The sequence below is a fragment of the Anolis sagrei genome, chromosome 2, assembly GCF_037176765.1.
Source record: "Anolis sagrei isolate rAnoSag1 chromosome 2, rAnoSag1.mat, whole genome shotgun sequence".
In the NCBI taxonomy this organism is placed as follows: Eukaryota; Metazoa; Chordata; class Lepidosauria; order Squamata; family Dactyloidae; genus Anolis; species Anolis sagrei.
In genome coordinates, this window is record NC_090022.1 from 80,583,351 (window position 1) to 80,655,439 (window position 72,089).

A 72,089-nucleotide genomic window follows, 5' to 3' on the forward strand; every position below is an offset into this window, starting at 1 on the left:
CCTCTCACCTCTGCAGGAGTCTACAGTATACCATGCAGCTGTGGACAAGTCTACATAGGGACCACCAAACGCAGCGCCCAAACAAGAATCCAAGAACATGAAAGGCACTGCAGACTACTCCAACCAGAGAAATCAGCCATAGCAGAGCACCTGATGAACCAGCCTGGACACAGCATATTATTTGAGAACACAGAAATGCTGGACCACTCTCACAACCACCATGTCAGACTACACAGAGAAGCCATTGAAATCCACAAGCATGTGGACAATTTCAACAGAAAGGAGGAAACCATGAAAATGAACAAAATCTGGCTGCCAGTATTAAAAAACTCTAAAATTACAACAGCAAAACAACAGAGGGGAAACAATCAGGCACATCTAATCACCTCTCAACAAAATATTGCCCCAGGCACTGCCAGGCCATCAAATGCTAATCAAGGTGGTCAGTTGAAACATTCACACCTAGCTCCAACAGACAAAAGTTCTTTGTCCCACCCTGGTCATTCCACAGATATATAAACCCCTTTTTCCTAGTTCCAATAGACCTCACTACCTCTGAGGATGCTTGCCATAGATGCAGGCGAAACGTCAGGAGAGAATGCCTTTAGACCATGGCCATATAGCCCCAAAAAACCTACAACAACCCAGCGATTTATTGTCGGGTTGCTGTGAGTTTTCCAGCCTGTCTGGCCATGTTCCAGAAGCATTCACTCCTGATGTTTCGCCCACATCTATGCCAGACATCCTCAGAGGTTCTGAGGTTAGTTGGAAACTAGGTAGGTGAGGTTTATATATCTGTGGAATAATGTCCAGGGTGGGAGAAAGAACTCTTGTCTGTTTGAGGCAATTGGCCAGCTTGATTAGCTTGATTAGCTTCAAAGCCTGGCTGTTTTCTGCCTGAATTCTTGTCTGCTTGAGGCCGTTAGGAATTGTGGGAGTTGAAGTCCAAAACACCTGGAGGGCTCAAGTTTGCCATACCATACCATATGTGTATGTATTTACACGTGGGGGGAAGGGGAGGGAATCATACTCCAGAGCTCCTGATTGACGTCAGGAGCAGCCAATCAGAGAGAAGATCCTTTTCTTCCCCTGCTTCAGGGCAAATGCTCGCTCGCTTCCCTCCATCTTTGCCTCCGCGCGGCTCTCGCTGACGCCATCCCACGTCAGCCAATAGGAAAATTAGATGGGGGAGGGGCTGTTTGCCGGATGTACGTCACCAGTTGGCGAGGGAAAGGGAGGAAGGAGAGCGCAGGCGTAGGAAGCGGGGCTTCCGGTGGGAGCGCGGGTGTTTGGTGCTCTTGTTCCGTGGGGAAGCCGAAGAGAGGAGAGGGAAGCCGGCCTCGTCCGAATTGGGAGCCCGGGGCGAGCGGAGAGCTCCTCCGCGGGTGGGTGTCGCTGCCCGTCAAGGGTCTGTAAGGCTCATCCGTTTGGGATACGTCTAACACAAGCCTGGGCAAACTTGGGCCCTCCAGGGTGTTTTGGACTCCAGCTCCCACCATTCCTAACAGCCTCAGGCCCCTTCTGAGGCTGTTAGGAATGAGGCTGTTAGGAATGGTGGGAGTTGGAGTCCAAAACCCTGGAGGGCCCAAGTTTGCCCAGGCCTGGTCTGCCACATACATTTCATGCAGTCTGACACCACTTTAACTGCCTTAGTTCAGTGCTATCGAATCCAGGGTGTTGCAGTTTGTTGAGGCACCAGAGGAGGCTAAAGACCTTATGAATCCACATCTCCCATAGCACTGAGCCATTGAAGATAGGGCCCTTCTAGACAGGCTCAATATCTCAGGATCTGATCCCAGGTATTCTGTTTATCCCAGATTATCTGGCAGTGCGGACTTATATAATCCAATACAGGGAGCATACCACCCCCCTGCTGCGTCAGCTCCACTGGCTGCCGGTCCACCTCCGAGCACAATTCAAAGTGCTGGTCTTGGCCTATAAAACCCTATACGGCTCCAGCCCAGCTTACTTATCCAAACGTATCTCTCTCTACGTTCCACCTCATAATTTAAGATCTTCTGGGGAGGCCCTGCTCTCGGTCCCACCAGCGTCTCAAACATGTCTGGTGGGAACAAGGGACAGGGCCTTCTCAGTGGTGACCCCCCGCTTATGGAATTCGCTCCCCAGCAAGATTAGATCGGCGCCCTCCCTCCTTACTTTTAGGGAAAAAACTAAATACGTGGTTTTGGAACCAGGCGTTTGGCTAGTGGGCACAACAGCACTTTAGGCACTGAACTCAGACAATAGGATTGTTTGAAAATTGGAAATGGCTTTATGACCTGTGATTCTGTGATATGTCCTATGTGGTTATGCAATTTTAACTAATATCACTACTTAATTGTTATGTAATGGATTTCATATTGCTGTTTTATATTGTTGTTTTGATACTGTTGGCATTGAATAGTTGCCTGTGTTAGCCGCCCTGAGTCCCCCCTCGGGGGTGAGAAAGGCGGGGTAGAAATGGTCTAAATAAATAATAAATTTAAAGCAGAAAACCTGGGATAATGGGCCTGTCTGGAAGGGCCCTGGGACAACTGTCACTGTCTGGAGCCTGGAGGATGGCAAAGGAGGAGGGGAGGGAGGCCTTGAACCAATCTTGCAAAAAACAAAAACAGCCCGGTGATGGGGTTGCATTAGGGTCGCCAAAAGTTAGAAAGTACTTGAAGGCATACAAAAACAGTGTTTCTCAGGCTAAAGCTCCCTTTATTATTATTATTATTATTATTATTGACACAAAAGCACAGTATGTCACAGCAAACGAGATCTATATGCTGGATTTCGTATCACAAAATCACAAGTCGAACGCTTCCCAAGCGTCTAGGACTGTGTGATGTATTTTCGAATGATGCGCACAGATCCAAGTAAGGTGGCCTATTGCAATTGACAGATCGTGATTTTGTCAATGTTTATTGTTTCCAAATTTCGGCTGAGATCTTTTGGCACAGCACCCAGTGCTCCAATGACTACTGGGACCACCTGTACTGGTTTATGCCAGAGCCTTTGCAGTTTGGTTTTGAGGTCTTGATAGCGGCTGAGTTTTTCCTCAATGCGACTGTCACCCGGTATGGCGACGTCAATAATCCAGACTTTTTTCTTTCCCACAATCATGATGTCTGGTGTATTGTGTTCCAAAACTTTGTCAGTCTGGATTCGAAAGTCCCACAGTATTTTTGCAGGTTCATTTTCCACGACCTTTGCGGGTTTATGATCCCACCAATTCTTTGCTGCTGGCAGGTGGTACTTGTGACATAAGTTCCAGTGAATCATCTGAGCCACAGAGTTGTGTCTTTGTAGTCCGTCTGTGCAATTTTCTTGCAACAGCTGAGGAGATATTATCATTATCATTATTATTATTATTATTATTATTGCATTTATATTTATACCATGCTTTTTCTCTCCACAAGGAGACTCAAAGCAGCTCACGTTGGAAATGTGTTGCCTTGCCATCCTTTCAAAAACTGCAGATGGAGGGGCTCTGCTCACTTAGTGGTGGTCTCAGTGTTGTCATGTATAATGTTTTTGGCGTATTTTTATAAGTTATCCTTTTTATTCATTTATATCCATCTTTCATGGGTCTCAAGGCAGCTAACAATATATATAAGGGTACAAAAACAATTAAGCAATTTATAAACTTAAAGCATTAAAATATTAAAATGCCTTTGTGTCTGTCTGTGCCTTTGGGTCACCTGTTGACTTATGAATTTCATAGAATTTTCTTCTGTCAGGAATACTCTGCCAATTCCTTCCTCTGAAGTACAGGCTACTGCGCCTGGTATTTGTTGGTGGTCTCCCACCCAAGTATTGACCTGAGCTGACACTTAGCTTCAAGGATTGGAGGGGATCTGGTGCATTTGCAGTATGATAAACCCTTCAAAAAAGGCCTTAAAATACATGTTGATGTGATTGTATTTAAACTGTTTCTCCTTCCCTCACTGGAGCTAAAGTCCCAGCATGCATTATTTTGGGGAGAGCCCTTGAATACTATTGAATGCAAACCAAATTGGAGAATTCTCCCACAGAGAAGTTTCACCAATTTATAATGAGTTATTCAAAATACTTTTGTTGTGGTGATTTTTAAATTACTTTTTATTTCGTTCTTTTGTGTTCTGCTTAATTGTATTCTAGTGTTCTAACCTTTAAAAATACATTTCTCTTAATTTGTATTATAAGTTTCATTTTAATTTTAGTATAACATGTATTTATAATACAGATAGAAACGAGCATCTTCCCTGTCTCACATTGCTTTAATCTTTGTCAAATATTGTATATGTTTGAGTAAGAAATGTTTTGGTACCTTCACCTTGAAGAAATAATTAGTGTGGCAATCTAGATTTTTTGCTGAAGGAGGCAGAATTGGATTGAGAGGAAAGTGATCAATTTAATGACTTGGGAGGCTCTTTTGTGAGCAACTTAGGGCTGCCATTCTATGATCGCTTAGCTAGAATGAAGTCCAGTTGGACACTGTAGATACTACTTTGGAGTAGATCGGTCTTTATTGTAAGTTCCCTGTACTGTAAAAGATATAGATAATTATGCCAATAAATGGTGCTTCCATGTGACAAAATGTACTATTTTTCTCTCTCACTTATTTTTAAGTTGGTGTTGCCTTTGTTATATGGGCTTGTTGGCATAAATAATGAGAATGTGGTCTGTTGACTTATGGTCACCTTATCAATGTCATATAAGTTATTTAGACAATACACAAAAGCAGCTTTTGTCATTTCCTTCACTGGAAATACAACTACATCAACTAGATGTCTTTTCAGTCTTCCTCTAAGATGCTTTTAAAGCCAGCTTGGCAGATTAGTTCACAAAAGTTTCTAGGAATTACTTTCCATAGTTATTTTTCTCACACAGATGTCATGAAAGGAAAAAAAATATTTTTAGCTAATATTTACTTCTCTGTCTAGTCACTACATTGAAATTGTAATGCTATGTCTACATTTTCTATAACTCTATTATCCTAAATCTCTGTTTTACATTTTTCTTCCAGGAATTTGACTTGCCACGATGGGTGAACCTCAGCAAGTGAGTGCCCTCCCTCCACCTCCGATGCAGTATATTAAAGAATATACTGATGAAAATATTCGGAAAGGTCTCGCCCCCAAGCCTCCGCCACCCATTAAAGACAGCTACATGATGTTTGGAAACCAGTTCCAGTGTGATGATCTCATTATCCGGCCACTGGAAAGCCAAGGCATTGAACGATTGCATCCCATGCAGTTTGATCATAAGAAGGAACTAAGGAAGCTCAATATGTCTATTCTAATCAACTTCTTGGACCTCTTGGATATATTGATAAGAAGTCCAGGCAGCATAAAACGAGAAGAGAAACTAGAAGACTTGAAACTGCTTTTTGTTCATGTGCATCATCTTATAAATGAATATCGACCCCATCAAGCGAGGGAGACATTGAGAGTAATGATGGAAGTTCAGAAGCGCCAACGTCTGGAAACTGCAGAGAGGTTTCAGAAGCACTTAGAAAGAGTTGTTGAAATGATTCAGAACTGCCTGGCCTCTTTGCCTGATGATTTACCTCACTCAGATGAAGCGATGAGAATAAAAAGTGAACCCATGGACCTTGAGGATGGCATGAACTGCATTGGACAGAATGAGCAGCAGAGAACTTGCCCTAGTGTCAAAAAGGATCAGATTTTGGATAAAGATGCTACAATCAGTGGCATTATTGATGAAATGACATGAAGAAAGGACCATTTGGGATTCTCTTTGTGTCACCAGAAGAATTCTCAAGAGCAAAAACTTAAGATAAAGGATTCTGTAAATTTTGTTCTTTTCTTTCCTCCCATGCATTTTGAGATAAATGATCATGAAACACATTCTGTAAGAATTAATTAACTATATTTTGTAGGCTTGACTTTAAAAGAAAAAAACTAATAGACACATTGCTATAATATTACTTTTGCAATGACCCACTGTCCAAATTGTACTGAGGCTCATTTTACTTAGTTATATAACAACTTATTGAAGGAATATGGATATGTGCTGGTTTGTAAAAGAGTTAATACTTAAATTCCACCTGGCTTTGAAGATCAGTGTACTACTTAAATAGTTCTATTTGATATAACGTTATCTGAAAGCAAGCCAATCTTGCATCTTCCATGATGATCCCTACTATCTTTCTTTGACTGCAGTGCAAGGTTTTGTGGTGCTGTAAAGCCTCGAACCTGTAGTTGGTTTGCTCTTAGAGATTAGTGGGTTGACTTAAGCATAATCATGGTGGGTTCCTTTCAGTGGTGGTTTTGCGCTAGTGGAAAGTAATTTTCACTGAAAGCAAAGCATTCAGCTTTCACTGACATCACTTACTGCATCTTTTTGTGATATGTCCCATACCAACATCAGAAGTAGTTTTTTTATCAGGGTGGGAAAATTGGACACCCTTACATACATCAGTACTTTTTGCTAGTCAGTATGCACGTGTGTGGTAAAGCAAGCAAACTTTGCATGTAGAAAGGGGGACATTAGTGTAACAACTGTAAATGAGTGGCCATCTTTGTTATTAATTTGGTGTGTATTGAGTGGCTTACTTTGTTCATAAGAAGAGAATGACAAATACTTCTTTTTAAAAAATCAAGATATGGATCCCTGCTTTGTTCTGTGCAATGGCTACTGACTCCTATTGACTTTTTGTAATTTTGTCACTACAATTATATTACTCTTGTGGCTTTCTTTCTAGAATGCTTTGAGTTTTCATCTTGTATATTGGATTCAGTGGGTTTTTTTTGTTTAGCGTTTGCTATGTTGTATCATGAATGTCTAAACATTGTTTTTTCACTTAAGGGAAGGAATTTTGAGTGGGATTGCATTAAACACACATTTCTACAAACTCAGTGTGTATGCTCTCTTCTTACTTGCTGTTGTATGCCATTAAAGATTAAGTGTCTAGATTAAAGGAAGCAATAGTCCCACTCTGTTCAGCACCTGGAATATTGTGTTTACTTCTGGGCAACTAAATCTGCAACTGCAACTAACTATGCTTTAGGAGAAATGTGTATTTTGTACTACAGACCAGTGGACTACAGCATTCAGATGTAAAAGCAAAATAGCGAGCTTTTCTTTTCTTTCTTTCTTTTTCTTTTTGGAATAACACTGTTCATTTCTGATCTCCACAATTCAAGAAGGATATTAACAAGCTGGAACATGTCCAGAGAAGGGTGGCCAAAATGGTCAAAGGTCTGGAGACTTAGCTCTATGAGGAATGGCTGAGGGAGCTTGGCATGTTTAGCTTGGAGAAGTATTTATTTACAGTTTTCATACTGCACCCTTTCATACTGCTTAAGAAACTCAATGGCCTTACAAAGGCAACAATTTGGTGCCATACAAATATCATGAGAGGGGACATGATATTTATGCTTAAATAACATTTGAAGGGATGTCATATTGAAAATGAAGCAGGATGTTGTTGTGCATCCCTTCTCTAGAAATCCAAATACTACAAGATCTGAAATTCTCCACATGGGTGCCTTAGATAATTACACCAAAAGGAACCAGAGCAATTTCAGCACTTGGGAACTGACAAACCACCTCTGAGCTTAAGAAACTCCTATGGGTGTCCTGATTTGCCCTTCAAGAACAGCCTTAATATCACGTTGAAAGTAAAAGAAAAATGCTTTACTTCAGCAAACAAAAGAACAGCACATGCTGTTGAAAAATGCAAAAAAAAAAAAAAAAAAAGCCGCAAAACAGCAAGTCCGCGGTTAGCAAACCGTGAAGTGGCGAGGGAACACTGTATATCCACCTCTAGCACAATGTTTGCCTTTCCTACAATGGCATCTTCAAGCAAAAACACACAACTGCCAAAGTAGGATCCTTTGTGTTTGTCTATCTTAGGGAAGATGACATTGTCAGGACCATTTGATATGCCCATGACTACGATGCACCTTTTTAAACCCTGAAGGAACGATCTGAGCACAATAGCAAATAACCCTTTTTTTCTTTATAATGCACTGTCTCCACCAGGTTCAAATGCATAACTGCAAACCTATGTGCTGGTTACAGAATTAATACAGTGTTAGTCAAAATGAATAGGCCAATAAGAAAATTAATTGTACCCGAATGTATGTTTACTGTAACCAAACCACAGCTACGTAGCAACAGATAAACTATCAGTTTTTTTTGAGCAACACACATGTACGTTAATGCCGCTAGGCGTTGCTAGGAGTCGCTGTTTTCAAAATGGCGGAATCAGGCAAAGAGAAGGCGTTTTGTGTGATGACATTTGCTAAAACAATGTCAGTAATTACGGTCCAGCGAGAATTTCGAGCCAAGTATGGCAAGGAACCACCTCATCGACATTCCATTGCGAGGTGGGTAAAGCAATTTGAGGAGACGGGCTGCTTATGCAAGGGTAAAACCACAGGACGACCGCGTGTCTCCGAAGACACAGTGGAATCCATTCGTGCATCCTTTCAACGAAGTCCCCAGAAGTCGACAAATCGTGTTTCCATGGAATTGAACGTTCCGCAAAAAACTGTGTGGCGCGTGTTACGCAAACGTTTGCAGTTCAAGCCATATAAATTGCAAATGGTGCAGGCTTTGAAAAAAGGTGACTATTCGAAACGACACGATTTTTGCGAATCAATGCAGCGAAGACTAGAGGAGGAAGGCTTTGCCAACAGACTGGTCTTCAGTGACGAGGCAACGTTTCACCTGTGCGGGAAGGTCAATAGGCATAATCTCCGCTTTTGGGGATCTGAAAATCCTCATGCCGTATTGGAACATGTAAGGGATTCGCCGAAGGTAAACGTTTTCTGTGCAATAACCAACCGTCACGTGTTTGGCCCATTATTTTTCGCGGAGAAAACCATAACAGGCATAGTGTACGCTGACATGTTGTCTGAATGGTTGATGCCACAGTTAGAAGAGAAAGTGCCCGATTTCGTATTCCAACAGGACGGTGCCCCTCCGCATTGGCACAACAGTGTACGCGAGTACCTCAATGAACACCTTCCCAGACGTTGGATTGGCCGTGCTGGAGTGACTGATCTTCCATTCCTCCTGTGGCCCCCCAGGTCCCCCGACCTCACACCATGCGACTTTTCTCTCTGGGGGTATGTGAAAGACACTGTGTTCCGACCTCCATTACCGCTGACCTTGGACGACTTAAAACAGCGCATATGTGCTGCATTCGATGCCATTACGTCGGATGTGCTGCAACGGATGTGGAATGAACTGGACTATCGCTTGGACGTCTGCCGTGTCACACGGGGCGCCCATATCGAACATCTCTGAAGGTGAGACAAAACTTTGATAATTTATCTGTCGATACGTAGCTGTAGTTTGGTTACAATAAACATACATTCGTCTAAAATTAATTTTCTTATTGGCCTATTCATTTTGACTAACCCTGTATAATGACACAAAATATCGCTGTGGCTTTAAAACACATGGGTAGATGTATATTGTCTCTCAATAGACATTGACTCCATGATTGGTGAGGATATTAATGACATGTGAAGACAGAAGTAAGCATTTAACATGTATACATCTATATACTGTGATAACAGGAATCTATGTAATCAGACTACAGCAGTTACCACCAGAGGATTTTTGACAAGGGCAAATACTCTCATTACATGTGCTGTAGAAAATGTTGGGATTTTAGCCAAGAAAATATTGCTTAGTTTGGGTTGTTGTAAGTTTTTCCAGGCTATATGTTGCTTAGTTTGCTGCTTTGCCAGGATTGTTGTTGGTATTATGTGTCTTCATGTAATTTTGGGCTTATGGTAACCCTAGAAGAAACCTACAATGGAGTTTTCTTAAGTAGGATTGGCTTGAGATGAAGCTTACATTTACTTTCCTCTGAGACTGAGACAGTCTTGCTTACTCAAGGCCACTCAGTGGGTTTCCATGGCAGAGCAGGGATCCAAACCCTGGTTTCCAGAGTCGTAGTCCAATGTTCAAATTACTATAGCATAGAATCATAGAATCAAAGAGTTGGAAGAGACCTCATGGGCCATCCAGTCCAACCCCCTGCCAAGAAGCAGGAATATTGCATTCAAATCACCCCTGACAGATGGCCATCCAGCCTCTGCTTAAAAGCTTCCAAAGAAGGAGCCTCCACCACACTCCGGGGCAGAGAGTTCCACTGCTGAACGGCTCTCACAGTCAGGAAGTTCTTCCTAATGTTCAGATGGAATCTCCTCTCTTGTAGTTTGAAGCCATTGTTCCGCGTCCTAGTCTCCAAGGAAGCAGAAAACAAGCTTGCTCCCTCCTCCCTGTGGCTTCCTCTCACATATTTATACATGGCTATCATATCTCCTCTCAGCCTTCTCTTCTTCAGGCTAAACATGCCCAGTTCCCTAAGCCGCTCCTCATAGGGCTTGTTCTCCAGACCCTTGATCATTTTAGTCGCCCTCCTCTGGACACATTCCAGCTTGTCAATATCTCTCTTGAATTGTGGTGCCCAGAATTGGACACAATATTCCAGATGTGGTCTAACCAAAGCAGAATAGAGGGGTAGCATTACTTCCTTAGATCTAGACACTATGCTCCTATTGGTGCAGGCCAAAATCCCATTGGCTTTTTTTGCCGCCACATCACATTGTTGGCTCATGTTTAACTTGTTGTCCACGAGGACTCCAAGATCTTTTTCACAGGTACTGCTCTCGAGCCAGGCGTCACCCATTCTGTATCTTTGCATTTCATTTTTTCTGCCAAAGTGGAGTATCTTGCATTTGTCACTGTTGAACTTCATTTTGTTAGTTTTGGCCCATCTCTCTAATCTGTCAAGATCGTTTTGAATTCTGCTCCTGTCCTCTGGACTATTGGCTATCCCTCCCAATTTGGTGTTGTCTGCAAACTTGATGATCATGCCTTCTAGCCCTTCATCTAAGTCATTAATAAAGATGTTGAACAGGACCGGGCCCAGGACGGAACCCTGCGGCACTCCACTTGTCACTTCTTTCCAAGATGAAGAGGAAGCATTAGTGAGCACTCTCTGTGTTCGTCCACTTAACCAATTACAGATCCACCTCACCGTAGTTTTGCCTAGCCCACATTGGACTAGTTTCCTTGCCAGAAGGTCATGGGGGACCTTGTCGAAGGCCTTACTGAAATCCAGATACGCTACATCCACGGCATTCCCCGCATCTACCCAGCTTGTAGCTCTATCGAAGAAAGAGATCAGATTAGTCTGGCATGACTTGTTTTTGATAAATCCATGTTGACTATTAGCGATGACTGCATTTGTTTCTAAGTGTTTGCAGACCGCTTCCTTAACAATCTTTTCCAGAATCTTGCCTGGTATCGACGTGAGGCTGACCGGACGGTAGTTGTTTGGGTCATCCTTTTTTCCCTTCTTGAAGATTGGGACCACATTGGCCCCCCTCCAATCTGCTGGAACTTCTCCCGTTCTCCAAGAACTCTCAAAGATGGTTGCCAATGGTTCCGAAATGACTTCCGCTAGTTCCTTCAATACTCTGGGGTGTAGTTGATCTGGCCCTGGGGACTTGAACTCATTAAGAGCGGCCAGGTATTCCTGGACGACTTCTTTCCCAATTTGGGGTTGGATGTCCTCCAATCCCTCATCCACTCTATCTTGCTGAGGTTGAAGACTCTCTTTTTGTGAGAAGTCCCTCAAACTGTTGGAGGGCCGGATTATAATTTGAAAAATAAAACATGAATTTCTGTACACGCTGCACATATCTTATTTGTAGTGTAATAAACACTTAAAAACAATACAATAATTAAAATGAGGAACAATGTTAACAAATATAAACTTATTACTATTTCAATGGGAAATGTGGGCCTGCTTTTGGTTGATGAGATAGGATTGTTATTGTTGTTATGTGCTTTCAAGTCGTTTCAGACTTAGGTTGACCCTGAGCGAGGGCTGGGTAAATGACCTGGGAGGGCCGCATCCGGCCTCCAGGTCTTAGTTTGAGGACCCCGGCCTTAAATGGTATAAGAGTTCCAAAAATATGGTAATCATTCCTTTTTAGAGAATCATTGAGGTTAGGGATGCAGGTCCCCCATGAAAGTAAAAAACAAACAAACAAAACACACATAAATAATAAAATTGCATTTTTTTATTTGAGAGAACTTCTCTCCAGGAATGTCTAGGTTCTTCAGCCCAACTTTATAGTCAGCTTCAGGAAGTTGACCATGGAGTTGCAGTAGAGGACCAAGAGATTGCTAGAAAACTGTTCTCTCCAGAAAGCTCTCCTCCGACAGAGGAAGTTTACCAGAGTTGTAGTGGAAGAGTTAGAGATTTATAGAGAAAATATTTTAATCAAATCCATGAATAATCTGCAAAGCTCACACATGCAAATGTGGAAGGCTGCCTATAATACCGGTAGCTTTTCTTTTTTTCAGACTGGAAGCAGAAATAGAAGGAAGTTGAAGCCACTATGTGCTAATATCAAAAGTGAACTGCATGAAGGAAAAAGTGCTATTTATCACGGTTCCTGAGGGCACAAGATTGCTGCTGAAAGTTATTTAGTTCTAAAACACTCCATGGATGGATCTGTGCAGATTTGAGGCCCATTTCTTTGAGACCCAACATTCACAAAGAAGAACTTGGGCCTTGGGTTCAAAGCTAAGTCCCCATAATCCAGAAAGCATACAGGGGTATAAACAGTGTATGTTTTTAAGGAGGTGTGTGTGGGTTTGTGCATGGCCACAACATCTCCTGCAGACCTAATCTAGCCCTCTCTTCTCTCCTAGTTATCTACACTTCATATACTTAGTTGCCTTGGCATGTCTTTTCATGAAAAGTAATTGCACTGGTGAACACTTTTCATTGTATAAACAGTGGAAATTGGTCCCCTTTATGCCACTATCTGTCATATATTTCTAGTAGAACAGACATTTATTTTGGTTGCCAAGGGCTGAATCAGCAGAAGTATAAATAAAACTCCCCTCTTGCAATCAGCAATGCACAGGTTCCTTTTTCTTTCCTTGTTATGGGAAGTGGGTTTTAGCAGCCTCTAAATAGCTCTACACAAATGAATACAAACAATTCAAGGGAGGTCTTCATGAAAAGGCTTGTGAAAATTAGCCTTAGTGGAATTATTATGGAAAGACTTTTGAGGAAACAAGTACCAGAGACAAATCACATGAACAAGCCTCATTTTATTTTATTTTGCCAAATTATATAGGATTTATACAGATTTTGGTTTGCTTTTAGCTGACATTCTTAGCTGGAATTGCCAAAAATTCTAGCTAATCAATCTTTTATTCATTATTTGTTGTATATATTTGTGTGTAGTCAGCTGGGTTTGGGCAGGAGAGATCTGTTATATATTTGCTGCCCTGTGGAATTTCTTGACTGGGCTATTCAGGTAAGAAATAGTGTCTTCATAAAATATAATCCCAATATAATTTAAATTGAGCCAAATATTTGAGGCTGGCGCAAAGTATAATTGAATCTTTTGTCGAAGGCTTTCATAGCTGGAATCATTGGGTTGCTGTGAGTTTTCTGGGCTGAATGGCCTCATTCTTCAAATGTGACTTAGATGTTCACTCTGGAAAACTTTCAATTCTTTAAAACATCTTGCTTCATTGTCAGGAAGAAACATTAACCTCACATTAGTTTTATTGTGTATTAAAGTGTGAATGTTATGATTGCCAGTAGTTGCTAGCAAACTGAAATTTCAATTTTCCTTTGCCACACTAACACCATTCTTTTTTCAGCCGCCAGCAACACACAGCAGCAGTAAGTACCTCTTTGAGAACAGTAACACTCCTGAAGGCAGTATCAAGAAGCTACAAGAAACATGACCCCAAGAAACATCTAACAGTCCTTTCCACTAAAGTTATTGTACCACACAAAAAAGTATAATAGCTTTACAGCAAGTACAGCAAGAAAGCAAAACAGTGCTGAGTGATAAAAATGATGGGTTGTCTACAATTACAGTTTCTAGACAATTGTGCTGTCTGCAGCTTTCCCAGATAGTCCCTATACAGCCAAGCTGGAGATGAGTTTACATTTTGGCTCCCACAAAGTAAGCCCACAAAAGTCAACCTGTGTAGTTTTCTGCTTTGATGAAGAGAACGTTCCCTCAAAAAATAAAGTGCTACCATAAAATGGATTAAACTCTTCCACTACTGCTCTTGGAACCCACTAGGTCCTTTAATTTTGGATTGCTTATGACAGTCAAATTCTCTATTTCTATATAGGGGATATATTTGTGTATGTTGTGCAGCCCTTGACATTGAAATAAAATGTTTGAAATATATGCATAGCAGTCCTAATTCAGGGTGTACCTGAAATACATCTGCACATTTGCCACTGATGAAATATAGGGAATGAAACCCTGACATGTGGAGATTTCATGTACTCAAAGGATGCAAAATATATATGGGATTTCGAGGTTATGACTTTGTGAGAATTTTAAGTAGGTGTTGTTGTTGTGTTCCTTCAAGGTGTTTCTGTGACTTGTTAAAAGTGTGATTTACCCAAGGTCACCCAGTGGGCTTCCATAACCAAATAAGGATTCAAAGCCTGGTCTCCAAAGTTGTAGTCCAACACTCAAACCCTTTGCAACCTCTTTTAATTAGTTAGCTTGTTATATTTATATCCCATTTCTCCTCCAATGAACCCAAGGTGGCCTACCTGGCTCTCCTCTTTTCAGCTTTATCTGCACATGAACTATGAGGTAGATTAGGCTGGAGAGGAGGACTGCCCCAAGAATATCAGTGAGAGATACAACCTGAAATTTCCAAGTACCACGCAAATACAACAACAGGTTGCCTCTATACCAAGCTGAGTCTTACAATTAAGTAATGTGGCTACATTAATGATAAAAGCTAGTTTACTTTTAGATTAGCAAGCCTTCATGGTAATTATCTGAGTTTGCATATCTTTTTACAACAAACACACTGCATGACACACTGCAACTTCCAGCAGGGCTCCATTGTAAAAGGGAAGGTGAAGCGATGCATGCCACCATGGCTTTCCATGTTGCCTTGGATCAACAGGAGGAAGCTGGGTGGTTGATGTTTTCTCCCATAGGATGGGGACTTCTGTTGAGTTGGGCAATGCAGGGTGTGGGGTGACTGGTTTCCTATATGGGTACTACTGGAATTGCCACAGTCACATTTGATAAGGTCATAGCTGTTAAAGGCACTATATAAATATATATCCTACAATTGTTTTGATATATGCAGCTTCAGCTGACTTCAGCTAAAGGCAACCATATGAATGAGAAATCTCCATGGACCTCTTCACAGGGGGCAAAATTACCCTGTTTTGCTGCTTTTATTCATGGTTTGGATAGGGTCTGCCGAGCTCCATCAGATGATGCACTTCCTCCACCACATGTGGTGCTACCCGCATTTTCCTCCCCTTTTCTTCATATGATGGGAGAAAGGACGGTGGGGCAATATGCGTTGCCACACATTGCTGCCCTTTTTCCCATATTATGGGGACAGGTTCAGGGTGCCAACGTGTCCTTCCAGTCCCCACTGTATGACGGGGGAAGGAGGGAGGGTGTGTGAGGTGCCACAGGCTGCCCTGTGCGGCCTCCCTTTTGCTGGCAACTGCCGGTGACACAGCATGGCCCGAAAGGGCCGTGTGAAGAGGTCACTATATCATCAACAGTTATTTGCAAGTCTTGCAGATTCAGGGCCATGGCTTCTGCCTACATTGAGATTTTCTGTTTGGAATGCAGTCCTCCTCTTTTTCTATTGCCTTCTAACTTTTCAAGCATTACTGTTTTTTCTAGTGAATCATCTCTTTTCATGATAGGCCCAAAGTAAGACAGCTTAGTCATCTTCTAAGAAAAAGTCAGGTTAGATTTTTAAAGGACCTATTCATGGTCTTTTTGCACAGTATCTGTTGAACCTTTCTTCAGCACCACATTTCAAATGATTCCCAGCAATGCCTCCCAGCCACAATTATGTCAAAGTGGCAGAATATCCTTAAATACCAATGCAATTTTATGAGAGTCAGTGTGGTGCAGTGAAAAGCATGACTTCAGGCACTTTTCTTCGCATTTAGATCTTTGAGGTTATTTCTGAAAATTAGAGAAGTACACTACTACAGAACTGACGCTGTGAAGCAAGGCAAAATATTTTTGCTTGGTTTCACAATTTAGTCAGAGATCTCCAAATTGTCCATCACCACCCATCAACACTGGGCAGTCTGGAGAATACTGCATCAACAACAGGAAGAGGAAAAGCTGGTGACAATGACTTGCCACTGCATGCTGTGACTAATATCACACATTATACAGATCAGAACTTGGAGAAGCCAGAAACGTAATTTAGAAATGAGTGTTATGTTAAATACATACTCAAGGCAGCAATAATGCAATACTCTGTCCTCTCCACCGGCACCATGTTACCTTGCTTGTCCCTGAGATGGAGCCTATTGCTGACAACTACAGGTAATGAATAATACTAATAATATTAAAATACTGTTAACGGTGATAGATATTTTTGATATAAATATCAGGAGGAATAAGAAAAAAGTAATAATATAGAATCCATAAGAATAATTCTATACAATCCATAAATCCATATTTTTAAAGCATTGACTTTCATAGATTACAGGCTGCTACCTGATATGCATTGAGGGAATAGAATTATATCATTGTGAGATCAAAGTGGGTTACAAAAGTAGCCATTTACCTTTTCATTACCACAGATCCCCTTAAGATATCTTTTGTGGATCTGGACCACTAAGACTTAATTTGAGATTTAAAATCCTAAAGTCTATCAAATATTTATTTAATGTTGCTCATCAAGGATCTTCACATTTGGAGAGAAGGAAGAAAAAAAGTAAATGCTTTAACTTGAAGACAAACGATGGGGGAAGTTACATTTCTTGTGAGAACATCATGCCATCCAGGGCTCTGTGACCTCCAGTTTAGAATAAGGACAATTCTAACAGTACTTTTAAACCTTCAAATAATTACTTTACCATAAACATTCAAGTATCTGGAAATGAATATACAGATCTCCTGAGCCATTGTCTTTGAGATATGAGAGGAATACATTTTCCTTCCAGGGAAAGTTTGTTTTGTTGTGTGAAATTAGCCCTAGCATGTTTGCATGCCTTACTTTCAAGATCCATGCAATAAAGTTAATATACCAGCATTACTTACACGTGGAATATCTTTTTCAAAATTATAGAAAATTCATATAGCATTAGAGTCTAGCATTAATTTAGAATTAGAAGATTGTTATCGTTAGATTTTGAATTAATATTGTTATTACATGATTAACCTTCTGAAAAGAGACAAATGAAAAATATTGAATTTTGTAAGATTTTTAAAGTGTTAAGATTGGTGCTCAATTCAGAATCTTGCATATTTGTCATTTCTGCTAAGCAGATCAATTTGGCATTTTGTATAAACTGTCTGGGATGCCTATGGAGAGCAAAGCTCTTTCATAAAATAATTTTAAAACAAACAAAGCTATGAATGCATAGGCATTCTTCATTTTAAAAATAGGTTTTTGTTTGGATTTTGCTCTGTTATTGACTACATGTTTTCTGCTATACCTAAACTAGATGACAATTATATAGAGAGATTGTTTTTAAAAGAATCAAAACAGAAATATAGATGTCATGATGTTTTTCAACAAGAACTGATGCCAGTTTTAAGAACCAGTATAAGTATTGCATTATACTTTCTAATTTATTTATGCCAGTGGAAAATTTATGAAACAACAAGTGGCAGGTCTGACACTTTTCTACAAAAGTATTCCTTAGGTTAAAAGTATAGAAAATAAATGCTGCAAAATTATATCCAACAAGAAGCGGTTTTGTCCAACTATAGCAATTGTAAATTGTGCTACTTTCCTGCTGCTATCCACAGAATGTGGTGGCTAGTAGGGTTCAAAGGTACACAAGCTATGGCCACCCAACCATCATAGGCAAATGTGTTGGTTGGGCGGACACTGTGGTCTTGCAACGTATGGAAAATCCAACAGTTTGTCTGCATATTTTTATGCATTTTCTTATATAGAGAAATAGGATCTTTGTTGGAGAGCAATCAGACTAAACACCCCTACTTTCTTAGCAAAAGCCTGAAATGAAAGAATATGATCCCATGGCAATTGCACTGATGGGAAACCCCTTTGCATTGAAGTCTGTGGTCTGATTTTACAGATATCTGTTGTTGTGCTTTCTAGCAGGTTTCGTTTTAAATACTCTTGTCTCTTAAGCCTGGTCTCCTCCCAAACCACTGCACCAAGCTGGTTGTTTCTTATAGTATAACACTGGTAGAAATGTTGTAGCTTATATTATAGCCATGCAAAAGAACAAATTCTGTCATCAAAGGTCTCAGAAGTTCTTTATGGAAGCTGGATTTTGTCTCCAGTGAGCTCTTTCAGTATAGTTTCTAAAATTAATAAGTATAAAATGCCACCTACTAAAAAGATACCAGATGTTGTATTATATATTTTAAGAACATTAAGCCATATCTCCAAGTTAAACACTGTTCCTAAGATATTAACCCTTAAAACACTTAAAATACATAACATGCATATTACATACTAAAAACAGCATTCCCCATTGAATATCTCTCTGAGCTGGTTAGTTCAGGCCAAAGATGTGTTTAAACAGCAAGGTCTTTGCTAGTGAAAAGGCAGCAGAGGAGGGACAGTTCAAACATCTAAAGAAAGGGAGTTCAGAAGCTGAGGAGTAGCCGCTGAGAAAAGTGTCTCCTATCCTCACCAGTCAAGCCTGTCAGGGTGATTGGATGCAGGAAAAAACCCTCGCCTGAAAATTGTAAGACTTGGTCAAGATCATAGAGAAAAATCCAATCTTTCATGTATTATTTACTACAGTAATACCAATCATTGCAGAAGTATGCTGCTTAATGAAGTGTATTGGGTGAAGATTATTGAACAACAAAAAAAGATAAATGTTTGGGTAAGGGAAAAAATGAACACTCCATCCTGAGTCTCATTTATAGAGTTGCCATAATGGAAACTGAAGACACTTTTTTTTTACTTTAACAGGAGGCATAGTTTGTCATATAAACAGGTAAAAAAGCAACACCTGCTGAAATTCCAACTTTTATACAACCATTTAAAGTATAAGAGCCTTCTCTAATTTTCTGTTTGGTGACCCTAGCACTCATCAATTTTGTTCCTCCATTGCTCCCTTTTCAGGCAATTGAACTTCAAGATGTGTGTGTATGTTTTCAAATGGCAATTTTCCTACCAAGCTTTCAGAAACAGACAAGAATCTCTGTAGATACTCTGCTATTTGATGCAATATCATTTATCTGTGCTAACTAAAGTATTTTTCTCAACAGGTTTCATGGCAACAGGTGATGAAAAGTTAGTACAAGGGAAAATAGGTCAGGACCTCACTTTGCCCTGCCATTATTCTGTGACTAAATATGGGGTCACAACCATGTGTTGGGGGCGAGGAAGTTGTCCTTCATCTTTATGTTCTGACCCAATTATCTGGACTGATACATCTCATAAAATAATCCCTCAATCCAGCCGTTACCATCTGATGGGAGATATTAGACATGGTGATGTGTCCCTGACCATTCTGAATGTCACAGTAAAAGATGCAGGGATGTATTGTTGCCGTGTGGAAATACCAGGCTTGTTCAATGATCTGAAAATCCATGTTCAAACTATGATCAAGAAAGGTGAGCAGAGCACTTCCATTGGACAATTTGTTATACTACACAGGAATTATTATTTATCACCTATTATTATTAAAGCTATTAGAGAAACATGTCCCAATTGTTCTATTTGTTTATTTAAATTTTTCATTTGCTATTCTTGAGCTGTGTTATAAGTATATCTTGATGTTGTTTATTTGATTGTCCATGATTTGATGTGTTTTGATATGTTCTTCTTGGCATTGAATGTTCGCCAATTTTTGTTGTAAATTGCCCTAAGTCCCTTTTGGGAGATAGGGTGGCATAGACATAAAGTTATTATTATTATTATTATTATTATTATTATTATTATTATTATTATATTGTCACAAAAACACAGCATGACACAGATATATATGCTGGATTTCGTATCACAAAATCACAAGTCAAACACTTCCCAAGTGTTTAGGACTGTGTGATGTATTTTATTATTTGTTTTGTAGTGAGGTGCATACTTTTAAAATTTTGAAAACATTTTTAAAAAACTAATTATTTAAATACAACTTCTCAGAACAATATTTAGTACTTTTGTTCGATTGACTAGCAGTTTCACATCTTACCAACTAAAATGCCTTCAAAAATGATTAAATGTATTGGCAGATAATGGCTGTTTTATAGACATTAATTATAATTGCTAAATGATACTTAAAACTATACATGGCCAGCTTTTTAAAGTCCAGCAAGGCAGATTTTTTACTTTACAACGATATTCCTGAGTTCTTCATAAAAGTAGGCCCAATCACTTAATCTCCTTCAATTAAGAACATACATCTTCATAATGAATATGCATCCCTGAATATATATAATTAGAAACAAAACTAGCTGAAAGACTGTTTCTCACTACATGAGCCTGCTATGTTTAAAAATTATTGGAGGAAGGCCTTCTTCTGGTCCTACCACTAATACAGGCCATGTTTGTTGAGGGCTTATGAGAAGACCTTGCTGGCTACATACATACATCGGTAAACACAATTGACATGCAATGGAAGACAGAGATCAGAAGCTATTGAGAGAATCTCATTGCCTTTTGTGAATAGATGTCCTTTTTCATAGATTTATTCCCTCCTCTAGTATCTCAATCAATAGTGAATGTTTTTATTATTTATTGCCATATGATTTTCTGTGGTCAATTGCCTTAAAGTTGGCTTTGGCTTACAAGAGGCCTACAAATTATGCATATCATTAGGCCTTTGCAAACATAGGCCTGTGGCTTTCTTGATTGAGACTATTCATCTGTAATGCAGATTTCCCTTTTTCTTACTGCCTTCTATCTTACCAAGTATTATTCTCTTTTCTAATAAGACATATCTTCTCATGATACATCCAAAATATGTCAGTCTCCACTTAGTCATTCCTTTCTAAAGAAAGTTTAGGCATTATTTACTCCAGAACCCATTCATTTCTCTTTTTTGTCAGTTCATGATATCTGTAAAACTCTCCACCAACACCACATTTTGAAGGAGTTAATTTTCCTCCTCCCAGCTTTCTTCACTATAGAGCTTTCATGGCCATACAGAGAAATAAGAAATACTAGAAAGTGGAAAATCCTGATTTTGATGTTCAGTGATGTCACTTGTCATTATTTGTTGCCATATAATCTTGTGGTGCAATTCCAAAAACCAATAATAAAGATTCCAAAGCAATATTGTTGTTTTGAGGACATACGTCCAAAGTTAATGTTGCAAAGATACACGTAACTGCTATATATATTGTGTGGTATAAATGACTCCCTGCCTCTCTCATTTTTTCTCAGGAAGCTCAGGTCCAACTTCACTAACGATACCAGGTATGTATATAGATTGTCTTCTTCTTACCTGAGGCAGGAGGTATCACTGTTATGATCATGTTTCTGATGCCTAGTTAGAGCCATATCTATTTTTTAAAAAAACAACAAAACGATGTAGTTGTGGTTGTACTCTTATGGGATGGCAATATTTCTCTGCAATATTTGTAATATACTAATAAGAATTTTCACCATCTGTTTAATTCTACTATTAAGTCAGGCAGGATTTATTCTATCTTAAAGAGTTATCAACTGAACCCAACCTATTTGAGGAACAGAAATTCCAACTAGGGCATAACTTTGGGTGTGCCACAAGACAGGCTTTTGTGATGAGTAGTGGCTAAAATGTCTGGATATACAAAAAGCTTGGGAAAGTTAACTTTTTTGGATCACAGCTCTTCATACCATGCTGCAAATACATGTTTGTTATATTGTTTTAACAGCTATTTTGTTTTTATCACCACCATTATATTATTGCTGCTATTACGTTAAAAAAGCTCCTTTTTATCCAATGAGCTCATGGCTCTCTTTTTTCACACTTCCGTCATTTCAGTGGCTTAGTGAATCCTAGTTTTAGTCCAAATTTTAAAGGAGCTTTCCAAGATGCCAAACTTTATTCCCAAAAAAGGTTTAGAACTTTGGATAGGCTTTTAAAGTTCAAACTCTTAGAGTGGCTTCACTGAAGAGAATCAACAAATTTTACTGTTTGCCAACTGAGAAAGAAGGACTGTCCCAAGATCAACCAAATCCATCAGTGATTTATTTTATGGTACTTTTATTCTTCTGTTCAAAAAACATTTTGTGATCAGAACAAAATTTTCCACTGCTTTTTCACAACTTTAATTCCTCCGTAAATAGATTCAGTCTTTCAGTGGTAAAACCATTGTTCTTCTGATACTTATCTTGTCTAATCCTTTCAATCTTATCTTATGGTTGTTTAAAGGGAGTTCTGAAAGAATTTGTAGGAAAGTGCTTTATCTTTCAGTGGATAATAGATATCTACTTTCTCACCATTCTAGGTATCAAGATGTATCTTGTGTTTATCTCCTTAAAACAGTAGTATAGTTTTTCATCATACTTTTGGTATTTTGATGTGTTTTCTCTCATAACTGTTTTATTTTCTGAACTGCTTTCCCATCTCCTTGTAGATTTCAAAATAGCAAGATAGAAATATGTTTTATTAATAACTAAAGTTTGGGTTTTACCATTATTTGTTGTAGTTTCAGATAGTTCATTTGCTTGACATCTAAAAGGTTGTTATAGATCATGAAATACACTTCTCCTTTCACAGAGAAACGAAATCTTTTAAAAGTTTCTATTTTAAAACCAGTGGCACAAGTTGTTCTCAGATGCATGACTAAAGGGGAAGTACTCCACTTTCAAGTCACAAATTCTATCTTAGTGTTTTTATATTTAACTATAAACATTGATTATCAGATTGGACTAAAAAACCCAATAAATCTGCAAAGGTTTTCATGGACTCATGATCATGAATGAAGCCTGTCGTTATGGATAAATGCGAATGAGCCTATTTCTCAGCCTGTCATTATGGATAAAATCTGTCAAGCATGATGAAGGGCAGAAATATGGCCACATCATTTAAATGGATATCAGGCAATCATTTGGCTAGATTTAATGCGTGTGAAAGTCATCTTTGTTCCGGTGGGGATAGCCAAACACTATGTTGTCTTGCTCAGAAGTAAAAGAGCCTTATTGAGTTTAGTGCTAAAAAGACAAACAAATAGGTCCAAGAGCAACTCAATACTGAACCTTCTCTAGAAGCCAAGATGAGTAAACCAAAGCTGTCATGCTTTGGACATATTATGAGAAGCTGTGGCTCACTAGAAAAGATAATACTCGGTAAGGTGGAAGGTAGTAGGAAGAAAAGAGAACTGCATTATAATGAGATAGACTCGATTAAGGAATCGATTACCTTGGGTCTGCAGGACCTAAAGAGGGCTGTTGATGATAGGGGATTTGGATGTCTCTTATTCATAGTCTCACCATAACATTTGGTTCCCGGAGAGCAGATTTAGGTGGAGATTCTGCTGGCTGGTAGAACTGGTAGTAGTGGCAGGAGTGAAATGCTGAAGAAGTAAAAAATATGGGTACTTATGGGGGTGGGGAAGGGAGATGGGGGGAGAAAGCTGCCTTTATCTGCAAAGAAAGCTGATAGTTCTTGAGCAGCATATTTTCCACAATGATTGGCTCTTGAGTTGTCTTTGAAGCTAAAAGTGGTCTGGGAAGAAAATCCCATGAACAGGACAGATTGTTTTCCAAAGCCATATTCTCAAATTCTGGTTAGCTTTCATTCAAAACTCCCTGAATTGTAGAAATTAACTGCTCAGTAGCTAACAGTTTTATATCCTGGTTGTAATGGAAAAATCTTTCTCTGCCTTTTCCCACTTTGCTACCCAGTTCTGAAGGAAAATATTCAGTAAAATAACAGAACAATGAACTAACAAGGTTCTAGTCTTCAGCTTCACTGTAAACATTAAATGGTAACAAATACATGGGTTTAGTACTGTGAAGACTGGCAGATGATAGTAACTCTAAAAGAAAAATAGCACCAAATGATTACAAATACCCTGTTACACCTTCTTAGTTGTGTATAATTGCCCATTTCACATTCAAAAACATTACAGCAATGGGACAAAGGTGATGGATGATTAGGGGGGTAATATTGGGACTGTCATGCTATAGATCCTAGTAACCTCTGAGCCATGAAACACATCAGTTGACTGTAACTCACTCATTCATTTTTAGCCTGATCTACCTCATAAGATTGTTAGAATGAAAGTGAGAACAGGAGAACTATCTTCATTGTGTAGAGTTCATTGGAGAACTTTTATATATACATATAATTAGTAACTGATTTGCATTCCTTTTAATTCAGATGTAAGCAAAGAATATCCCTTCAGATGTTGTTGGCTTGCAGCTCCTATCAACCCTAGCGAGTTCAGTCAATAAACAGGAATGCTGGGACTTTACAAAGTCTAGGGTTACAACATGAAGGGCCCATCCAGACAGGCCCAAAATTTGGGGCCTGTCTGGTTTTTACTGGGGGTGTCCAAAAGATGCCCCTGGTAAAAATGAATTAATTGGGAATAACTTTGGTTAATCCGAATAAATCAAATACTTCATTAAATCCAGACCTTCCTGAAAGGCCCAGGTATAATGGTGTATTGGACCTGTGGGGACTCACTACCAGGTAGTCCCAGTACTACCCAAGGGTGAGAACCCACTTGCCATTCCAAATCTTTCAGGCTTCTGCAGCCCAAAGGTGTGGGATGGCATGGCACCCAACCCCTCCACAGCCCCCAAGACAACCTTAAAACTTGTAAAAAAAAAAACCCTACCTGGCGGCCATTAAAGTCCTTCTTGCGACCTCCTGGCATGAGAAAATGATGTGGCAGGATCATCGAATCATAGAAACATAGAATTGGAAGAGACCTCATGGGCCATCCAGTCCAACCCCCTGCCAAGAAGCCGGAATATTGCATTCAAAGCACCCCTGACAGATGGCCATCCAGCCTCTGTTTAAAAGCTTCCAAAGAAGGAGCCTCCACCACACTCCGGGGCAGAGAGTTCCACTGCTGAATGGCTCTCACAGTCAGGAAGTTCTTCCTGATGTTTAGATGGAATCTCCTTTCTTGTAGTTTGAAACCATTGTTCTATGTCGTAGTCTCCAGGGAAGCAGAAAACAGGCTTGCTCCCTTCTCCCTGTGACTGGGGGAAGGGGGGCAGAAGGGATTTTCCTTCTCTCCCCCTCCCTCTAGCCTCCTAGCACATCATTTCCTTGCGCCAAGAGAATGCAAGGAGGACCCTAATGGGGAGCAGGCAAGGGTGGGTTTTTTGTTTTGTTTTAAGGGTTGTTTTAGGGCGCTTTGGGTGACTGCATGCCATCCTTATTGTTTTTTGGGAGGAATGGGAATCTGCCCAAAAGTGGGTTTCTTAAATCTGCTTTGGCATGGATTTTGACACTGTCTGGAAGCGCCTGAAGTGACAGAGAGCTTTGTCATTGATTTGTCTTGTGTGTTCACATATTATAGTAATAACATTCTAAATATACTGCTTTAGCACTTAGTGGTCCAACTACAATAGACTTCACTAAATCTTACTTTGCTTTAGAACCAACATGGATATCTAGTACAGAACTTCCACCAGACAGTACAGAAGTTCCACCACATGTAAGTATTTAATTGCCTCTTTGCAGATCTGTTAAAATGCCAAATCTATTATTTTCAGTTTACCATATCTGTATCTGTTTCTTCTGCTGACTTTCCCACATTGAATTTCAGACTGCAATATGTACTAGGCAAGACAAAGCCTTCTGGGACATCTACATTGTTAATGCAGCTTGACACCACTTTAACTGCCATAGCTCTATGGAAGGGAACCTGGGAATTGTAGTTTGGTGCATCATAGCACCCTTTGGCAGAGATGGCTGAAGACCTTGTGAAACTACAACTTGCACGATCCCAGCATTCAATTTTGATGTTTAAAATTTGGTGTCAAACTGCATTCATTCTGCATTGCAGATATATCCTTATGCACATCGTTGGCTCTCTGAAGCATTATAATAATTGTTGTACTCATCATGTTTTTTGCTGTTACTATGATTCAAGCTCATCCGATTGCATATATGGGTTAAAAATATTCAGGACTATTACCTCCAGTGGATGAGCCCATCTCATCCAGATAATGCAGTTCAAATTAGGCTGTCACCCTATTCAAACAAGACAAAATGAAGCATGAGAAAGATTAAACTGATTGGTTCATTTATTCTGCTTCTGCTAGTCATGAGATATATCAGGAAGAGTCTGTACAAAAGATGAATTAATTTCTTCCTCAAATCACGAAAAATGTGTTCAACACACTTTCTGATTTCTCTGGACTCATTATCAGGACTGTGAATTCTATGACTAACCCTTTGCTTTCCTAGCATAAGCCCCAAAGCATATATAAAGTTATTCAGACACAATGCTAAACTACACCATAGTATTATGAGCATAAGACTTGGGCTGTCATCATCCCATTCCTCCTTCATCATCTCCCCACCCCAAGTAATTTACTTAAGAGTAAATTACACACTTATATTTTCCCAGAATCCAGTTTCCATTAAAACATGAGGGCACTTGTTAAATTTTCTTATAAGCAACATATACCTGGAATAAACTCAATAGTTATGGCACTTGAATTCACTTTAACTACCATGGCAACATCCTATGGAATCCTGGAATTGTAAAGCACTATTAGAGAGTGCCTTTAGATCCTCAGGCTAGATCCACACAGCCATATAATCCAATATCTGGTCCCAGATTATCTGCTTTGAACTGGATTATATGAATCTACAATCCCATTCAAAACAGATAATCTTGTATCAGAAACTTGATTATATGGCAGTGTAGATGGAGCCTCAGGATTCAGCCATGCAGCTAAAGTGGAATCATAGTATTATAACCGTGCATTGTTAAAGGGTCCATACTCTTCCATACTCTTCTACTCATACAGCTTCAGCTGCAGTCTCCATTTTGACGGTCTTCTTTCTGCTGGTCTACTTTATGCGTATGTCAACATTTTGATGGTGGGATGGACACAGCATTCCATTGTAACCTGAACACCTATCATGTATGGAGCATAATGTATGAGTAGATTATAGTGGCACAAGTGAGGCTGGCGGGGACGAGGAGCAGGGCCTTCTCAGTGGTGGCCCCCCACCTGTGGAACTCACTCCCCGGGGAGATCAGATCGACGACTTCCCTTCTAGCGTTTAGGAAAAAACTAAAGACCTGGATGTGGGACCAAGCTTTTGGCCGTGCTGACAACTGATTAAAGGATCTATCGATAGACAAGGACAATGGAATGGAATGGATATATTGACTCTGATATATGGACTCTGACATGAGATAGTTTTTATGATTTTAATAGGTATTGATGTTTCATTTTAATTGTTGAACTGTTATATTTTGTATTGTTTGTTGTGTGATTTGGGCATCTAATTGTGCCTCCTTTGTAAGCCGCCCTGAGTCCCTCCCGGGGTGAGAAGGGCGGGGTATAAGTAGATGAAATAAATAAATAAATAAATAAATAAATATAACCTGCCTGAAAACCATGATTAATATTCAAGCTTGATCATATTTTGTGGGAAAGTTTGTGTTAGGTGATGGTAACCTAGGGAGCTATCTAAACTCCCTTAAAAATGACATCACATTCTGCCTCATCACATTAAGGTTTTAATGTTGACAGCCCCGGTATTCTGAAGGAAACAGAATTCTGGGAAATGTAGTTTGGGAAGCTGAAAAACCTCTGTGGCAGAGAATTCAAAAGGCTCTGCCCTAAACTACATTTCCCAGAATTTGGCTTACTTCAGAATACTTGGGATGTCTGTGTTAAAGCCTCAACACAATGAAGCATCTCCAAATGGCTCCTACTTCTGGTTTTCCACTGGGCTTAACTGGAAATAAAGAAATCAAATTAATATTACTGGATTTGGGCCTTACATGGATTAATTCAGTTCCCCAATAGGATGAAAAAGGTGCAAAAGACACTGGAGGAAGGAAGAATGGGAATATTAGTACTCCTTGATCAGTAGGGTTAGTTTCCCCATGCTGATACAAAAACTTTTGGTGCCTGAGGCAAAGGGCAAATAGTACTACCTCTCTTCTGCAATAACCCAGGTTCAGGTTTGAAACCTGACAACACTGACAACTGAATCTTATTTCAGCACTGGCAATGACGTAGCTCCATGCATAGCTATGTTCCATACCCTTCAACCTCTCACAGAAGAAAATTGCAACTTGGTTAGCCAAGCTGTATTGGAGAATGGTCAAGATAGCAAATTGTATTAATGAGGAAAATACTCAAGCTAGGAGAGGTGTGGCAGCAGTTTGCTTTTTTACTACTTTAGCTCTTCAGCTGAGTATTCAGATGAAGGCAGAAAGTAGTAGGATGTCACAGAAGCTGAGGCATTTTTGAAGTAGTTGAAAAAAATGGGATGACAGAGGATTAATTGAGAAGAATTCTGCCAGATTAGTAAAGTTGGAAATTATGTTATGCATCCCATGTCATCATATGTGTTTGGGTAGGGCTAGCAGAGTGGATTCCGGGATTACTTCTCCTTGGGCCATAATAAAACTAACTCTGGGCTTGAAAGTATTTGAAAAGTGGTTTTACATAGTTTTAAGTGTGAATTAACATTTTTACATTTTACTGCTCTGAGGGTTCATTTAAAAAGCTATTAATTCCATTTTGAATTAACTTCAGTTGAATGGGTTTTTCAAAACACAATCTCTAAAAAGAAGAGGCAAATGTTTACATTAGTGTTTATATAATTGCTTCTCCAATATTTCTACTCAATGCTTTTTCAGAATGTTTCTTTATATTTCTTCACACTGATGAAAGAGCAAAGGAAGAAAGAACCTGCTTGGACAGGCTTATATGTTGGCATTGGAGTTTGTTCAGTGTTACTAATCATTGTAACTTTGTTGCTACTAAAGTGTAAGTATGGATTTTCAAAACCTTTCTCTCTGCATTTTTCAACCTTGGAAAAGGTACAAGAGAACCTCTCATGGCAGACATAGGGCCCTTCTATACTGCCATATAATCCAGAACATCAAAGCAGATGATCCACATTATCTGCTTTGAACTGGATTATCTGAGTCTACACTTACATATAATCCAGTCCAAAGCAGATAATCTGGATTTTATACAGTTGTCTAGAAGGAACCATAGTTGCCAGAGTTTGATGTTGGGTTGTGTGTGATTATATTCATTTTAGGTGGAATTCCATCCATAAATCAAAGTGTAGCCTCTTTATGGCAATACACAAAATTGCCTTCAAGCAATGCCCAGGGTTGGCTAGTGACTTCATGTGGAATTTTCTCCAGGTTTCTTTCCGATTTTTGAAGCAGTAGCCCAAGGTTTTGAATCTATTCTAGAACTAGGCTTCAGTATTTTGAATAACTCCTTTAAAGTTGAGATTGAAACTACAGTGGACTCACCAGCCTATCCACTGTACTTGGCCCTGCCCATTTGGCTCATTTTTTAATTTATGTTATATTCTGTGTTTATTTTGTATTATTTCCTTTTGATATATTTTCTTGTATTTTAATTTGATGTACTATTATATGATTGTATGTTGTATTCTTTTTGCCTTGTTGTAACTGTTGGGCTTGGCCTCATTTTAGCCTCCCTGGCTCACCTTGGGGAGATGGTGGTGGGGTATAAATAAAGTTTTATTATTATTATTATTATTATTATTATTATTATTTATTTATTTATTTATTATGCCACATAGAAGCTAATGTTACCATCTCTATTTATTAAGGCTTGTTAACATGCATCAAAATGGGTAAAAAAACAAGAGCCTTCAATTGGCTGCCTTATATTTTCTGTGTGATTTTAAATTGCTGTTATTTTTACTATCATGCAGGGTATTTACTCAAAAAGCAGAAGATGACTAATTCTGTAAGGTAATTATGACCCACTATTTATTTGTTTTAGCTTGGCTTTTAAGACTCATGGAGACAACAACCATTTTCTTCCATTAGTTTCAAACATACCACTTGATTCCTTTATGCTAAAACATGCTAACAAGACTGTAAATATTTCTGCATATAACAAGGAATGACATATGAATATTAGCATGCAAAAAGAGTAGGAAAATAATAATAATAACAACAACAACAACAACAACTTTATTGGCAGTCCGCCCTATCTCCCTGAGTGGTACTCAGGGCGGTTTCCAACATGTATGGTAAACATTCAATGCCAAAGGAAAAACATTCAAACAAATTACATGAAGACAATCATATTAAACAATATAAAAGCAATCTAACTCTTAATAACAGACAAAGTAGCTGATTATAAGAACTTAAATAATGTATGCATATATAACAATTAATATAAATTCAACACTAAAAAAGAACAACTAAAATGATAGCTAAAACTTTATAAAAGGTGACATGTTGTGCCACAACTGAGTTTACTAGTGACATGCTAAATCATGGGCAATGCTTACATATCATGCAAACAAAAACATTCATAGATAAGTCAGTGCATTACTGTTAATGAAAGTATCTCATTCAAATTCATGCATTTGTTCCTACTTTATTTTTACAGTCAGATGGCCTTTTCAAACTCTGGAGGCATGCAGCAGGTTCTGGAAGCTGGTGTCCATGCACTGGAAAACGTTTATGATTTCAACTGAATGACTGACATATATTGTTGACTTTATCTCATATGAACAACTAAAAGAATGGAGTCATTGCACAGAAGAAGAGCAATTATAAAAGAAAAATCAATAGACATGAAGCATGAAGAGTGTTGGTTGGACAGAAAAGCATGATACATCAGTCCACATTAAGAGACAGTATGACTATAGTTATATTTTGGTGTAAATTGTTCTCTAGTAGAGAATTAAGAAAAGCAAACTAGAAATATGTAAACACAAACTTTATGCCATTTTTTCTTCTGACTAAAGATTCCAGAGTTATTGCTTGTTTCTTTTATAGAAAGATAAAGATATAAAATATCAACTCTTTTCTTGCTTCATGAAGTTCTCTTGCAAGAGAAAAAAAATAGGATTATCGGAGGGAACAAAACACTTTATGGGTCTTTCTGTGGCCTAGTGAGCCAGTGTTCTGATTTCTATAACCACATAGTCAACTCCTTTGTTTTGCATCCTTTCTCTCTCTCAAGAATTTTAATTGGAAATCAAGGGGTGTCAATGTAGCCCACAAACTTTGATATGGTGTAGATAAAGCACAGCATACCAATAGACCTGAGTTCAAGACACAGTTACACATCTAGAATTTTGTATGAGAGATTCTTAGCACAAAAGCTCTCTGAAGGTTGGGACAAGATATGTTAACCGGGCACTGACTACACAAGCCAGCAGTATTTACTGATTTGAGTGTTGAACTACAGTTGTGGAGACCAGGACTCGAATGGCCATGGAAACCCATTGGATAACACTCTCTTAGGCTGGTTCTACACTGCCATATAACATAGTTTGAACTGTATTATATGGTCAGTGTAGAATCAAACAATGCAGTTCAACACAATTCACGCTGCATTATATGACTTTACAATGACCATGATAGAACCTTATGTGTTTTATATGAGCAATGAAGTTTTTATGTGTTGTCGAAGGCTTTCATGGCCAGAATCACTGAGTTGCTGTGGGTTTTCCAGGCTATAATGAAGTTTTGTTTTGACTATCTGCATATACATTTGCCTTAGTCTATGAAAGCACGTGTTACCAACTTCTTTCAGTTAGTTTCAAATGTGCTACAGTATCCTTTTGTTCTGGATATAGTTTACAATGCAGTATGTTCTAAAAAAAATAAAAGTTTGATTTTTTTCACCCACCTTTGATTGGGAAAGTTTTAAATAAATAAACTTTATTGGCCATCTGAAGTCTATCCTGATGATAATTGTTGTATAATTGATCTGTATTTTGATTTATTAGAAAATAAGCAGGGTAATATGCTTTGTAAACCATCTTTTAAATGTTTTTATGTCAAAATATAATTCATGGGATTTTTAAAAAGAGAGGGGAATGTAGCATGGAGAGCATTCAAGTAAACAGTTTAAGGTAAGACTCTAAATTAGGGTTTGGGCAAAGGTAGATTGAGACTTACCAGTAGATTTCTGGATGTTTTGCAGTTGATTGGTATGAGTTTCTGTCCTTCCTTTGTTCATCAATACTGCAATAACACCTAAAATAGCATTCAGGAAAAAGACAGTTTTGGGGAATCAGCAGTATATGTAACTATATGCCTTTTGTACATTGTTCTGGCAGGTAGGATATTGAGTTTTTCTGCTCTGCACATTTTTCAAAAGTTCCCCTTTGAGTTCTGGGATGAACAGTGATCCAACTTTACTTTGCACATAGCTCACTAGAGGGCACTAAAGGCACTCCTTATAATTATTGCTTTGAAGTTTACATTCCACATACATTTCATTTCATTTTATTGGAGTGGAGGAGTTTTCTGGTTTTACTATTTTGAATTGTTCCAATTGAAAGCAACTTTCCACAATACTATACAAATGAAATTGCACCCCAAAACCAAACCAGAAGCTTTAGCTGGGGTTTGCCATTCCTTTGGATGTTTGTTACTAACAGCTTTATTTGGGGCAAAGATACTATAAATGGATAATTTGGGTAACAAGAGTACAAAAGAGTGTATGAAGAATTACAGCAGTTACATCACTACTCTTTCCTCTCTCCCACACAGCAGTTCATTAAATTAGGAGGAAAAATGAGGAATATGTCAGATTGGAAGTTTTGGCATTTCTGCACCACTCCACTTGTTCCAAGAGAAAAGGAGAGAACTATATTGCTTGAGAAGCTAGTTAAGAAAGGAGTGGGTGGGAGCTGACACATGTGACAATTCTGTATGGCATATGTTTGGTTTCACTATCACAATGTACACCTCTATCCCCAAAATATTCCGTTCTGACAAATTTCTAGAAAGCTGTGCAATGTGTTTTTGAGCTTCACCAGGCATTCATATTTTAATATATGTCTCTCTTCCCTTGGTAAGAAGAGTGAATGAATCTCAAGATAATTGTGCAAACTTTCAGCTCAAGTTTCTAGCATTGCAGTAACCTCAGTTTTAGACCCTTTCCCATTGCATCATTATAGCACCATGATTCCACTTCAACTATCAGGGCTACAGTCTATGGAGGTCTCAGGAGAGCAGGTTAGGAAGTCACTGGTTGTGAATTATAAACACTGCTCCAGAAGGTGAAAATCCCAGGATTCTATAGGATGACAGTTAAATTTAAATTGTATTGTAATGTAAAAAGGGCCCAGGTTTCAAGAAACACACAAGAACAGTATTTGCTGGTGTACACTTACATGAAACATCACCAGTGTGATGTCATATAATGTCCCATTGTGAAACTTTGTAAGTGTGATTTTTTTAAAAAAATGCTGTTAACAGACTGAAAAAAAGTTTCTAACCACGCAGAAGCACAAATAGCAGCAGCTGCGAGGAAGAAATGGGGAGTGATCAACCTTATTCAATACATTATTCAATTCTTTTCCTGCCTTGCCCAGTGAAATGGAAAATAAAAGAAATATTTTTCACCCAACCCTCATTCCTCTATGAAGAAAATAAAGTTATCAATTTTTAAAAGCCTTCACAATTCATTTCTTTCATTTTCCAATTTACATCTTTTTTTTTCTTTTTTTGGCCTCAGTAAACCCATAGCTGACAATGTGATGATATACATTTTGTCTCAGATTGCTGAGGAAAAAGAAACTATCTTGAGGCAAAAACAACAGAGACAGCGCTGGAGAGGATGATGGGCTTTTGTGTTAGTTTATGGAGCTGTAGAAGTCTTTTTTTGAATGGGCAAGGACAGCATAAAAGATTTTATTCAGTTGAATAAAGATATTTCAGGCTTAGCTCTGGCAGAAGTAATATATTCCGGCAATGCATTAAGCAATATAAAATAAAATAAAAATTAAACTCTATAAAACGCTGGGTTCATCTTATCCCTCTCACCTCAAAGGCAATACAAGTATTATGACTTGATATGAGGAACAATCATATGATATGAGAACCCTCTCTTGGTCCCACCACCTGCTCAAGCACGCTTATGGGAACACAGGAGAGGGCCTTTTCGACGGCTGCTCCCAGGCTGTGGAACTCCCTCCTAAGAGGGACCAGGATGGCCCTATCCCTGCTTCCTTCTGCAAGCAGGTCAAGACCTTTTTATGTCTATATGCATTTGGGAAAAGGTTAAGGGGTGGGCTTTAGGGAGGTTGACTGGGATTGGAGGAAATATGAGTTTTAAATGCCATTTTAGTGTATTTACTGTATTTTAATTGTGTTATTACCACACTGTTATTTCATTTTTTTAACTTTTATATTGTATCTTTTAAACTTGTTTAGTGGAGCCTCCAGTGGTGCAATGGGTTAAGCCCTTTTGCTGACAGGACTGATGACTGACAGGTTGCAGGTTTGAATTCAGGGAGAGCGTGGATGACAGCTCTGGCTCCCCATGTGGGGACATGAAAGAAGCCTCCAATAAGGATGGTAAAAACATCAAAACATCCGGGCATCCCCTGGGCACCATCCTTGCAGCTAATTTTCTCACACCAGAAGCGACTTCAGTCTTAAGTCGCTCCTGACACACACACACATACACACAGAAAAATTGTTTAGTGTGGAGTGTTTGCCACCTTGAGTCCCCATGGGAAGAAAGTGTGGTATAAATAATAATAATAATAATAATAATAATAATAATAATAATAATGACATCAGTATGGAGTTTGGCCTAGACAAATGTGCCACAGTGGCATTAAAGAAAGGGAACTCACAGCGAGGACATAGAGATGCCAAACGGACAAACCATAAGATGCAATCAGCCAGAAGCCTATAAATATCTGGGCATAATACAGTTGGACAATATCAAGCATGGGCATGTGAAAAATATGGTCAGCAAAGAATATATCCAAAGAGTCAGAATTGTTTTGAAGAGCAAATTAAATGGCGGAAATACGATCAAGGATATCAACACCTGGGCCATCCCCGACATTAGATACATTGCTGGAATTGTGAACTGGACACAAGCAGAGCTGGATGATCTGGAGAGAGAAACAAGAAAACTGTTAACAATCCACTACTCATTACACCCACCTAGTGATGTCGACAGACTTTACTTGCCCAAAATATCAGGAGGCAGAGGGCTTCTGCAAGTGAAAAAAACAGTAGAAGAAGACAAACATGCACTGGCAGATTATGAGAAAGGCAGTCAAGAACCAGCATCGAGGGAAGTCAATAGTAATAAACTGCTTAAAGAGCAAAAGACAAAGACTGAATACTGTAAAAACACAATCCAGAGCAGAAGAGAAAACTGGTGAAAGAAGGCTCTCCATGGACAGTTCCTGGAAAAATTGAGAGCCAAATTGACAAAGAAAAAACATGGATGTGGCTCACAAATGGAACTTTGAAAAAGGAGAAGGAGGGCCTGATTCTGGTAGTCCAAGAACAAGCCATTAGAACCAATGCCATCAAAGCCAGAACTGAAAAGTTACAAAAAATGAACACGTCAAACTACTCTGGGATTTCCGAATTCAGACTGACAGAGTTTTGGAGCACAATACCCCTGACCTCACAATCGTGTTAAAAAAAAAGTATGGATCATCGATGTTGCAATCCCAGATGACAGCAGGATTAAAGAGAAACAACTGGAAAAGCTGACACAATATGAGGATTTAAAGATCGAACTGCAAAGACTCTAGCACAAGCCAGTCAAGGTGGTCCCAGTGGTGATTGGCACACTGGTGCAGTGCCTAAAGACCTTGGCCTGCACTTAAACACAATCGGTGCTGACAAAATTACCATCTGCCAGCTGCAGAAGGCCACCTTACTGCACGCATTATTCACCAATGCATCACACTGTCCTAAACACTTGGGAAGTGTCCGACGTGTGATCCAATACAACAGCCAGCAGAGTGATCTTGTCTGCTGTGGACTCATCTTGTTGTGTTTCTAATAATAATAATAATAATAATAATAATAATAATAATAATAATATTTTAAGGATGGATGGGAATTATCGTTGAATTCTCGATTTTTTTTGGAAACAGAAGACCACTGAATGCCATATTTAGATGATCCCCGCTTCCCCCATTCCTCTGGTGAAATGAGATCCCAAGATGAGGACATGAGAGAAGGCCTTTTTGGCAGGTACTTGCAAGCTGTGGATGTCCCTCACATACAAGGAAGGTGAAGCTTCTGTTCCCATTGTTATTCCTTCCACCTAAGGTAAAGATGGTATTATTTAGATATAATTTTGACCATGGCATGGCTGCTTTGGAGGTGTTGCACTCCTCCCATTTCTTGCTTTGTTTTAAAACTGTTAATTTGCTCCATAATTTAATTTGATAGCTTATTTGGTTATTTTTTGGACTGTTCTTTTAATTTTTGTTTGGTAGCTGTGATTTTTTTGTAACCATATTGTAATCTCCTTTGTGTCCTAGGCAGGAACAATGTCAGGATATTAAATAAGTAAATAAACAAACAAATAGACAAATGTTACTCACCCAGAGTCATCCCACTATATACTGGTCATCAACTTTTGTAATGGTTAGGCACATAAAAATGGGGAAAACATGAATTAAAACACTTATCTAGGTCTAGAAGTTGACTACAGAATCATGCTAGATGACTTTTAGAGAGAACATATTAACCAAATCTGCAAAAATGACACCCGCAAAAATGTAGGGCTGGCTGTATTTTATTCTAATTGAAGAATGTAAATAACTTGCAACTCCAGTTTCTGTAAACTAAATGACTGCCATTTCTTCTCAAACTGAAATAAGCATTCTGGATAAGGCAGTCCTGCCAAGATATTACTACTCTGGTGTTCTCAACAGAAATCTAGAGCAGGCTTTAACTACCTTTCATAAGTTGTTGTCTTCCCTGTATAAAAGGGGCTATCAACTTGTGGCCTTCTGGGTGTTATTGAGATGCACCTTCCGTCATCCTTTATGATTGGCTATGCTGGCCAGGACTAATGGATTTTCAGTCCGGAAACATCTAAAGGATTCTCACATATTTTAAGTAAACTACTCTAATTGTCAACACATCCTTTGTCATTAGCTGAACTAACAACATCAGGTTGAATGTACCTTAAATAAGAAGTCAGAAAGTCATCAGTACAATAAAAATGTCATTTCCTTTCTTTTTGTCTCTTTATATCTCAAGAGGTTAAGCTCTTGATCTCTTGCATCACATCTGCTTGACCCTTAGAAGCACATTGTCATGGGGGTTAAGGTACATTAACCCAAAACAGAGAACTGAAGAAAAGGCAAGGCTCACTCAGCAGTTCCATACTGAATAAGACTCAAGGAGTGCTCATTTAAAGAATACTCCTCAAGTTTGTGAATTGTAAGCATTACAAGATGCATATGCTACTGTTTCATTGGGTCATGCTTCAAACTTGTATAGGTGAGTAGCTATTTTTCATTTTTGAAGAAAAACTTGAATATCAGGATAGATGTTCTTATTTAACATGCAATAATACATGCTATGTAACCAACAATACATCATTTTAATAAGATCCTTTTAAAATGAAAATAATATACTAATAAAAGTAAATTCTTGAAATTCTGTGTTATATTTTTCAGGGAATTTCAAAAATGTTTCTGTTCATGTTGTGGAGATTTGCTATATTATGTGTTTTAAAATTTCACTATCAGCTATGATATGCTGATAGAAAGCATATGATTAAGCTGAATGTTTTTTTTAAAAAAAAACCCTATTTCATTACACAAGTGTTTCAACAAATAGTTAGGTACCTGAGGATGCATCTACATTTTAACATTTAATTACATTGTATAATTAATGTAGTTTGACACCAATGTGATAGAATCCTGAGTATTGTAGTTTAGCAACACACCAGCACACTTGGCAGAGGAGGATGAAAACCTTGTAAAATTACAATTCTCATGATTCCATAGCATTGGGCCATGTCAGTAAAAGTGGTATCAAACTACATTAATTCTAAAATGTGCTCTGAGAGAATCTAATCTGTCACAATGCTGATTAACTAGTAGTAAAAATAGGAAAAATTATTTTATTGCCACACAGTCTCATAGCCTTCATGGTTGAAAACAAGGACACATGTGAAAACACAAAATCACAGTATGGTCAAGATCATAAAGATTTTAAAGTATTTTAAAAAGTAGAGCTAATCATGCATTTTCCCTTCTGTCGTTCTTTTGATTGCAATTGTCACAGAAACAAATCTTCAATGAATGACTTTGAGATATAATCATAACACAGAAAATAGAATTCTTAGCAGTGGCATAATGCATTTTACCACAATAATGTGCTGGTTACTAATTTCTTAGGCTACATCCCACAAAGCAAATGCTTGTTGATGATATTGAGCTCTGAAATGATGGACCAATGACCTTGCTTTCCATTCCATTACCTGCTGCTTTGACACCCGTAGCCATCCAAATAATTATTTTGCCTTTATAGTAATGAGAACATTAGTGAAATTGTACATCTCAAGGGCCAAGGGCAAAAGCAATAAAAAGATGGGACTATCATCCCAGTAACATATCCTACAACAAAAAAAATGCAATTCCTACTGTTACTTGGGGAATGTTGCATGAAAATTATGTGGCCCCATTTGGGGGAGTGTTTGCATATTACCTGCGAATCCTGACAAGAAGAAATGACTTTCACAGGACTCCAAAGAATAGCTGTTCGGCAGAATCAAGACCAGAACATTTAATGCCTGTAGCCCTCTTTGGGATCACTAAGTTGAACAGAAAACTAGAATCTCAGAGATTCATTTTGCAGGTTCAGCAACATCCGTAGGAACAGAGGCAACCTGTGTAATTTGAGCCACCACAGGCATGGCATACTGACCCTCATGCCCTCCACTCAGAAAAATATTAGAAGTTACTTCATACAGAGAATAAGAAAGACATGGATTACAAATAGTTGAACTCAAGGGGAAGGGAAGGTAGCAAGAGAATGGAAGCAACAGAATGTTGCAAATCCTTGATTTCTTTGATCCTGTTGAAAGCAGTGGATTGAAGAAGGAAAACTGTTCCACCCCATTTTACTTTCTCTTTATTAGAGGGACTTTAGTAAAAATCTAAGTATCAAAGAGTGAGCATTACAAAAGGAGTTCTGGCTTCCTCCCAGAAGAGAGGATCCCTTAGGGCACTTTGAGACAGAGCTAAAAGCTGTGCGGAAATGGGTTAAAATTGCCTGCTTCCATGTGGGTTCTAGTCCCCACCCCCAACCCAAACCCCAGGCTTCCCCTGGGGGGATGGTGGCTACATCGGAATGGCATGAAGCCACTCCAACCCCCGATTTCACCCAAAAACTTACCCAAAGGGGGCTGGCAGCCATAGAGCCTGTCTGTAACATCCTCCTGGCTGGAGGAAATAGTGACTCAGGATGGAATGCAATACTATAAGTCAATCGTCACAGGTCTAATATCCCATCAGACCTGGATCTTTCATTAAGGTCCAGATCTGATGAGGTATTTAATTAATGCAGACTAAAGTGGGAAACCCCAGTTTACTCCACATTAATTCGCTTTTACCAGAGGTGTCCTTTGGATGCTGATCAGAGTGGAAACTGATCAGAGTGGAAACTGATCAGAGTGGATGGACTCCAGGAGTGACATTATAGTTTTCAGATCTATAGTACAGAGGGACTCATTACAATGGCTAGTCAAGCACTAAGTTACATCCAAACCATTTATTGTGCCAGTGAAAATGGCTTTAATTGGAGTCCCATTCACTACATTATCACCAGTAGGGATGATTTTTGCTGACTCCCTTCTTCTTCTCACTGGCATTTTACTTGCTATTCTCTTCATTGCCCTACTGAATAGGGAGAGAGATTTGGCAAACTGGGTCTTACACCAATGGATCCCAAACTTTTTTGTTCATAGAACTCTTCAGCTAGCACTTAGTTTTCCATAAAACCTTAACTTTATTTCTGTGTTTTTACTAAGCATTGTGAACCCACAGAAGTTTTTCCTTCTTTGTTCTACTCCTATTGCTTGAGTGTTTTGTATAATGTAGTAAGTTTGGAAATAAAGAGAATGTTTTAAAACTATAACCACAAAACTTTGTTTTGGCACAAGGAACTATTGGATATAACAATAAATATTTACTTTAGTACAAGAAAATATCGGATTTACAGCTAATTTGATGAATGAAATTGCTTCGTTTTTGTACTTAAAATGATTTTGACATTTATGTCCAACAGCTGAATATATAAATTCAACTTCCTCCTAAATTGGGGGAGGGGAGGGGAGGGGAGGGGGAAGGTTTCGAAGCCTAAGTTGAAAAGCCTGATTTGCATCAATAGGTGGCCACAAAAGGGAGCAGAATTTAAATATATTTTCTGGCTACTGATGGATTAGTGTTTGAAGATAACCTGCCTTTCCCCTTCCTTCACATCAGAAACAATCAAATAATTGGCCTTGTGTAGTTTTAAAAAGCTATTTTAAATTTGATTTTTTAATGAAACCTTAAGATGCTTTTGCAGAACCTTGGAACACAGTTTGGGGCCCGCTGCCTTAAACCTGGGCCTCCCAATGGAACAGCAGAAGGCTTTGCTGAAGTCTAACTCTTCAATCCAGTATAACTGGTGGGAAAAACACAAAGCATCAGATCAAATGCTGGCTTCATTTTAATTTCATTTTTAATTTGTTTTGGATGGAAGAGATAGGGACAGTAGGCCAATGATATGTTGTGCTAATTCCATGGCTTGCTTTATCTTCATTTTATTCCTTATCGTTATTGAAATATGCTTTGGTAATGAAGTATTTCAGATCTATTTTTAATGGAAGTGTGATTTTATACTTTCATATAAAACAGTTTTATACAACTGTTTTTATACATTTTAACAGCAAATTGTCCAATGAATTTATGTAATAATCTAACAAATTAAAGTCATAAATAAACACTGTGGTAATTAATTACTAACCATGTGCATCCAATTGATTGCTTGTTTAGATATGCCCAGTATGTGAGTTTCATTTACACCCCATACTTCTCAGTTCCCCAGTCCCCACTTAGGATTTTATGAGTTCACAGTTGTTCAGTAGTGATAGAAGCTTAAACGGAAATGTTATGTAATATAACATTTAATTCCAGTAAAAAAAACACCCAGTGTTCTTTTTCATGGAAGAAGCAGAATTATCAACTTCTGTCATAATTGTCTTCTGAACAATTGAAACATTTGTGATCATACAATCTTGTCACAGCCATTTTAAACACTTAATGTGAGAAACATTATACAATTTAGATTTTGAATGAAATGCATTTTTTCATTTCAGAAAATGCAAATTACATGTTTAAAAGTAAAAAATCCATATAATTATTTCTCTATTTCTTTCTTTTCAGTGAGCACTTTGTCCCAAAACATGGTAAGAGGAATGGTGGGCCAAGCTATCAATTTGCCATGCACCTACCATGTCCGTTGGGCAAGTGATCTTACTGACATGTGCTGGGGCCGAGGCAGTTGCCCTAAGTCTAAATGCAATGATGAAATTCTTCGCACAAATGGAAGGACAGTGACATCCAAAATATCAAGCCGGTACCACCTGAAAGGCTATGTCACTAGAGGAGATGTATCACTGACTATTGAAAACCTGAATGAAAGAGATAAAGGACTGTACTGTTGTCGTGTTGAAATCAGGGGCTGGTTCAATGATATAAAAAAGACCCTGAATCTTCAAGTTGAGAGAGGTGAGTGGAATTGTTGTCTTCTGTTTATATGTTTGCTGTTGTTACATATTTATATGTGTATTGTTGTTACAGTTTTGCTATGTTTTTTGGTGAATAACTTTGACAGCAATGAAGCAGAGAGCTAGTATAGTGTGGTAATTAGATTGTTGCTGTAGTTGTGTGCCTTCAGGGGGTTTCCAATTTCTGGTGATCCTAAGATGAGCCTGTTGTGAGGGCTTCTTGAAAAGATTGGTTCAGCAGAGATTTTACCTTCTTCTTAAGCTGAGAGTTTGAATGACCAAATTGAAATTTTAACCCTGGCCTCGAGTGTTCAAGTCCAAAATTCAAGACATGATCCCACAGTGGTTTTCTGTGGTTAGATTACTGGGCAAGAATTTGGGAAAACAGAGTTCAAATCTTCATTAAACTCACCTTGGTCCAGCACCAAATCTTTCAAATTAGCCTACATTTCAGGTGAAGATAAAAATATGGAAAATGCAGTGCATGCTGTCATGAGCTCCTTGAAACATAGAAGAAAACACCAAAATAAACAGAAATGCAGAACATAGAAAAAAATCACTTCCAACACAATCCTAAGTATACCTGTTCAGAAATAAATCTCCATAGTACTGAACCATAGAAATTAAAGTGGTGTCGAACTGCAATAGGGACCTCATCATATTGCTCAGAATAAGCATCCTAGGATGCTTAGAGCTTTCTTTGGGGATAGAGATCCACAGTAGCCATCAGACAACGTCACCCCCAACCAGGATAAAAACATCGCCAGATGCTTTCCCCACAACACAGAAGGCTTTCCATGCTTCTTCTCTATTTGGGTGATACTGCCCCTGTATGATGGGAAAAGTGTCATCATGCCAGATAGCTGTTTCTCCACACCTGCTAGTAAAAAAGCACTGGGGTGGGGGGCTCCCCATGAAATGAAGCCCTAAGTGTACAGTGTAGATGCACTGCTAATCCAAAATTATTATATCATGCTGCCTTTCCTTTTAGTATATATGAGTACTTAGCAAAATGTGTGTTCAGAAGGATTGGGCAAACATTTGTGATAATGTAAAGATGCTACCATAATTTTTTGTTCTTGACTGATTTAGTTCCAAGTCCATAGGCATATTAATGTATAATGTTGTTTTGTTACAGCAACAACCACTATCTTCACCACAACTATAACCACCACATCTCAGATGACTACCACAACACTTACCACTACCTCCTTGACAACCACACCAAGAGTACCTTCTACTTTTCGCTTAACAACGAAACCTACTTCCACAGCAACCACTCCTGCTATTGATGATCCAACACTGTCCACATCTTCTGTGTCAAGAAACATTGCAGTTACAACTATAGCTCCTTCTTTTCTCTTCACAACTGAACTTGCTTCGACAACAACCGCTTTTGCTACTGATGGAACAACATTGCCCGTGTTTTCTGTATCAAGAAGTATTGCAGCTCCTACCACAACTCCAGCTTTTCTCTTAACAACTAAACCTGCTTCTACAACAGTCCTTTCTACTACTGATGGTCTAACACTCTCCACATCTTCTGTGTCAACAGCCAGTGCCTTTCATGTAACTGCTCCTCCATTATTAGACACCAAATCATCACCAACCAGTTTTCAAAATGACTTCATTACCACGGAGACTGATTCTCCTTCTACAGGTAAAATGTAAAGCAGAACTACAAACAATCACTTGTTTGTGCTTTATTGTAGCTTAAATGGTTCATTGAGAGCCCCACCTTTTCATTTAAGTATCTTATTTATTTATTTTATTTCTATCCCACCTTTTTTGACCCTGGAGGGGAGCTTAGTGTTGTCATGTTGGAAAATGCTTGACAGGTTTCTGATTTAAAACTGCACATCTGCTTTCACCCTATGTGTTGCTGCTCTCATGAAGTTTTGCATTTGTCTCGCAAAACAAACCCTGCACATAGTAGTAGATCTCTTTGATGCTTTAATTGCTATCACTTAACTATGTTACAATTTAACTGAAAGGTAGGTTGCCTTATCATCCTGTGCTGGTGAAATCTCTGTCCCCTAAAATTAGCTCTTTGATTGGGAAGTTGAAATGAGGAAGATTAAAAAGAGCCCTGCATTTCTTGAACAGCTCAGAATATATTTATCTAGGGTATTTATGTTAATTGCTTCAGGAATAAACTGAAGAATATGCTTGTCATATTTTTTCTGGTTAAGGTTTGTACCAAATGGTGACAGACATTTGCTATAGCTCATTATTTTATCTACTTATGCATCATATAATTTGTGGTGTTTTTTTTTTAACATATGGTTGCTCATTGGAAGACAAATATGGGCTTAATTTGTAAATGTGATTGCTGAAGTTCAAATTAGATGTTTAAAAAAGACACATATTGGGTAAAAATTATCTAGTCCCCTCAACTGAAATTTGTTAAGGATAACAAATTTGCAAATGAAGCATACTAAATATAAGAGCTGTAGGTGAGTAAAACAGACATCTTTTGTCATCTTTTATCTATTAAAAATGTGAAATGTGCTGTCTATTAGGATCTGAAATATGTATATATGAAGAAATACTATTGAAGGCCCTTCCATACAGCCATATAAATCAGAACATCAAGGCAGGAAAATCCCTCAATATCTGCTTTGAACTGGGATATCTGAGTCCACACTAACATATATTCCAGTTCAAAGCAGATAATGTGGGATTTTATTCAGCTGTGTGGAAGGGGCCTGAGTGAGGGCAAAGGGATAAAAAAAGCATTTAACTGGCCCCTATCAGTTGCTGGAGCAGAAACGAAAACAGTATGTACCTGTTTGCACACAATTTTCCTCAAGTTAAGGAAAATGTGGCTTTCATGCATATATAGTAACTGGCTGGTATGACACGAAAGAATCAGATTCCTTAGCCCCCCCCCCCCCCCAAATAGAATTATTTTGAAACAAACTGGTTGACACACCTGGGATTTTATTACTCATATTTCATGCTGCTGGATAATAAGAGTGACTAATACATCCATTTATTTCTATGGTTCTGTTGCAGATGGGACTAAAATTGATTTTGGCCTATAATGAATGTGCGATATGTCAGTAGTTCAGTTCCACTCCTGCATATTTCATATTGTTTAATTGTTATAGAGTTGTGCTGGTGGATTTAGAAATTCCTAGAGAAATTCCTAGGCATTTGTAGGTCCTCCAGGACAATTTAATTAATCTTAATTAATTTAATTAAAATTCCAGGATCAACTTCAAGAAAGTCCTGCTGGAGGAACTAGAGATTACTAGAGAGATGTTCTCAGTAGTTAAAAAAAATAAAGGGCTTATTTGCTACTTTTCCACTTTTGCGTAGGATGTGCACATTGTGCTACAATTATCAGAGGCCTCTAACAATTACTATTATTTCCCCAATAATTGATTTTTTTAAAAAAAATCTTCTGCTTCCAGATCACCAATTCCCTCAAGTACTTCATATTCTTTAACTATTCTTCAGAACGGAGAACTAAGAATGGTTGTTTCCTTATAGCAGAAGCTACTGTCCAATACGCACAAACACTAAACATAAGAAATTATTTTCCTTTACAGAAGTCAGTGGTACTTTATCTTGTTCTTGTAATTGATTTAATCCTTGTTTTAACTGTTGACTGAGGTGAACTATTTAAAGGCGAAATTGAATGTTAAGGGGAATGTGGGCTCCTCTGACCTATTTTGCATTCCTTAATGGGATTTCCTAAGAGATACATTCTCCATCAATCAGACTTTCAAATTAAACTTTATCTTCAAATTACCAATCTATCAACAAAACATTTTGTATACTGTAAATACATGGGTGAAAAAAGTGGTATGATTAAGATATATCTTTCGTACTGATTGGGAGTACTTCCAAGTATTTCTGAGAGATAAAAAATATCTCATGCTCAATATAATGGCTGGCATCCTGTTCAATTTTTATGATGTCATAATTCAGATTTATGACAGTATAAATATTGCAATTCACATTTTCAGTCATGGCACCATTATAAAAATTGCAAATGCCCCACCTACCTGCCCATTTTAGAAGCCAGACACAAAGGTGTCCTGAAGCACTGGAGGGTAGGATGCTGAATTATAACATGTCCACTCCTTCCCACCAGTGAAGTGTTGTGACAAGGAATTCTAACAGGACCTGCAAATGGATTCTGGGGGTTTGAATCAGGAAACATAGCTATAAATATGGGGCTCTGGTCATGCTGCTTATATCTGATGATGAAGAATATTGGCCACTGTCTAGTTTGACCTTGAGTGACCCACATGATCAGCAGTTAAATATGTTAGCAGTGTAATGTGTTTACAAGATGTGAATTTAGTATCATTAACTTGGCTCTTAGACCCTATTTACACCACCATCAAAATGCACTGCATTTTATGGTCAGTGGAAGGTCATACAATCCAGTTTAACTGCATTATAATAACTTTTCTTCTTATATTCCACCTCCATCTCCCCAAAGGGACTCGGGGTGGCTTACATGGGGACCAAGCCCAATATAAACAAAGGTTACACAGTAACACAATTAAAAACATATTATAATAATAACATATATTAAAACAAGAAAACCAATTGAATGCAAAACATCATAAAACATGAGCCAAACATCAAACAACCAGTAGCCGGGAGAAGTGGGAATCTGCATATTTGAGACTAATAGGGCAGAACAAGGAGTCTACTCTACACTGACCATATAATGCAGTTCAATCTGTACTATAATGGCAGTTGTAGATGAGGCCTATTACTTTTAACATCTTCTGCATTATCTGGTGCCACTAACAGATGCGGCATAATGTTCCTACCCTTTAGATGACAATTCATATCATTTTACTGAGCACAAAGTATGGTTAACACTGTTGCTGAGTTTTGTGCTCTCCTGATTATTCTTCCAAAGAGAATTGTGAGTTTCTGCCACATACCCCAGCCTTCAGTGCAACAAAGATATTAACTAGATTTGAACCGCGTGCTATGAAACTATAGAAAGTGGTTAATTTGTTATGGAAAGAACCTAATCCAGCATAAACGTTTATATGAGCAAAACTGTTTCTTCAGACTAGGGCAGACTTCTGACATGATCAACTGGAACAATAATGTGTATCCTGATAATACACATATGTTAAAGCATGTTTGCAAAATAATGCTAGATTCTTTTTATCATACACCACCGTTGTTAGCTAAAAACATAATGTTTATAGCACTAATAAAGTAGGCTGCTTCCATTGTAGCTATATTTGTGACATAACTGAATTATAGATTTTGAAAGATTTGAACCATAAAGAAAGAGGCTAGAAGGTCTGTTACATAACTGGAATTTTCTATAAAGGCAAGTTGTTGTTGTTGTTGTGTGCTTTCAAGTGATTTCCAACTTAGGCAAACCTATCATGGGCTTTTTGTGGCAAGATTTCTTCAGAGGGGGTTTGCCTTTGCCTTTCTCTTAGACTGAGACCCCGGCTTGTCCAGTCGCCAGAATAATAGTCCAATGGTAAAGGTACTATACTATGTCAGCTCTCAACATGAAGGTAGTGTTAAAATAGGGAGAGTACTCAGAGAGTGGCAGACTATAATTAGCTTTTCATATTGGCTAGTGGTAGTGGTACATGCATTCCAACAGTATCAGTAGGGCCAATTTCTCCCTTTTCTAATTTGAAATACAACATGAGGTTTAAACCACAACAATAGTTCAGTATTACCAAATTCAAGTTCAGAACTGCTTAGCATGACCCATTTTCCAGAAGTTACTCAATGTCACTCTGCAACACAAATGTTGAAATCACATTCCCCATCTGAAATGGGTGGCATGTGAATTGATGAAATTACTATATCATTTCCTTCTGCTCATGAATTTCTTTGTTTCCCATACAATTAGTCAAATCTTGTTTTGCTTATCTAGTTAGAAAAATAGTGAGCAATGCTGTGTTTACACCTCTCTTTTGTATGGGGTCCTTTCTTTTGCTTTCAAAATTCCATTCCTGCTCATCTTTTTGGTGATAGTCCTCCCACCCTCAGAAAACATGCAAATGCTGTGTATATATATATATATATATATATATATATATATATATATATAGAAACTGCAAGTCTCTATAAAGACATGATCTCAGAGTGTTTCTCTGCACACAGCAAATTCCTCGTGCCAAGTGATATATTGTAACCCTGTTAATGCAATCTGAGAATTTTATGGACCAAAAGCAGTCTTTGAAATGTTTATCTCCTAAGGATGAGCTGAAGCAACACTCTCCAAGATGTGTAGTTTCTTGTTTATTCGTTCAAGTTCAGCTGCTTCACACTCTTCGTGACCTCATGGACACCACCAGCCACTTCAAGGTCAAGCCAGTCACTCTCCAATTTATTAGATTTTAAAAATGTCTCTACTTCTACACTCCAAGAGGCTTTCTGAAAAGATTTCAGAAGACTGCAGTAACATGGATCTAAAAATGTTATGTTTCTAAAGCATTATCCCACAACTTCCTTTGCATACCATTGGTGGGGGAACTCTCCCTTCCCATTCAATGATTACATTGGTCCAAATTTAATTTGTGGAGGGCTGTATATTATAAACCCATTAAAGCCCTATTTCCAAGAGAGACATGGATGATGGTGGCAAGGGCTGTCCTTGTCTTCTCAGAAAGACCTGTCTCATCTTGACACTATTTTCTCTTACTGTATCATCCTTTTGGCCTTAACCAGCTTAACTTGTTGCCAGGCATTTGAACAAATTTGATTAATTGACTCAATTTCCAGTTAATCAATCTTATCATTTGTCATTTTAGAGAAGGTATAGTTTTATATTGTAGACATTTGTATTCAATGAGATACACTTCTATTTCTTTGTTGAGTTGATGTATTTGTTCATAAAACTATTTTTAAAAGAATTTTTTTTAAAAAACCTAGTTCTATCTGTTTTCCCATCTTTTTATTGTTCCTAATCTTCATGTCAGATATGATGAGAATATGTGGAGATTCTATGAAAAATACCATCTTGAACATAATTTTTATCCAAGATTACTTGACTCGCAGCAATCAGGTTCTGGATAAATATGAGAAAAGGATAAGAGGGTAAAAGATGTTCCCTGGAGCTATCAGTCAGAAAAAGTATTCATTAAATATTTATAATGTGCTCTTATGATATGTGACATATTTTTGTTTCTTTTCTTTAGGGCAAACCGTATGGGATTTTTCCAAAGAGGTACTGGAGAACAGATTGGTTAATTGTAACAGCTATCCAAATAACTAGCTCTCTGTCAGTTGTTCATTTTTCTAAAAAATGAAATATGTACTATCTGCTGTGTCAGTTCATGTTATTTTGCTGCCTGAGGAAAATGCCCCCCTTCCTCCTCAAGTCAAAATGGACAGTATCCAAAGCCATGCATTTGGCTAAAAATCCCCAAAGTTGAATCAACACCCCACCCCCTCCCTGGCAATAGAAATACACACATAACAAATTACTAACAAATCAATGTAAATCAATGTCCTTTCATGAGACCCTAAACTTGCTGCCTGTTCTTTCTTATTAATAACGTTCCCCATCTACACCACACTCCAATATTTGGTCACATGCATCCCCGTTTTCAGCTGTGAAATGTTGTAGGGTATGCTGTCCATGTTGGTTAATCTGAGCCATAACATCTTCAAAAGTTTTTATTTGTCTTTGCTGCCTTAGTATTATCCAGTGCTGATTCCTTCTGCTCTGGTGATCTGCAGTCTCCCCTTGATACTAGTGATACGGCGAATGAAATGTAAGTATGGAATATGTGATGTATGCTCTGCTGCAAACAAATAATTTTATTGAAGATAACTGTTGGAATCCCCCCCCCCCCAAAAAAAACCCCCAGCAGTGAGCAATTTGTGATTTTCCAGATATCACGGGACTGCAAGTTCTGCTGTCTCTCACCATTAGCTATGTTAACCAATATTGACAGAAGTTGCATTCCAGCTGAATCTGGTGAGCTGCATATGCTCTGGCCCTGTTTCAAAGGAAAATAAAAGTTCTATATTTAGGACTTAATTACACAAATTTGCTATTCCACGGCACCTACGTGAGTTACGACGGATGCATGAACACAGTCATCATCACATCTCTCTTCATTCACACTAGTGCTGATTTACTGATCTGTGGTGCCACAAGTGTACTTTTGCATGCCCTTGTAATACTTCCCTTCCGCAGTTATGCTGCTCTGTATATTTTAAATTGTTATTTTAAAAGCAATTCCACAGTTGCAGCAGTGGTTAATTTTTAAAAGGAATGTTTTGGGTAATTTTTTAAAATTAAAAAAAAAAAAACAGTTCTGGAAAGTAAGGGGGCCGGGTAATGAGAGAGGAAGAAAATCCTGCCTCAGACATTACTTCAGTGCCGGCATGCCGGCACAGAAATGGGTTGGCAGCTATTGACTGGTTAAGTCCATCAGGAAATAGTTTAATTACAGGAAAGAGTTAGATCAGTAATAGGATTTGCATGGCATTGTGTGATAAGGTTTTTCTTCCTCTGTGTGATAAAGTCCTTAGAAACAGAGTTAAGGAAGGGATGTTGAACCCTGTCCCTTTCTTTGACACAGATAAGCCTAGCATCTTTTATCTTTCGGTTACTGAGTTCACAGTATTTGGAGATCTACATGTCGCCTACCTCTGCCCTAACACTTAGGTTTTGAACACATACCCTTCTCTCACACTACTTAGAGCAATGAGTATGAGATTTCATAGACTTTCTCTTCTTGATCTTCTTCCCTTTTTTAATTTTAGTTTTTATTTATTTATTTTGTAAGATTTCTAGTACAGGGGATAAGTTGAAAAATGTAGGCAAGCTGTAGGCTAATAATGACTTCTGGAGTATTAAAGTAAGAGACTAAAGTAGGAAATACAGCTTGTTCAGCACTTAAAGAGTTTATTTTAGAAATAGCGACAGTGATAGGATTAAGCAGTTTTCAAATACCCAATAGTTTCTAATGTCTCATCCATTTATACTAAAATCTCTAAATCTATACATTTTATTGTCGAAGGCTTTCATGGCCAGAATCACTGGGTTGTTGTAGGTTTTTTCGAGCTATATGGCCATGGTCTAGAGGTATTCTGCATCGATGGCAAGCATCCTCAGAGGTAGTGAGGTCTGTTGGAACTAGGAAAAAGGGTTTATATATCTGTGGAATGACCAGGGTGGGACAAATGACTCTTGTCTGCTGGAGCTAGGTGTGAATGTTTCAACTGACGACTTGATTAGCATATAATGGCCTGACAGTGCCTGGAGCAAACTTTTGTTGAGAGGTGATTAGATGTCCTTGTTTGTTTCCTCTCTGTTGTTGTGCTGTTGTAATTTTAGAGGTTTTTTTTTAATACTGGTAGCCAGATTTTGTTTATTTTCATGGTTTCCTCCTTTCTGTTGAAATTGTCCACATGCTTGTATATTTCAATGGCTTCTCTGTGTAGTCTGACATGGTGGTTGTGAGAGTGGTCCAGCATTTCTGTATTCTCAAATAAAATGCTGTATCCAGAAAGGAGGAAACCATGAAAATGAACAAAATCTGGCCACCAGTATTAAAAAAACTCCAAAATTACAACAGCAAAACAACAGAGAGGAAACAAACAAGGACATCTAATCACCTCTCAACAAAAGTTTGCTCCAGGCACTGTCAGGCCATTATATGCTAATCAAGTGGTCAGTTGAAACATTCACACCTAGCTCCAGCAGACAAGAGTCCTTTGTCCCACCTTGGTCATTCCACAAATATATAAACCCCTTTTCCTAGTTCCAACAGAACTCACTACCACTGAGGATGCTTGCCATTGATGCAGGTGAAACGTCAGGAGAGAATGCCTCTAGACCATGGCCATATAGCCCGAAAAAACCTACAACAACCCATCTATATAATTTATACACAACATTGTATACAGAACCATCTATATCTAGGGGTTCTGAATCTATGAATTCTTGAAAATATTGGGGGGGGGGGGGGGGGGAAGAAATCCAGAAAATAAACCTTGATTTTGCTTTACATCAAGTACTATGCTTTGGCCTTCACAGATCTCCAGGATCTCCCTCACACTCATTTGATTTTTTCATAATTTTATATGTTATCTACTATTTGATTTTATATAATTGGACTTGAGCACCCACAAATGTTGGTGCCTACAAGGTAGTGGGTGTGGTCCTGGAATCAAACCCAAGCAGTAATGAAGGCCCACTATACTGATACACTTAGGGAGCATCTACAAAGACATTATAATCTGTGCTCATTGTATGTTCACTCTGTACACAGGATGTTTCCCACATTTCTGGTAAATATCATGGGTTATATCGAGCTAATCCAGTTTTAACTCCACATTAGGAAAACTCAGGGGATGTGTAGGAATGTGCCCAAAACTCTAGAACAAACTCATGGCTTTGGGGCCATGTGAACAACAGGTTCAGGTCCAATTTGGACCACTCTGCTGTCTACATAGGGTACCACAATGGTGCTTGTATGATCCTTCTTCCTGGTCATGCAGTCACCTCTGCTGATTTCAGCACAGAGTGCCTGCAATGGCCAGAAGCTTATATAGTTCCTGTCCATGTTGCAGTAGCAACATGGTCAGGGAGGTGACAACTCAGCATGGCTGGAGTCTGACCAGTTTTTGCTGTGAGTTCAGGACAATGCACAACCATTGTAGCTAACTGAAAGCATTTCTCCATTGCTCGAGCCCCAGATTTACTGGCTAATGTAGACTCACCCCTAGCAATCTTTCCACTTATCTTACTACCAAAAGTGAATCTAAATTTGTTCAGAGTTAGCATAGCATCCTCAGAGAGTTTTATTTAGATGTTTTTGCTCCTTAATCAGAATTGTTGGCTGCTGTACACATGCATTCTATATTAACCAGAAGCAGAATTACAAGAAAGTCCTAAAGATCAGGCTCATTGGCAAGTTGGCTTCTGTGTAAACATTCATGTTTAAATAATCTGTATCACCAAATAATGACTTTTTGAGTTAAAGAGTCATTCCACAAATACAGTTTCACAGATGAGTCTTCTTGTGATTTATGGCTTCTTTTGGAAGATTTGATGAAGAATAGCTATAAATTAGAAATTGAGTATTATTCATTTAATATGAAATTTACAGCTGAAGACAATGGATTTTTTATTCTTATGACTTCTGTGATTTTTTTTGATAAACCACTACTCAGTATGCCTTTAATAACTCTGTCAACACATCCTATATTTTATGTTTAATTTATTGACACTATTGTAGTCAGGTATTTGAAAATGCATAAACCTTACTAGAGTTCATAAGGATGTGTATTTTAAAACTCTTTTGTTCCATTTTATATAGTTTTGTCATTATATCTGGCCAACATTATTAATATTTTATTCTTTTGCATAATACCCACATTTCAGATCCATATATTTTGTGACTATATTTACATGATGCCAGGAGCCATCTAGCCTTCAACAAAGGGCACAGCTGCTTAATGGGGAATGCACTGGAACTTCTCTGCACTTTAGGTAGTATGAATAGCTGGACTGGTTCTAATTTGGAACCAGCTCTGCCATTCACATGGGCCAGTGCCTCCATCCTACTTTCTCTGCACTCTTGTGGGGAAATTAGGGTAGTACCTACCTGTGTCATGTTATCACCATCGAAGAGGTGGCTGTGGAGCCCCAGAGGTATCTTGGCCATCTCTGGGTGCCTTTGCCAGTGCAAAAAAGGTTCCTGTACCACTTGGAGAAGGGAAGCAGATCACCCTCTCCTTTCCTCTGCCCCCCGAGCCATACAGGTGCCTTTACTTACATCAGCAAAAATCCCCAGGAATGACTAGAGTGCTTTGGAGGAGCTCTGTGGTTGCCAATATGGTGGTGACAAGACAACACAGGTAAGGGTAGTCACCCAGCAAAGACAAACCAGTTTGGTCCTGCTGGACAGACTAGACTGTATTCTGCCACCACAATGGGACACAGGTGGCCAATTTGGATTGGTCCCACAGTAAGTGGCCTGTGTAGATGTTGTGAATTCTTTCACACTAGAGATCCTTCCTTCTCCACACCCTCCTTTTTCTTTCTTGCTCTGATTTAATTAGCACAGGATTACAGAACATCAGTTTAATATATGTGTGTATTTCTTTGTGCTCATGTATGTGAGTAGTATATGTATGTAAAAATGACACTGAACTTAGAATCAGCTAGGTTAGTTCCAAGCAAAGTAGACCCATTTCTTCAAGTGCTGAATGAGTAGCTGACACATAAGTAAACCTCAGTACTGGCAATAGGAATGAGTCCTGAGTCTACAGTCAGTGGGTGGGTATACAAGGTGCCATATGATACTGCAGGCCTGTCTTTCTGTGTGCACAGAGCTAAGTCTATCCATGCAAAGGATACATAGGTCTCCCTTCTGGATAACACTTTCCTTTGCCTCTGATGGAAATTAGCCAGCAACTGTGTTAGAATAACTTTCCTGGAAAAAAGGAAAGTAAAAAAGCTAAGTCAAGGTGAGTGAAACCATTTATAACTGGATGGGTGCCCATTCCAATTACACAATGGCAACTCAATGATTCCATGCTAGCTGCCATAGAATCATAGAGTTGGAAGAGACCTCATGAGCCATCCAGCCCAAGAAGCAGGAAAATCACATTCTAAGCACCCCTGACAGATGGCGACCTTCTGTAGACTCCTGGAATTTGCAGTTCAGGGAGAGGCATTTAGAATTCTTAACCCAGACTGCAAATCCTAGGATTCTATAGGATGCAGTCAGGGCAGTTAAAGTGGAATCATAGTGCCATAACCATATAGCATTAAAGGGGCACTGATAAAGCTATTGAGGCACAGAGCATCATTCTCCAATTGCTCATTTATGGATAACTTCAGCATGTCATTCTAGCCTTTCTTCTTAAAGGAACCTTTCAAGTTCTTGCCAAGAAATGTTACTAGTCTAAGCATTGACAGAATGTTTCCTTCCATTGGAAGAGAGGGGAGGGATGCATATCCTATCTGGCCAGACTGAGGAGCTATCTACACTGCTATATAATGCAATTTAATACTGCAGTTTGCACTAAATTGCATTATATGACAGTGTAGACACATATAAGGCAGTTAAACTGTATCATAAAACTGCATTATATGACAGTGTAGATGGGGATATGACAGTGTAGATGGGGGCTGAGAGTACACAGACCTTCCCATTATTATCTTAAATTTAGTCTGCCCAACAGCAGAGCAGAATGGAATTGCTTGCTTTTGAAACATAATGATGAATGTAGCAGTAGCAGAATTCCCACAATCTCACAGATCTTTCATCACTTTTAGCTTCTTTTTTAAAAACCCTATGCCTTCCTTTCCTCCGTCGCTGCTGCCTTCCCTGTTAGGGGGAAAAGAATATTGCCAAGTTTAACTTTTGTTTTTAATTAGCAACAGAAAATATGTGAAAACCGCTTTGGGGCATGTGTGTGCAGAGGGGAGCATGGTTATTTTCATATTTCCTTTTGATACATCTATGGAGAACATGCAAAAGGAATGGGTAAACAAAAGTCTTTTGTACTAAATGTTTTTGCTCTATTTTGTTCATATGTATGCAATTTGAGTTTTTAATAGCAGGATGTTATTATTTTTTAGCATTTGGTTTTGCGAGGATTTAGAACATAGTTCTTTTTGGAAATGTTTAGTCTATTTCATCTCAACCTTTTTACTCCCACTAAATTTTATGTTCCTGACCTGGATGTTCATATTAAAATTAACCAAGTTTGTTTTTCTTCTCTAGGTAAAAAAATGGGAAAATATGAGTCGGACGGAATGGAAAGGTTAGTCTGCAGAGAAAAGGGGAGATTAATTTTGTTCTATGCCTGTATTTATGACACTTTTGCTTCCTTTTGTTTTTCTTAATTGCATTGTTCTTTTGGAGCTATAAACATGAGGAAATGATTTGTTAAAATGTAGGCTGCATTCATACAGTTACTATGAACACCATCCTGTGGTGGGTGGGCAAGGGAAGAGAAAAATAACTCCGAGGTGATCCCTACAGTTGTGAAGGTTAAGGTGCTTGGGATGTCCTTGAATGGGGATGTTGACAAAAAAACAAAAACAAAAAAACAAATCATTTGGCAAGATGGGCTGCAATATTTTTAGGCCTCTTATTCCTCAGGCTCCGCTGAACCCATCCAAGAGAGAAAGTGCTTCAAAGTGCATGTCCTGGGAATGTGGCCTCCTGCTCGGTGTTGGCATTCTAAATATCTTTGGTATAATTTTAATTGAATAGTTTTTAAAGTTATGAGCTACTTTGGGTCTCAAACCTGAGGGGAAAAAATGGTACGAACAACAACAACAACAACAACAACAAGGAGCATAGGAAAATATAATACATTCCCTTTCCCTAGAGGGAGGGCTATTACCCCATGTCTTGCTCTGGACCTCATCATTCGACCCTTAGTATTGACCTCTTAGTTACTGTAGTCAGCTATACAAATTTGATGGGGTTAGGAGTGCAGGACCCTCATAAAAGTTTTTTAAAAATTGAGAGAACACTTCTCCAAGGATCTCTAGGACTTCCAGTGAAACTGTATGGTCAATTTCTGCTGGAGGTTGGCTATAGAATCATGCTGGAGGACCTACAAATGCCTAGAAAAATGTTTTCTCTAGGAATGTCTAGGTACTCCAGTGTAACTCTATGACAGGTGTTGATGATAGAGTCACATAGGAGGACCTAGAGATTCCTAGAAAGAATATATTAATCAAATCCATGAATGATCAAATCTGCAAAAGTGGAACCTGCAAATGTGGAGGGCCAACTGTACTATATCTAATGATGATGGGTTTTTTCCTGCTCAGAATGTCCTGGAGAGATTAATTTACAGTCCTTTAGGTGTATATTTTAGGGGCGACATCTAGAGTTGTAATACTTGGACGTTGTCATGCTACCTAATTTCAGCACTAGGACCCCACCTTAATTGTCATGACATCATCTTATGGAGTCTTGGGATTTGTATTTCTCTGACAATTTTGCTGGAATTTTCATTTAGAACCTTCAGCCAGAGACCTCCTTTACTGCCTCCCCAAATCATACCAGGTTTCATAGGATGCATCTAGGGCAGTTAAAATGGAAACACTGAACATGACTCAATGTGAAAGGGCCCATGGATTGTATATAGACAGGTTTCATTTCTTGCAATCATTATTCACATTAGCTATTGTTTTATAGGAAGGCACTACAATATCTTGTGCTGCAAAACAAAACGGAACAAAATAGCTGTTCCTTTATTTACTTCAATCATTGAAAAATGTACATTTGTCCTTTCAGCTTGAACAAACAGGAAGAAGAACCTGAGCAAACATTTAGTGGAACAGAAGGAGAGAATGGACTTTTCCCCCTGTAGCAATCGGCTCTAGCTACACAAATACAACATCTGAGAAAAGAAGCATTTCAATAGAAAAAAACCCCTTAATAATATAGTCTGCAAATGATGCCTGGGGTTTATTGCTTCCTACTTAATGACTAACCATTTAGATTTGTCACCATTTGAATTCTTTTTTTCTGCTTTCACCTCCGTCTTTAAGCATTCTAGGCAAAGAATGTGCAATTACTGCATCTTTTGCTGAAGGTATTACTGACATGAAAATAAGCTGTAAATGGGGCTAGCCCTACCATTAGGCAGAGGGATGTAACCACTAATGGCATCAGATTTTGAATGACACAAACTGCATCAAGTGTGAGTGATTTTCCTCTCATTTTATTTTGAATACTGGTGGATTGGTGTTTATGGAAATTTTGCTTCCCCTAAGCATCATGTAGCTGGCTTTTGCCACTATAAATCCTGAGTGGAAGGGAGGGGGAGACCATTCTGTTCTGCCTCAGGCAGCAAAACATGTTAGGCTAGTTTTGCTTCTAACCATCAATACTTATTGTGATATTAGCAGTACAGTGTTCCCTCGCTACTTCATGGTTTGCTTTTCGCAACTGTACTCCCAATGATACAAATTATACCAGCTAGAGATTCACATTGATATATTTCCAAGTAGGCTTTGAGGGGTGGGGATGTTGTTATTTCCATTGTTCCAAATCATATTGCTAAGGTAGCAGTTATTCTTCATATGTATACACCATCACTTTCTTGCTTCAATCCTGCACTCTTTGGTCCAAGTAAGAATTTTAAATCACGCTAGTGGTTAATATCTAAAGCAAAAGAATTGTTCCAATGCTCCAAAGCAATTTAATTCCATAAGTGTAATGGTTTGTAGAGCAATGTAATGTGTGCTTTGTGGAGTCTGTATCCTAGGAATTAATCATGCTTTTGAACAAAATTTGCATGTTGAAGATCTTTCTCCATTAGTGCTGGATGTCGTCACTCCCAATTTCAAAAGGGGACTACTTTGTGAAGTATTCACAACACATACACAAATCCCTGTCTTCTTTGTAGTTGGAAAATCCATTTCCAAGTCAAGTGAAGTCAACTTTATTTATATCTTGTCCCATCTCCCCATGGGACTTGGGGCGGTTTACAGCATAAATGGCAGCCATTCGATGCCATACAGTGAAAATACACATGCATAATAAATTAAATGCAGATAACTAAAATGATAATTTATCTTAACTAAACATGAAAACAAATCAATAAAACACACATGACAACAGTGATCAAAAGCCAATATATGCATGATATTGCTTTGGTGCAAACTAGCCAGGTTTTTATAAAATTTTATATAACCTACTAACCCTGTGTATGAACCCCCCCCCCCCCCCCCACACACACACAATCCTTAGTGATTTTCTTGCAAAAAACTGACATGCATTTCTGCACAGAATTGTTTCCGGAAACATTTGAGAATGTTTGAATACTGGACAAAAACTTCACAAATATTATTTTTCTTCTGCTGTGGGGAAAAACTGCATAAATTATTTGTTTTTGGATACAAGGGTAAAATGATTAAATATTATGAGTCCTAGTCATGAAGAAAGAAAAACAACCATGTTGTAGTTGCAACAATTTCTTTTTTTGATTTTTCACTTAGATATACTAAAAATGGGGAAATAGCTGCAGTATGGTTTTAGAAGCAAACAAAAGAAGAATATATAATGCCTTTGTAAAGGTAATTCATGGGGTAAACCCCATTTACATAAAAATGGACAGGATGGGAGTCAAACAAGACACACTCATTTTTTTCTGACTTCATCACTCCAAACATTACAGGGTGTCATACGTACACATTACTAAAACAGATTTAATAGCAAACTCAATTGGAGCCAATCAGCCTTGTTGAGACCTTGCAAATCAAAAGCAAGTCAGGCACCTTAGCAATCCTGCTTTCTGCCTTGTTCTCCACATCACATTTCCAATTATTTACTCTGGCTCATGTTTGAATTTCCAAAGGAAATCAGGGGACAGGAACCTGCACAGAACTCTAATGAATCCTGTTGGGATATATTTAAATGGAAATGCACTGAACTAATTCATGAGGAACTGATACCAGCTGTCAGCACATTTAATGAAAGGTTAAAGAGATCTTTTCGAGAGACAACTAAGAGGGAAGTGCAGCCCTCTAAAGAAAACGCTGAAATGCAATCCTGGGATGCTGGAAAATCAGCAACTTTCCTAACAGAGGGACTATTTCCAAAGACAGGCCATTAAGGTCTGTTAACATTTTCTCACAAGTGAAAGAAAAACTCAGTTTTGAACAAAGATGGGCAAATTGGCCATGATACAATTTGGAATTCATCAGCTAAGTTATAAACATTACAAATGCAGGCAAAAGAGCCATTGTCTTACAAGATAGCAAAAAAAATAAATAAGGCACCTTGGGAATATTGTGCTTGTTATATGACACTTTCCCCCCACATTGCTTTCTGAGCACAACAAGCCTTCTTTTGCATTCTTTGTGTTTTATATATTTTGTGTATATGGCGTTGGAGAAGTGAGTGTACAGGGCATATTAAGAAAAATAGTAGGAAATGATGCAAAATCCAAAGTCAGGCAGGACTGTGGGCCAGCTCTACTTATTTCATGAGTCAAGGTATTGAATGAGTAGGAACTGCGTGCATCCCTAGATGTTGCTGAATAGCATCTCCCAGTATTCCTCACCATTGGCTATGGCTTTTGTGGATGAAGTCCAACAAGATCTATAGGGCTGCATGATTCCCACCTCTATAGTAGAGAACGTATTCATGGGGAAAGAAGAAAGATAAGAGTAAAGTTGGCTTGATGTTGAAGCCATGATCTTTGTTATCAGCATTTTGAAATGGAGTAGATGCCAATCAGGCATCAGTAGATGCCAATCAGGCATCAGGGGAACTACAGACTCTGGGGTGAAATGAATCCTCCCGGGATACTATTGGCTTCCCCTGATGTACAAATAAAACATAACAGAAAATTACATACAAGCTTTTGAGATTTCTACATCAAACAAGATGTTTTTAAAAGCTGGTGTGTTGGAGGTAGAGAAGAGAAGAATGCTGCTATGCTGAAGTCATGAAATTTGCAAGATGAAACTGATAAAATCAAGGGAGAAAGATGCACACCTAAGTCAATAAGGCTTGGAACTCATCCCAAGTCTATTTCTTCTAGCCAGCTGCACAATCCTATTATATTTATCTCAGTGCAGCTCTTCAAGTATGTTTTCCCCTCATCCAACTAAACATTTGGAATGTGCCTTACTTCAGTTGCCAATTAATGGTTACTGAAGAAACATCTGCTATCTTCTACCATCAGTACTCATTGACACAGCTGGTGATTGACTATTAGCTGTTAACCAAGCATATGGACATGGATATTTCTTTGCTGGCTTATGTTTGAGTTGCTCTTCTGCCTGTGTTTATGATACTGCATACTTTAGAATGCACTCAAAATATAATTACAGACATAAAGTCATAGCCCTGTAGACATCATGTTTACAAAATAGCATTGTTCTCCTAGAGTTCCATAGGCTGTTTGCATACTCATGAAGTGGCATAGGCATGTGTGGGGCTCAAAAATAATAAACACCCATCACTTCTTGTTTTCTGATTTAAATGGCACAAGGTATTTTGCAAGCTGCACACCCAGTAGTGGCTTCACAGTCAAATGGATAAACTGTAATAAAAGTTCACAAATAAATATCTTTGGAAGGCTGGAGTGGCTGTGATTAGACTCAATTAAGTGGCTTTTTAAAAAACAAATGTTATGACTACAATGTACAGTGCTGTCATACAAAAATAATCTGTTATGGTGCTCACATAGAAATAATCACTCTTGGGTCATAAATAATGCTTCCAGATGTTGTGGGGTTACTTTTTCAACCGTTTAAATGGCTGTCTGTCCCTTCCATCCATTCCATCCTGTCTCCTTGCACAAAGATATGTTGCTTTATTCTAACCGTTGAGGTCTGTATAAGCCTTTCACCTATGGGATAGGTGAAAGGTCTGTATAAGCCTTTCACCTATGGGATATGAGATTTTGTGCATCACATCCATCTGAGAGCAAAAAACAGTTTGCCATCCCATTTCCATGTATTATAATGACTACCACTATCACACGGGGCTCTTGATGGAACTATATTTATAATGGGAAAAGAAAATCTGTCCAATTGAATATACCCTTGATAACTCAAACTACTCGATTTATTGCAATTAGCATGGCACACGGAGCAGCAGATCCTTGGCCCGAGTGGATTTTAATTTGTTCAGATTCAATGTCAGGACTTAATGATATTACACGTAAAGAATCCAAAGGGACAACAGCTTTGGTTGAAGAAGCAATGTGGTAATTAAACTGAAGATTTAGCTTGGGTCTATGAAGTAATTTTGTATAGACCTATACCTGATGCTTGGGGGGAAATTGTCTCTACTAAAATGGCCAATAAATTGGCTCAAAAATGTCTGAAGAGAGAAGATAATGACCTAAGTAGCCTGATTAATATAGAGAAGGTGGAGAAAAAGCAATTAAAAATTGAGATATGACTCTTTTGGAACATGGATTGGATAATGAAGAAACACAAAAGAAAACTATAGCAAAGAAAACCAGTGACTGAAAAAGGAAGGCAAATCCTTTAAGAAGAGGGAATTAAATGATTATTTCAAGATTAATAGAAGACCACAGTGACTTTTTAAATAAACCTCATTGTGACAGATGCGGCCTACAAGCCATTTCCTTCTTATTCCATTACCTTTGGATTCATTTCAAAGTCATAAGGCTCTTTAAAACTTTCTTTTTTAAAAAAGCCAGTGAAACATAAATGCATTTGGGACATTTGGATCATGCTTTTTTCAGCATGAAAACAACAAATAAAATGTTTTGACTAAAGCCACACCAGCAAATATTACTCTTTTAAAAATATATTGTAAACATTAAGATACAAAAGGAATGACAGAAGAATGCAAGATGACTGAGTGAAACAGATAAAAAAAGGCCCCATGTTATTTTCCAGGCTCAAAGAAAATGTAATTTCTCCAGTTGGCAGAAGATGACATAAAGGAGTTTTGTAAAAATAAGAACAGGAAAGGCTTTTTGTGAGATTATTATTATAATAATTATAATATATTTATTTATGCTCCACTTTTTCTCTCTTGAAGGAAACTCAAAGCGGCATAACATAAAAGCATTAGAATACAATATTAAATATACAAATATGCAAACATTAAAACAGAATATAAACATTATTTTAAAAATTCATAGTTAAAATTCTTTAAAACATATTCAAAGTTAAAAACTACAGCACTCTCTGACTTGAACTTAAAAACCTTCATCTTTAAAAACCTGTCTGAATAACAAGGTTTTATTGTGCTCTTCCTTGAAGGACAGCAGCAATACTAGCTGTCCCTACCATTTTCTCTTCTATTAGGTTTTGCTAATTTATTCATTGTATGTCATGTACACATATATGTCCTTTTCTATGGACAGTCTGTGTAGTATTCATTTTTGGGAGAGTCTTTCCAGTGACCCACTTTTGTGCTAAACCTAGATTCATTGGATATAACCCAAAGGCAGAAGAGGGAAACCTGAGATTTCTACAAGTTTGTACTTTAGCCACAGTTGCATGGGATTCCTATCCCCAGTCCTCCATCCCAATACAAGCTAGCAAGACAACTATCTCACAATTCTTTTTGTAGCCTAGGACAACTATTTCTACCTACCCATCTCAAAGTACAGCATACTGCTCTGAAATAACAGATGACATGAGATGATGGGTGCAATTAAGAAATACCTCAATATCCTACATTTGCTTTCCTTTGTTTGTGCGTCACATTGTATATGATAGTAAAGTAATGGTTCCCAACCTGTGGTCCGTGAACTACCAGTGGTCTGCAAGAACTAAAATATGGCCACTGGCCTCACTGTTACTACACTGTTGCAACGAGAGCAACTGGTCTTGCGAAATCCTCTTAAAGTGCCGAGGTAATGGGGGTGTTGGGAGGAGAGAGGCTGACTACCCACAAAAGGCATGACAGCACACCTCCTGACTGCTGCTTCTCCTCCTCCCTCCCCTTGAGCGGAGGTATTCCATGTAGCGCCTGGAAGTGCAGGCCACTTGGTGTCTTTGTTTTTAGGCCTGTTTCTGGGGTTATTTGGGGTGCTGATTCAGAAAATTGCATTGGATAGACCACATCAGCTCTAGTGCAATTTTCTGAATCAGCACCCCAAATAAACAAACCAAATCTAAAGTTGCCCAAAAATGATTCATAACCCTTTTGTTACTAATGTTGGAGAGTGGTCCCTGGTCAAAGTAGTCCCTGGTCAAGTGTTCCCTATCAAAGTAGTCCCTGGTAAAAAAAAAAGTTGGGAACCACTGTTGCAAAGGCATTGAATGTTTGCCTATGTAAATACTATGAGTCTCCTAGGGGAGAAGGGTGGAAAAATAAATAAAGTGTATTATTATTATTATTATTATTATTATTATTATTATGTATGAAAAAATCATGAAAAGCACAAACCCTCCTTTAAAATGTCATCAAAACCCCTTTAAAATGTCCTTCACCTAGCAATATGGTTAGCTGGCCTTGAAATATTTTATAATCATACAAAAGAAATAATCACTCCTCCCACACATTGCTCTTTCAGATCAGATTGAAACATAAAAGTAGAATTAAGGGACATAAAAGCATAAAACCAGCTCTGGCTCACATGGTGAAAAGCAGTGCGCATAACACAGTCCTAAAGAAACTTTCTCAGATCCACGTGTGTCATAAGGCTGGATGATGTGTTGGCAGAGCTTTAATTATAACCCTGCAAGGTGCTTGTCATGGTCCAATGTTCTGTGTGGACTGAAGGAATTTAGAAATCTTCAGAAAGCTTGGGGAATTTCCTGAATAGATAACTGGTTCCTCTCATCTTTTGCATCCACCTTTCTTTACCATCTCCTTTAATGATTCTGAAATGAATGTATTTTTACAAAATCTCACACTTTGTGCTTTACTACAATAGCTATTAGCTATAGGGAGATAACTCAATTTCCCTCTCATATTTGGAAACCATCTTTTTCAAGCTAAAAGCTATTTTTGAAATGAAACGGCAATATTTTCCCCCAGAACTCAGAATGTCCCTGACTTCCTTTTTTTGACTAAATATACATGACAAAAACTCTATACACATTGAATGCACCGCAGAATATGCCTATAGAGAAATACACAGTGTTTAATCCTGTAATGAATCATTTATGGGGGTTTGGGTTATTCTTAATGCATTGAATCAAGATATCTTTACACGAAGAGAGCCCTCCCCTCAATCTTGATGTAGTCTGTATGAAACCTTGATGTATCACAGGCACCACTGCAATATGATGCATATTGTTGAGATTAATTATTCATTGAATTGAAAGATTATGAATTAATTCAATGTGAAATCTACCCCATCCCTTCTGATATTACAAACTAGAAAAAAAAAACAAGCGGTAGATTTCAAAGGCAGAGCCTTGTTAGTCTGGGATATCAGTGTTGAAAGGGATGCTGTTGCACCTAGAGAGTACTGAGAGAACAAATTTGGTAGCATGACATGTGTGGTTGAGCTTGTCTACACTAACCAAAAAAACCTGTACTCACTGGGAATGGTCTGTGAATCTTCATGAACACTGGCTTCTGGTGAATATTCTGTTTTTTTTCTGCTATATGCCAGTATTGTCCTGCTTCGAGCAAAGTTAGAAGAAACTCCAGAGTGATCCTGGAGCTTTGGAAGTGTAAACAGCTGGATTGAACTAGAGCTTGTTCAATTCATTGTCCAACCTTCAGCTGTCAAGGCTACATTCTATGGAGTGCTATTACCTTCCCACTGAAGCGGTACCTATTGATGTACTCACATTTGCATGTTTTCGAACTGCTAGGTTGGCAGAAGCTGAGGTTAACAATGGAAGCTCACCTCGTCCTGTGGATTCAAACCACCGATCTTCCTGTCAGCAAGTTCCACAGCTTGGGTTAGGGTTAACTCGCTGTGCCACCATAGCCTTTTTTTATCATACGTTTGTGTAAACCCAAGCTTTGTCCATGTGTGTCACAAAAAGGTTTCTAGTGAATCCATAAGAACACTGACAAGGTTCATTAATGTGCTGTATGATTCTAAATATATAATGTTGACATTCTGTCTTAGGAACAAACTGCAGATCTTAGAGAATAGGAATGGTGGGTTGTGCTCCATGAAATCCATGTTGTGTTAACAGCCTGGGAGAATAACTCACATTCCACCTAATGTCTACTGAGTGGCTGGCAATGTGGTGCTCCATATGATGTGACAAGGTATGATGAAGCATCTTTGTGAGACAATGTGACAACAGAATGGGATAAAAGAAACATGGAGAAAAATTAGCATGGAGGAATGGCTAAAGGAGGCACCCATTCCTATGCCTCCTTTGTTGTTGTTCATTCGTTCAGTCGTCTCCGACTCTTCGTGACCTCATGGACCAGCCTACGCCAGAGCTCCCTGTCGGCCGTTACCACCCCCAGCTCCCTCAAGGTCAGTCCAGTCACTTCAAGGATGCCATCCATCCATCTTGCCCTTGGTCGGCCCCTCTTCCTTTTGCCTTCCACTTTCCCCAGCATAATTGTCTTCTCTAGGCTTTCCTGTCTCCTCATGATGTGGCCAAAGTACTTCAACTTTATCTCTAGTATCTTTCCCTCCAGTGAGCAGCCAGGCTTTATTTCCTGGAGGATGGACTGGTTGGATCTTCTCGCAGTCCAAGGCACTCTCAGCACTTTCCTCCAACACCACAGCTCAAAAGCATCGATCTTCCTTCGCTCAGCCTTCCCTAAGGTCCAGCTCTCACATCCGTAGGTTACTACAGGGAATACCATGGCTTTGACTAGGCGGATCTTTGTTGCCAGTCTGATGTCTCTACTCTTCACTATTTTATCGAGACTGGACATTGCTCTCCTCCCAAGAAGTAAGCGTCTTCTGATTTCCTGGCTACAGTCTGCATCTGCAGTAATCTTTGCACCTAGAAATACAAAGTCTGTCACGGCCTCCACGTGCCTCCTTTAGCCACTCCTAATATAAAAATAATTAATTTAAAGGGAGAGTATGATAACAAGTCATAGATGTTTGGTGTGCTAAGGTAGGAAAATGCAGAGAATAAAATTGTGAATACTAAGGATGACATAATCAGTTTATTTGGAATAGTTAATAAGTCTACAGCAAGAACATTAAAAGGTATGTGAAGCATAAAAAACTGAACAAATGTGCCCGTTGTCCTCAGTAACCTGTATTCAGAGGCATAGTCATAATTTCTCTAATGTCAGTTTAAAGTCATCCAAGTTGGTGGCCATGTTTTGTGACAGCGAAGTATTTTCTTGTCACTATGTGCAGAAATCCTTCCTTCCATATATCCTGAATCTCTCCTTGTTTATTTTCATTTCATAATCCATATTATAGTAGGATAAGAGACAAGTTGCCAGCAGAGACCATCTAACCTTTGAACATGGGTGCAGAAGGCGATGTGAAACTATTCCTTCATATGGAAGAAGGCAAATCTTGAATATCCAGATCCTCAAAAATGTAAATTTTTACAGGCCAACCTTTTACCTTTGCATTATTCTTTTCTCCACTGAAAGTATAGGAAGAGTGATATTATCCAAAATTATCATCAAATTATAGGCCTATGTGTAACTTTACTCCTCAAGATGTTTTGATAGGTCCAAATGATGTGCATATTCCTATTGTTCTGTTTCTCAATGAAGTCTATGACATTCTGTACTGTGTGGCTGAGCCATCTGACTTCTCACCCACCTAATAGTTCTCTTTTGCCATTTCGTTTCAGCAAGTTGCTTTGCAGCAAAGCAGGAATGCTGGAATATCTCATCAATCATTCATTGCTGTGAATTTATCCAAGTCTCTGCAACATTTCCACTGGGCCACTGCTCTTTCTGCTCTATTTTCTGCTTCCACTTTGTTTTCAAATCTGGGTAGAACACTTCATATTTTGTTTTCCTCTTGTCAATTCAAGTTCTCAGAGTTCTTCTTATAAACACAAATCCAATGGCATAATATCCCCAGGACAGAACATAAAGGTACGTGGTCATTGTAAATGTTCTCAAAGATGTTCTCTTGTGTTGTTTTAAAAGCTTAGTGTCTCTTTGAACTTGTTAGGCTCATTTTATTCTGAGTGATGATTATGGACATGTTGTCTAACAGAACGAAAGATTTCAAAAGAGTGTAGATTCTGAGGAAATAGAATCCTTCAGATCATTTCAGCTGCTTTTCTATTCAATTCCAGAACTATATTCTGAATGAATGAATGATGTGGAAAGTTGTCATTATAAAATCTTCTAATATTATGCAGTCTCAAAAATGGGGGAAGGGAGGAGGCAGAGGAGGAAGAGAGGGAATTCTTAAAGGAAAATGAGAATGTATCTTGATGTATTGCATGTCAAGAGATTCTCTGCATCTTACTGTCCTAAGCAAGAAGATGTAACTCAGAATTGTATTCTGTATCTCTCATTCCTTCTGAAAAACATCTATTGTGAAATATGCTCTAAATCCTATTTAAAAAGAGAGATGCTCATTAAACTTCAACAACGATTTGTGGGCGGTGGGGGTGGCAGCACACATCAAACAAAAGCTATTAAGAACTCTTGGCGTTTCTGGAAAACTAACAACATAATGCATAATGTGACAAAACAATGGATGTACATGACAGATTTAATATGTGATCTAGTATACAAAAGTATTATACAGACCAGAAATTGGGGATTTGGCACAATTGCATGAATGAAGATAGGTGCAATATCAAGTGTGCTCAACATAGACGTGTTCACTATCAGTGACATCATGACTCTAGTGAAACCATGTAAATGTGTAATCAAATCCATTGTCAGTTCCACTGTGGTAAAATTATTCTTGAATGTCTAGGTGGAAAATATTCAAGTGTTAATGTTTAGCAGCAATGTGTCTGTCACTCCCAAATGATCTTATAGAGGCCATCTTTATCAAATTGACACTGAATATTAAAACTGAACCTCAAAGTATCAGAGAAGCAAAGGAGCATTATGGGGGTCTAACTCCACAGATGCACGCACAAGATGAAAACTGTTAAGCTGAAATTCTGAAGCTATTTACTTGAGAATTTCTCTGCTTGTTGCAAAACAGTGTTCATGAGCCTTTGGTTTGAGAATCAATATAGAGGTGTGCCATGTTTCTTAAGGCTCCTAGTCTAGTCAAAGCTCCCACAAATTGAGTGATACGTGTAGAGCAATTGATTTCAGATGCATGTTATATATCATTAAAGCGGGAAAACATAAAAAAGAGAGAAATACATTCCACACTCAAAATCTGAACAATACAGCAGCCCAGTGGTGTCTGTACATTATTGACTCAAAGCCCAGCCAAACAAACAAAACCTAAGCTGATATAAAGTAGTGATACAGCCACCCACAAAGTTGAAAATTGTTCAAAATGACATGGGTGGCTGCTCTTGGTACAGCAAAACAGGGCAACTTTGTTTTTTTCTGTGCAATCTTAAAAGTTGCACATTTGGAACACAGTGCAACTTTCCAATGCAAAGTTGCACACCTTCACTAACTAAGACACTTTTATAAGAGCCTGAGTGATTCAACACTCAGAGTAGAACACAGAGCATTCCTTTAATATTTTAAGCCCTAAAGTTGTGCACCTAAACTGTGAAAACTATTACCATTTTCTCCTTTATTTTGGTTCATTCTCACCAAAGCTGCTGCTCTCATGCCTCCTCCTCCGTAGCTCTTTCTCCGCTGGCTGTTTTGCACAACTTGCTGCCTGAACTTTCTGGGTGCTAAGCCTGTCTTCCCCTTCTGTCTTATCTGTTCACCTCCCCCAATTCTCAATTGGCAACTAAGAAAGAGCAGCAGCAGAAGGGGCAGCAGGAGAGGAGAAGCTTTAGCAGAAAGGAGAGAACAAGTAGGGGTGAGGTGGAATCAGAGAATCAGAGTAGTCAAGCAGGTCAAGAAAGAAAGAGAGAAAATTGGACAAATCTTAACTGTGACACCTTAGTGGGCCTGTGTATGATATACAACTTCCATGTACAATACCACATTGAATAAAGTTGCAGTACTATATTTAAAAGAAAGAAAGAAAGAAAGAAAGAAAGCTCACAATCCAGGGCAGTTATGAAAAAAGGTCAGAAAGGTCACTGGGGGGGTGCTGGGGGGGGCATTCTAGCCTTGGCAAGAATGAGAGGGAATCAGAGAATTGGAGTAGGTGGGCAGATCAAGAAAGAATAGAGGATCAGATTCAGAATCCAGAGAGTTTGGGGAGCAAGTAGTGAAAAAAAAATGAGCCAAGAAAGAGTGGCAGAAGAGAGGGTGTCATGAAAGGACCACCCTTGAGGAGGATGAAACCACAGAACTTAACTTTCCCAGGCTCTCTGAAAGTTCATCAAATGACATCTTTGCTTATGCCAGCATTTCTCGGTGAGTGCTTTATAATAATCAGAGCTTACACACACTCACATTTGCATTATCCTTTCTTCTAAGAGGGCCTTCTTTAATCTGGTCAAAGAGCTCACTGAATTTTATATAACTTTTATCTGCCTGACTTTTCAACTGTTTAACAGCTCTTATCAGCAAATAAAAGCCTCCTATAATAGATGAGTAAAGTGATTGCGAAAGTCATAAACACAGAGAGCAGGGATATATCTATAGTTAACCCAAACCAGAATGTCTGATTACTGCCAAAACCCTCTGCAAATACAAAGGTCTAACACATTTATTATCCTCCCTTTGATCGTATGTCATTATAACCGCATTGTTTTGAAAAACACAGAATTCTCCTTAGTGCACATTTTGCAATAAAACATGCAGATCTGGGTTCTTTTAAAATATTAATAAACATAGCTCTCCTCAGAATCTAAAGTTGTAAAATGACTAGATATTACTTCACAAAATCCAGGTACTATATGTTTATAGAATTGATCCTGATTGCTAGGTTTTGCTTGTTTCTGTTTTTGAGGAGTCAGAATGAGAAGGAACTTAAATTCATGAAGAACAAACAGTGGGGAATAAGGAAGGGTGACATCTGTTTAGAGATGCTCTTTTTAATTCTAGTTTGCGTACAATATACACACAAAGTGGAATACAAAAACAATCAATGGATCCTCACAGCATGAGTGCAGAATGGGTGTGGTTTTTCATTTCTATATAAACACACGCTACCCCATCAATCCACTGCAAAAAAGAAAAGGGGAAAGGTATGTGTTAGAATTTACCATTAAGTTAACACTGGATGACTATAGACCAAGTATTTCAAACCAAAGAATAAAGACATGGCCCACTAACATTATGTTTTATGTTCCCAGTTCTCATGTTCTGCCCTTAAGGTTTGACCCTCTTCTCCAGTTTTCCAGTGTAGAGGAGGAATCTCCAAGTGAGAACAGTGGCTTGAGAAGTGTGTGTATACATACTTACATCATTTGTTAGACTTTGGACTTTTCTATTGGCATGGTATAATGGATTATGAAATATCAATCCCGCCACTGGCACCAATTATAAAGGATTTCACAAATGCTATTATAGCTCACTTATTATAAATCCATCACGCCATTTGCCCCCACTGGTACCAACTATAACGTATATACTATAATATATCCCACAGCTGAACACCACTGTAAAGGATTATAAGTAATATCACACCACTGGACACCAATAAGAAGGAAAATATCACAACCAGTGACACGAGGCTGGAGGCTTATTGATAATATGTCTGGGCAGGATGATTCTTCCCCCAAAGATTCACTTTTCCCTCAAAAATCCTCCCCCTGTGCCTCCAATTTTGATAGCGAGATGTAGATAGATATGTGTAATGATAGAATGAACACTGCTTGTCTTTTAGTCTTCTTTTGGTTTAAAGCTGCCACCAACCCAAGTTGTCTTAGGATTTTTTAAATGAGTTTTTGAGGTAATTTTTTCCCACTTCTACCAACACTGCTCTTCCCCTAACTCCAAAATGACCTTTCTGTTGTATCAGGATGTTAAAGATGCTGGAATTATCACAAAGGATTAATGAGAGATTGAGGAACGATAGAGACTTTTTGAAAGTTAAATAGAAAAAGATTTATTTATTAAAAACAGACAACTAACTACTTCTGAGAGGTATAAAATGCTTGACCTGTTACAAAAGTACTACAGCTTGATGGCTGGTAGAATGAGTTTCTTCCCTTAGTTACAGCCAGAGCTAATCAAACAGATCTAGCTGCTAGTAACAAAAATCCCTCACTCTACTTCCGAGAAATAGTAATGAGTTTCTGACTAACCTATCCTGGGGAGTCCCCTGAGTTATCAGCTAACTCTTCCCAGAGTTCTTCCTGCTAACTAACTCAGCCTAGAGAGCTAATCTCTTGTGCTATCTCCCACAAGAAATCAGGTGGCTGCCCGACCTTTCTCCTGTCAGCTAATCAGCCCTTGTCTGACAGACACTCTCTCCCTGAAAACCCAGTTTCAAAAACACTTCTTCTCCCACCAGCTCCCAGTTCTTAACTCCACATAAGCTGTAATCTTTTCCCTCCTCAGACTTGGCTCCTCCCCTCTCTTCTAGCCAATCCCAGGAGACTCCAAACTCCTCCCATCTTCTATCTACCCTCACTCAAGATGGCTGCTTCCCTGGCATACACTCCCAAAATGGAGGATTGCCATACTGTTATCCAGGCTTCTTTTCTGGCCTACTAGGTAAGATTCACTACACATGGCATACAATACACAATTTTGGTTGAAGCTTAATGTACCATTATTAATAGTATTATGAGCATGAGGTTATGGCCTTGAAAACTTAGGGCCAGGAATTGTCCTGACCAGGCAGCCCTACTAAAGGACTGTCTATGCCATTCTGAATAATTTGGAATAATAGTACCATAAAATAAATAAGAAACAGATATACCATAGCCAGGCATACCCAATGTAGAAATGAAGTTGTGTAGGCTTTGAGCATGCAACATGTTCTATAGTACCTTGAAGTGTCTTCCTATATGCTAAGAGCATGAATCTTTTGAGTCTGGGGGACTAGACATGCAGAAATACTTTAAAAAATACTGCCACTAATATTGTATTGATTCCAGAGGCACCTTGTGGTTTCTGATAACTCTGTTTTCTTTTAACAAG

General features: G+C 38.5%; 2 protein-coding genes across 3 annotated transcripts; both read left to right on the forward strand.

Annotated features, from left to right (window-relative positions):
- The first annotated feature begins 1,210 nt into the window (after positions 1 to 1,210).
- On the forward strand, positions 1,211 to 6,926 carry MED7 (mediator complex subunit 7). 2 transcript variants are annotated; one of them, XM_060765545.2, is made up of 2 exons: positions 1,211 to 1,408; positions 4,994 to 6,926. In XM_060765545.2, exon 2 carries the CDS (start codon positions 5,011 to 5,013, stop codon positions 5,701 to 5,703), a length of 693 nt encoding a protein of 230 aa, XP_060621528.1. In that variant the 5' UTR covers positions 1,211 to 1,408; positions 4,994 to 5,010; the 3' UTR covers positions 5,704 to 6,926. The 2 variants fall into 2 exon arrangements, with proteins under 2 accessions (XP_060621528.1, XP_060621527.1); XM_060765544.2 differs by having other exon boundaries at positions 1,211 to 1,385.
- A 9,061-nt stretch (positions 6,927 to 15,987) lies between these two features.
- LOC132765589 (T-cell immunoglobulin and mucin domain-containing protein 4-like) lies at positions 15,988 to 58,289 on the forward strand. Its single transcript, XM_067464799.1, has 15 exons — positions 15,988 to 16,349; positions 19,230 to 19,577; positions 21,346 to 21,378; positions 25,507 to 25,565; positions 28,746 to 28,875; positions 29,810 to 29,849; positions 30,499 to 30,580; positions 33,984 to 34,132; positions 37,267 to 37,349; positions 41,288 to 41,632; positions 42,770 to 43,291; positions 48,786 to 48,814; positions 49,289 to 49,364; positions 55,344 to 55,383; positions 56,877 to 58,289. The coding sequence occupies exons 1-15, from the start codon at positions 16,271 to 16,273 to the stop codon at positions 56,950 to 56,952; spliced, it is 2,091 nt and encodes a 696-aa protein (XP_067320900.1). The 5' UTR covers positions 15,988 to 16,270; the 3' UTR covers positions 56,953 to 58,289.
- The last annotated feature ends 13,800 nt before the right edge of the window (positions 58,290 to 72,089 follow it).

Excerpts from the sequence above, each read along its gene's own strand:
- LOC132765589 (XM_067464799.1), top strand. The coding sequence starts at position 16,271 with ATGCAATACTCTGTCCTCTCCACCGGCACCATGTTACCTTGCTTGTCC. Across the intron at positions 19,578-21,345 it reads TCAAACTATGATCAAGAAAG|GAAGCTCAGGTCCAACTTCA; the intron begins GTGAGCAGAGCA and ends ATTTTTTCTCAG. Across the intron at positions 21,379-25,506 it reads AACTTCACTAACGATACCAG|AACCAACATGGATATCTAGT; the intron begins GTATGTATATAG and ends ACTTTGCTTTAG.
- MED7 (XM_060765545.2), top strand. The coding sequence starts at position 5,011 with ATGGGTGAACCTCAGCAAGTGAGTGCCCTCCCTCCACCTCCGATGCAG.